This window comes from Chamaea fasciata, unplaced genomic scaffold (genome assembly GCF_029207755.1).
Source record: "Chamaea fasciata isolate MVZ Bird 193981 ecotype frontalis unplaced genomic scaffold, bChaFas1.0.hap1 SCAF_1, whole genome shotgun sequence".
NCBI lineage: Eukaryota > Metazoa > Chordata > Aves > Passeriformes > Sylviidae > Chamaea > Chamaea fasciata.
Window position 1 is genome coordinate 109154710 of NW_027094086.1, and position 57869 is coordinate 109212578.

Consider the following 57869-nt stretch of genomic DNA (forward strand, 5'->3'; position numbering starts at 1 on the left):
ATAGTGCTTAAGGCAATGCCTACTGAAAGTTCAACTTTGCAACTCCAGTCATGAAAGGAGGAGACTGAAAATGATACAATAGTGATGAGATTTGTAGCATTTGTATAACTGATAAGACCATTCAAAGGAGAAGAAGTGGTGGTTGTATCTGTTATCATCTTCCTGTGACACAGCAATGACATACCTAAGTGCCAGTGGCAATCACGGAGAAATCAGCCCTAAAGCAGTGAGCCCTACCACTGAGGAGACACCAAGTTAGAAGCTCCCAGGATGATTTTCTTTTTCACAGTCATCACAGCAGCAACATCCATCACAAAAACTAACAAAATCCTGTCTTATGGGACAGTCATTGAGTCAAAGACATGTCTCACAGAAATGAAGCTCAAAACCAAAGAAGCTCTTTATCTGTTCCAGGCCAACAAAATCAAGTCCTCCATGTTAATGCAACCCAAATACATGACTGATCAATGGATCACACTCCTTTAGTTTTTGTACTTCTTTTTTATTTTTTTTTAATTTTTCAAGTCATCTTTGAAGGGTTGAAGTTTCTCTGAGTTTTAATTTCTTGTTTCAAAACAAGTAACAGAACACATCCAGTCTAAGTAGCTCTGTAACTGCATAATGCAAGCTCTTTGTGAATTCAAGTGTTGCAAAAATAAAACTAAGGCACTAAGAATTTTTTTTAATTCCAAGATGTTTGCTTGCTTGCATTTAACAACAATGGCAAGTAATCAAGAATCTGATCTTTTTCCACAGATATGAAATGCTCATAAAAAGTACTCTTGGTGATGCTAGCAACATGTAAGACAACAGAGACTGATTGAAGATTGACATTACTAAATGCACTCTTCTTCTCAAGAGAGACTAGTGGCATTCAATCAGCATTTTCCAAGAAGGTCCAAGCAGCCTTGTTCAGGAAGAGACTTTTGTATCTGGGACAGGGATTGGAACAATGGGTGGACATCCCTGCATGAAAAGCATATTTGTCTCTTTTGCACAGGAGCTTTGTGCTCCTTAAAGAACCTCCACAGAAATACTGTGGTTTGGGCAGGACTATGGAAGAGAGGGGCCCTCCCTAGCATTTAACCTCCATCATTACTCACACAGAGAGCAGTACTGGCTCATAGTAACACAAAAGCATCTTCATCAAATTGAGGAAAGACTACAACACATCTCTGCACTTGCTTATAAATGGTAAACTGAAATTTGACCACAAGCAAGACCATGACCACAGACTGACTTGCCTTTTCCGCTATCAAAGTATGTGGGAAAGCTGCAAAAAGTGCATACAAGGAATATAAGGATTGATTTAGCTGTTGCTTATGCCCTTTCTGCTCATTCACTAGCACTGGGAATGGAAAGAAAATACGTCTGGTTGATTGCAGGGAGCAACCACGTGTTCTGCAGGCCCTGCAGACAAACAGCACTGAGAAGCTGCAGGGAACAAGTCTGCCCTTGCTATCAAGAATCTTGTTTACGCTTTCTAGAATAGTGAAACACATAGTATGAGGTGTCACACAAAACTCCGCAGTCCTACAGAGAAGGAGCTGAAGGGTTTACAAAAGGAAAAATTCTGGCTGTTTTCTCCTCAGTTCTGCTTTACCAGCCCATCCTTGCATAATGCAGGCTGCTACTCGCTTCCTCTCCTCAGAAATATAAGGGAACCTTCAAAATCTCCCACAGGGAGGCTGGCTCCTGTCTGCTGCTTCTCTGACTTTTTTGCACGAACCTCACATACCACCACCTCATCTCCACAGTCACATGGAGTCAATCCATTCACTTCCTCACTTAAGACCACATTCTCTGCATGCAGAGATCACGCAGTGGGATGCCTGTCTTGTCGCGACACCGCAGAGTTTTGCTTTTGACAAGGCAGTTTCATGAAGATGTTCCTGCTCATTGCAGGGGAGTTTGACTGGATGACCTTTAAAGGTCCCTTCCAACCCAAACACTTCTATGATTCTATGAATATATGGAAAGGGCAGATTCTTGACAGCAGGTGCGCTAATGATAAACATCTTTTAGCCTAAAATTTCCTCTGCACTTTCATTTCATCTTCACATTAAAATTATTTTAGAGTAAGCCAAGCCTATTTGTCAACGTTACTGCAATAAAGTATTTAATTTATTCTGCTCTGAATTCTTATTATAATTTTATTCTGATGGGGCAAATAATTTCAGAAGTCCTCATGTAACCAAAAACTGTAGAAAAAATTCAAGGATTTGTCTTATTTAACACACTTAAACAGCTTCAATAGAATAAATCTACCACATTGCTCAGTAAGTAGTTTATTACACATATCCATAGGAATACTTAGGAAAATTTAGGAGAAAAACTAGCATTAGAAGCAAAATTTCAGTGAAGTGATGAGTGCTGAAGACTACTGGACAAAAATAGGAATTTTTTTCTGTGGTTTTTTTTTTTTTTTTAAATCTACTGCTGCTGCCTATAGTGTAAAAGACTACAGAATTTTATAGATTCTATCAACATGAGACTATATGAATAAAATGTAAACAAATATAATTAGTAGCATTTATGAAAGGTCAATTCTTAAGTGATAACTACAGTTTGCATCAGAGACCGAGAAAGCAAGGTTAGTACCAGATACACAGGGTCCTGCCAAATTTTTATTTGCATGTTGTTCTTATTTTAAATTCCAGGAATGGGTTTGCATAGAGGCAGAGCAACTATTAATAGTGTCAGAAACAGAGGGGAAGAAAAAAAGCCTACCTTTACTCTAAGGTAATTCACAATGAAGACCTCAGTCATACTATGATACAACTGAATGTGCCCTGAATTTTCAGGAGGGCACAGGCCAAATTCTTGAATTGTCATACCAACATAATTCATTTGGTATACAGAGGCTTCCAGATTCCTGGAGAAATGTAAAAAAAGCTCTAGAATTGTCAACTAATTGTATAGAGATAGCTGTGGGTGAGCTGATACTGCCCAACAATGGAGCAAATAGGTAGCTAGTCTCAATGTTAATTTTAGGGGAATCTAAAAAAGTCTGCCATGTTTTCTACACCTGAGGCCACAAGATTACACAAAGTTGCTGCTTTTGCAAAAGCAAAATGAAAGTTTCAAAATTCACAGTAAAAAAAACCCAGTAACACAGTAAAAAAAAAGAAATTAAAAAAAGAAAGTCAGTAAGATCCTTCACAGCAAAAGCTACAGCTGCCTGGTCAGGGAATGGCATGAGGTGTGAGTGTACTCCAACAAGAGCAGCGGCTGAGGAGCCGGTAGGTGAGACCTCGTACAGACTCAGCAGCCAGGCGTGACATTTGAATGAAAGTGTGTTTTTCCTTTGTGACTGCAAATGCAGAGAGTCCCACACAGACAGACTGTGGTGCACGGGGGCAGAATGGAATTGGCACCACTTGTATTTGTGCAGATAATGGTCATGTTTAGAAAAAAAACCCCATGTTTTATTAACACCTCCTTACTAAATGCCCTCCCACTGTCTGCACTGGCTTCCTTATCATGGTGGTGCAGACTCTAACCAGGCAGAAGTAATCTAGCCATGCCCATCAGTACCTCTCAATCTGAGTTAATATACCCAAAACAGACTGTAGTACTCTTTTATGTCCTATACTTCTCCCTGAAAACAAACAAAAAAATCTGTTGAGATGCAACCTTTAGCTTTGCAAGGGATGTTGGTCAGTTTGAGTCATGCACTTGCTACATAGAAATCAAAACTCTGCCCTCCTTTGTGAAACAAGGCATTTTGGAGATGAAAAGTACTACAATTACATAGTATTAGAGAAACAAAAATCTGTGTATTAATTGCTAGATTTATTGCTTTGTCTCAAGACATCAAGAACAATGAACTCTCATTTACTCACAGCACAGAAAGTTTCATCTCCTTTTACAGAAGATGAAAACAACTTCATAAGGCATTATTCAACACACAAGTCTTCGGTTTTGAGTAACTTCTTCCCAACATTTCTTAGTCAATGGGTGATTGTCCTGAATCATGAAGGTTTGAAGACTAAACCCCTTTTAACTTGCTTGCCTGATTTACTTGAGGTTTTGCCGTTTGTAATCAGCAGGGGGTTTCACCAATTTGCATGAACACACTAAAACAAGTAACAGGAAAAACAAAGAACTTCACAAGAAAGGAAAGGAACATTCTTTCAAAGCCAAACCGGCATCACAATTTTGCAGCAAAAGGTCTACAGTCTGACAACAAATGAGCAATCTCCCAAATCAGAATACACTGTGGAGCACCAGCCAAGGCTGTTGGACAGAGATTATACTTTTAAATTATCTCAACTGCTGTACTCCAGTTTGTCTTCCAGAGTGTGAACTTCAGAGTTTTGGGGTGTTATTTTTGCAAACTGAGTCATGGAAAGCGAGCAGCTGAATCAGCAGTCAAAGCCAAGTCTGTTGTACTGAAAACAGATTAAATGTACTGAAATTCCAGGTCAGCTCTGTATGAAAAAAAGACTTCACCTTAAACTTCCACGTGCTGAAACTCAACAGGAGATGATCAGATATCCTCTACTTCAAAAGACGATACTGGGCTGGATGGACCTTAGGCAAACTCAGTGCCATTATTCTTATATGATAAAACAAAGTTCTATTAAATGAGAAAACGAGAACAAATGCAACAAGAAAATATGAGCTGAGCATTGTCTATTTTTAAAGCCCTCAGCCTCAGAGACAAAAGAGTTCCTGTGAGCTGTGCCAGATCCTACACAAACTCAGAGAGAGGAGAAACCTTGGGAATCTTTGAATGTTCTTTCACCCACCTTGCAGGACAAGTACAACAGCATGGTTATGTGTCCAAAGAAGGTTCTTGCTCACCAGCAACCACAGTGAAAGCAAACCAGGCATCATCTAACCTATTGTTTTGTGAACTGAAAATAGGTGACGCCTATCAATGACTGACAGGACCAGCATGGTTTCTACCTTGCTTGGATAAAATGGAAGACAAGATAGTGATGAGCAGATGGGGAGAAAGTACCAGCAGAGCTGGTATTGATGGGCATTCCCCATCTAGCGTCTAGGCAAATTTTTAATTAGGATTTGGATTAATTTTCCCCACTTTGCACATCCAGCCAGGGGAGCTGAACCTTTACTACAGTTCATCTCCCTTCTTTCATGTAAAAATTCTCCATTTGTAGCTAAGAAATACGAAAACTACAGAGTTCAGCATCATTCACTTTTGCCAGTTTAGTGAGATACAAGGCTACAGCCTGTAGCTGGAGGTACCAGAAGGGAAATTATTTTCCCTCCCCTCTCCAATGCCAACCTATTTAGTTTAAAAGGAAAAAAATAATCAAAAAACCCAACAAACAAAAAAACATGGAAAGCAAAGCCAACACAAAACCAAAACCAAAAAAGAACCCACCCTTTACCCAACATATTGTTATGCCTTCCCCAGTCTTCACTAGGCTTCACATCTAGATCATGTTTTGTAACACTGAATACTGTTTTTTGCTTGTAGCTCCATAGTGCCTAAAGATCCCCAGTTAGAGTGCTTTGTACTGTACTACAGTAACAGGAGAAACAACTTTCATGCAAGTCAAGTATCTTTCAGTATCTTTGCACACACTGAGTTTTTCAGAATTTAAAGAAAAAACAAAACCACAACAAAAAGCTTCCTGGCTGATTTCAGCATAGGTAGCTTCTGCTCTTACACCTAAATTACTGGCATCTGTCCAAGTTCTCCTTATTTCCTAGAATGGGTGAAAAAGCTTAGTTTTGGGGTGGTAATGGTATGTGGTCCCTCATCACAATAAAAGATGTTACGAAGAGTACAAATTTGGCTAAACCACAAAGAATCTATTTTTTTTTTTCAGCACCTCTGAAGCCTTTGAATAAAAGCAAACAGACCTGGGAGGTTAGACTAGAAAAAGTTAAAAATGGGCAGCTTGCTGCTAGTTGTTTCTGCTAATCATTCTTCTATTTCAACACAAGCTAGATGGATTCAGTGCTTTAAACAAAGTCGTGTCTCTGTTTGGCTGCAGACAAAAGACTCACATTGTCTGAACTTCAGCTTTTGAAGTAGATACTCCTCTGGATCTAAGGATCAGCAAAGCAACACAGATGGGGAGGCAGGGTAGCAGAGGACAATAGACATTATTTTGCAGGAAATCATGCTAACACTTTTTTAGTTCAGTATCAGGTTCTTGGGTTCTTCAGCACACTGGATTAACCTATTCATTATTAGTACAGAGCACATCCTAAAACTGAGGGAGGAAGAAGCAAAATAGCTTAAAAGAAAATATATAAAGTGTATCCAGGATCCAGACCTATCTCTCAGAGTTTAGTCTTCCAGGAGGCCTTGATGGTAGAACAGAGTGTTTCAACATCCAGAAATAGAATTTAACATGGAGGAGACAAGTTAAGACTGCAAATTTTTCTTCTGCACAGTTTCTATCTTACGCTATTTCTGTTTGCTGTGAAAAGAGCAACCAACACTTTCAGCAAACAGAAGGAAGGTTTAAAGCCCATCACCAGGCAAGGCATGAGGAAAGTTAGGAGCAAGCTATCAGTTTCTTTTTCCTCCTTCTCCTCAACAGTTCATCCTGTGCTCTGGACAACTCCTTCACCCATAGCACAGGAACAAAACCAGATCCCACAGCCACAAGACACAACAGTAGTTCACCTTGTCTCAGGGCAAGTGCTTTGGACAGTGCTACTGGACAAGTCCACAGCCAGGGCAGACTTCTGGCTAAATTTAGACTAGAGATTCATAAAGAGTGTTCCCTCTGTACACGTGACCAAGAGGAACTTGAGAAAAGGAATCTCTGAATGAAATTTGAAAGAAAGGAGATGGGCACAAGCAAGCTTGACGCACAGGCATCTTCATCCATCTAGCACACTGCCAATGGGTAGGCAGAAGGATTGGAGATCAACTCCATTTTAGACAAACAAAGACATATTGAAGGAATTTTTTTTAGTTTCTCTACACATAAGACCTCCCTGCTGTGAGAGGAAAAACCAGCAAGAGTTCAGAAAGAATGAAACGGGAAATAGGTAAGAATTTCTTAGCTACAGCATCACAGAGATGAGTTGCCAGGAATCTGCCCAAACTGGCCCAGACCTGTGCTCTGGCCCACATATACAAACACTGAAAATGCTCAGTTAATATTAGTAAAGAAGCATGAGCCCTACAGAAGCACCAAATTTAATAAAAATAGTGCATATACTTACAGTGAATAAGAAAACACAAACAGGAAAAGCCTTTCAGACCATAGATATTGGCTGCAATTTCCTAGTGAATTTGCACCAGTATTCAACAGATCCACTCTACTTAACAAAGGTACCTCCAGTGGGAGTTTCAAACCCAGTTCTCAATTTCATTAGGGAGCCATTTTTTTCGCCTCTCTTGTCTACCAAAAGATTTTAAAAGGCTAAATTACAATCATGCAGCTGTAAGCACAACAGCAAAGTGCACGACAGCAATCTTACCGTGATGCTGGCACAGGGTCTGGATCAAAGCATGCTGGGGACTCTCAGGAACAAGAGTGTGCTTCCCATTCCAACTCTATGGAGTTAAATGTGGGACCTTCCTAAGACCCTGGCTCTGGAGTTCTGTATATGGTTGCCTCCTGAGGGACACGTGTATGTGCTAACACCCAAAACAGGAGTTCTTAAATATATCCCAAATTCCTTGGCCACACCATATATCCTAGTCAAAGGGGATTGCATTACCTGAAATAAGCTCTGGTTCTGTGAAATGTCTTGACGTAACACAGAGCTTCAAGATTTCCCTCAAAGCAGGGGAAGGTCACTACTCCCATATTTAATAACATAACAAGCAACAGGGAATATCTTCTGAAAAAGGATTTTTTAACATACATACTTTATTCAGCAAAAGCATAAGAAAGATCCTTGTGATGTACTTCTCCAAAATTTTTCCATTAAGCCCATGGCACCAAGTTCTAGGATAATCTATTTCTGCCTAGTTTTGCCTTCTTGTTGAAGGAGAACCATTAAAACAGACCCCATTCTTCTGCAGTTTCCACTTTCTCCTGTCACATGGTCTCCCAGACAGGACTTTGAGGTTAACTGCTATGCCTTTAAGTCCCAGTCTGCAAGACAACTTTCTTGCAACTCAGTATTCTCTATCAAAAAGAGATGCTGTAGCACTTGGACCAAGTCATTCAGGAGCTGGTTGCCCTTTCACATCCTTGCTAAATCTTCTCTGTGTTACCCTGCACCTCTTAAAATTTCTCTAAATCCAGTATAAAGAGAGATAAGAAAGTAACAGAGAAGGCACAAAACAGCCTCAGAGCACAAACACACACTTTGTGTTGGCTGTGGACAGTGAAAGTGGTAACTGGCTTACATACATCAATGACAGCTTCAGTTACTGTTGGCAAGTTTCCCAAGAGTAAACACTGGAATAACTTGCCCAGGAAAGACTGGAGTCTTCATCACAAGAAATCTTGTGGCCTGGTTAAATAAACACACTGAGAATATTTAAGATACAAATGATATTGCCTTAAGGTAGAGAGACATAGGGCTAGATCATCTCTCACAAACCTTTCATCCTGAATTACCTGTTAAATGTTGTCACCTTCTCAGCCTGTACAATAGCAGCATCGCCTCCTTCAGAGCACACTGCAAACCACAGGATTATCCTTCTTGTCATTTCTAAACACCTGACCCATATCTGTCAGGTGGATAGTGCTTGCTGTACAGGCAGGATTATTTCTAGTCACTCCTGCAAGTATTCAAACTGTAGAAACAAAAAATTAGTATTTCATCCAAAAAACTGCAAAAGAAAACAAGAGGCACTGTGGAGCTCCCAAGGAGATTGGACAGCAGGAGATTGGAGAGCTGCCCGCACCAGAGAATTACAATAGGCACAGAGAGTCTAAAGGAGCACAAGGTCAAGTCTCAATCCTGCCATTCAGGGACTCGAAAATGTTGATTAACACTTAGTAAGATAGTTACATTATGAAAGAGTCTCTTACATAAGAAATAGAATTCAACTACATAGCACACTGCCAGTTCTTGTTCCTCTATTTGCTCATCCATCCCAAATAATCACATTTAAAGGTTTTCATTCATGCACAGGCAGGATTACAGACTAAGTTTACAAACCCCACTCCAGAGCTGAAAAAAAATAGATCTGAGCTAAGCTAAGCCAGAACCACTACAGCTACTCTATGGGTAGACTTCAAAGGGCCCCCCCTATGGAACTGCAAGCATCTGCCTGCTTTCCAGAGGGGATCAGTGTAAAACTTCCATTTTTGATGAACTAATTCTGACCAAATAACATACTTGCACTGTCTGCCAAAATCAGAGAACACTGGCCTCATTACTCAGCTCCTGTGTAAACAAAGCACTTGTGAATTCCCAAGGAGATGCACCAGGAAAGATTTGAGGACCCAGTTTTAGCATTAGGAATATTCCTTCTTGCCTTCAGGAGTCAGCTGGCTCCACCAGAGAGATCATCCCACTGAACTCCAGCACTTGGAATAGTTCATATAAGTACACCACAGATAGTAGCCAGGGGTCTGACAATGCTTTCACACCTTGCCTTTCAAAACCAAACTGAAACTAGACCCACCAGTGCCTTGCCCACTGGGTCAAGGTGAGCCAGGTAACACCCTATGGCCCCCCTTCTCTTATTCATTTGCCCTCAGTCAGAAGGTTTCATTCTGATTACGTTTCCACCTCAGACATGGCTGAACCACATTTGAGGATAGGTTAAAATAACTGACCTGCCTGAGGCTGCAAAGGAGTAAATGCCACGCTGTCCTGTTTTGTATCACACTCAGTCCCAGCAGGACTCCATGACAAGGCTAGGAAACCTAAGGTAAGTCCCAGGCATGTGGTGTGGGCACAGTGCCCCAGTGTGGGCACAGGCAGGGCAGAACACACAGCTGCAGCACCTGCAGACACATCCTTGGGTAAAGCAGCAGCAACTGGCAACAGGTTCCTCCTGCTACAGCTGTACTCTGAATGTCCTTTGTCACAGGGACTTCCCTTCTGCATACTTAAATACCATCTCCAGCAGTGTTTCCATGTAGGTAGAAGACGATTAGGAACCAGGGCCACAACTTTCAGCTCTTTTCTGTAGACAGGAGACCACTTCACTGTAAACAGTAAATAGGCAGGTGTGCTAAAGAAGCTATTTAGAGCCCTACTTGAAAAACTTTACACCCATTCTTTCCACATCGTTGTTGTTGTTCTTAAAACTAATCAGATACATGTTTATACCTCTTGATGCAAAGCCTTTCTGCTGGTAATATTACACAGTCACGGTGAAAAGTGAAGTCTCACAGATCACACTATGTTTTCACAAGTACGATGTAAACAAGTATGAAGTTGAAGTGAGAACCAGGAGTTCCACTGCCCTCACAGCACTAACTGCCATACAAATAAAAACAGTCCCAGCTGTTACAGCACTGAGCTTCAAACAATGCATGATTAGTACTGTCATTCTGCACACTCCAAGCCACAAAACCCATAATTAGTTAAAAACTAATTGTTTCATCCCTTACTTTCAAGGCCTAGCTCTGACGTAATTAATACGTGATAATTAACTGCATGCAGAGCACATTCCAGGTTCTCCACAGGGATGGTGCCAAGAAACTTTAAAAATCTGGGGTCAGAGCAGAGCATGCCAAGAATCAAACATGTCTGGGTACTGAACACACAGCCCTCAATCCCTGGAATTGACATTTGAGGTCAGAATATAAGAGGAGAAACTCTCTGTCTTGGATGAGCCACATTTGTCTCCTTTGAAAGCCCATCAAACATGCCAAATGTAGCAGACATGAAGAGGGTGGTGCTTTTTCAGAGTCTCTTCTCCAGTGACAGTACTGGTTCTCATCAGAAGAAATAGCCAGGATTTTGCACTGGCCATCTCAGAAAAAGGTGGCACCCCCAGGGTATGCTCAGCCCATTACAGCTACTTCATTTTTCGTTGTACAGATCTTCATAACAGAGAAAATGAACAAGACAGAAGCAAGAATAACTCCTCATCCACAGAGACTTTATAATCTCTTTTCTCCCTTAATACTGCTCATAATTCTCTCATCCCTTTTTTCCTGCTCAACACACAGATGAAGAATTTAATCTTTAAAGAATCATTTTAATAATGTCAGACAAAAATCAAAGGAATAAATCACAGATTATGAAAATACTTGATTTGATCATCTTCAATCATTGTTGATCACCATTGTTTAAATATCACCATGGAATTTGCATGACTGACACCAAAATCACAAGAATCAAAAAGAAGATTCTGTGTGGAGAAAATCAGATACACTGATGGTGTTTGTGCATCTTTGTAGATATCAGGTCCTTACAAAGACCATCAGTTTACTGGAGCAAAACAGGTGATGTAAATTGATGACTAAAAAAGAAATAAAATTCTTTAACTTAAAGCATCCCACTTCCAAGGTGCTGGCCTATGAAAAGCAGGTATACCACTAGGGAAAAAAAAAAAAGAAATAAAACAAAACAAACAAACAAAACAAAAAGCCCTATTCCAAACCAAAAAAAAAATAAAGAAAAAATTCATCATTTTAAAACCACATTCTGCAGGCAGGTTAGTCAGAGGTTGTGGTTCCACCAAAGCAGCCTAAATTTCTCATGTCCTTGTACTTATCAATTTATTTTAAGTCTTCAGAGATAGAAACAGGGAAGCAGTAAACTGGCTTTCTAAGAGAGGACAGATGCAGATTCCATATTACTGCTGTTTGGATCAGCTGGCATTTGAGTGCTCTCTTCCAGAGTTTTTCTCACTGGTCCTGTAAGAAATCAACTGAAATTTCCCCAAAGTCACTTGCATTAAAAAAATGAGGTCCACTCAGTGCTGACAGTAAGCCCAATGAAACTAAAATGATGTTGATACATTAATAAGGTGATTAAGGAAGCTGAAAGTGTCTTGTCTATTGGCAGCTCTGACTTACCAGTCCACTTATGCAAAACCAGCTGGGGGCTGCACACCCCTTTGGTAGGCTCCTCTCCAGTTGCAAAACATGGTTAAAATATAAAAGCATAGCAAGGTTACTCTAGTGTAAGTGGAGTACAAGGACTGCATTTTCACTAGGCTGATGGAAACATTACCTTCCAGTTGGGTTCAATTTCACAGTCCAAGGCAAATTTCAAAGCTTCAGCTTTTATTTTTAAAAAGAAATTCAATATTTAACTGAGAGATTTTAAAACAAAATGTCTTCGAAGAATTTAAGAAGGTGCCTCACCTAAACAACTTCCCTTTTTCAAAGACTCAGTGTCAATCAGTATGGTTTGAGGGAAAGGGAAGCAAAGGGTGGAACAGGGAAGATAAAGAAACACTCAAATCATTATAGATGCCTCATCCATAGCTCTCTAACAAAGAGTGGGGGTTTATCAGTTTCATGCTGTAGGGTTGCATTGATATTAGGTTCATCTACAAATTCTATTTCGCACGCCTGGGTGCCGCAAGGAGAACGCTCCAGCTCCAACACCGTTATGTTGTTTGGCGTTGACGCAACGAGCACATTCCTTGGAACATAAAGGGTCAGCTGAGGACCACGGGCTGGCCAGTAGCGACCAAGATTAAAGCCATTGATCCAAATTTGCCCCTGTTAAGACAGAAAGAAAAAATAACGACATTTTAACAACTTGTCAGAGATGAAATGACAGAATAGACTTAAGCAAAACATTCTTGATACAGTAACTAAACTCCCTTCACCTTTCAGTTTGATTGAACACAAGGATAGAAAATCTGTACAAAAAAATGCTAATGGCAGTCAAAAAAACTTAAATTCCCTGAGCAGTTAAAGCCATCACTAATATTTAAAAACAAAGTGGTGAAATACTGCAGTAATTCCAAATACTGCAATATTTAGACAAACAACTGCAGGCTCCTTGCACTGATTTTTGCCCCAAGTTTAAGACCAAAACAAATCTGGAAACTGTATTTCCTTGAGGCAAATTGTTAAAAGGAGAATGAAGTCACAGAAGAAAAAAGCAGATCCAAATGCTCTTACGGTTCTCTGTACAGGACTACAGTACCTAGGTAGTCCCTGCGCTGTGATTTTGAGGGCAAGATACAGCTTGTCTAGACACATGAGATTCTCTTTTACAAAAAGATGTCTCTTTTACTTTTAGTAGCTTAGTTGACAAAAGTACTTGTGAAATCCCACTGAAATAAAGTACTGCTGTAGTTACACACAATCATTTAAAGCCTTGGGATCTGCTATAATTATTTTAAGTGCTATGAAATTGGGGCATACAAATTCTTCAAATTGCTTTTTATAGTTGAGGTGGTCAGAACCCCTAGCTCGAAATACTGTCCTAACATCATAGATACCTTACATTCAAAAGATTAAAAACAAAAATGGGCAAGGAAAAAAGGAAAAAAGTCAAAACACTAATTTATCTATAGACACACTGAAGTGACATAAATTCAGATTCTTCCAAAATTCTATTAATTGGCAGACTGCAGAATGTTTAATAACACTGTAAACTGACTCCTACTGAGTTGACCTGAGTCTTGGTTCTTAAGCAAGACAGAGGGAGGAAATACTGCTGATTTGCATAAATAATTTGCTTTTACTCCTCCAAAGTGTCCTTTTACTGTTTATCAAACTAGAGTTCAGTGTCAAGAAAAGGGATGGAAACAAATAACTACATCCGTGTTTTTCCCTCTTGCTTTGGTCTTTGGTAATCAAAACATAGAGGAAAACCAGACTCATGGCATGGATGTACATTGATAAACATAATAAAATTGTCTGAATCAGTGGAAAGCAGGACTTTTACTGCATTCAGTGATTTCTGAAGTTGTCTGGGATAGCTGAAATCAGAATATTTTAACACAATATACAGAAGTACAAATGTAATATAACACGTATTGCTGTTCAAGCTGCTTTAGTGGTATTTTTCTAGTGTTTCCTTCTTCAGGTATTAATGAAAACAAATTTTATGAAACTAACAAGAGAAACTTTTTAAGGAGTTCGTAATGTACAAATGCAGTTGAGATATTTCACCTCTCTATCCACTTCCGTGATACAAGATCCTATCTTGCACTGTTCTGCCAAGGTGTTAATAAACCTCAAATGCTTGACCTCAAATGCTTTTTTTTTTTTTTAAATCAAGTTTATCTTTATTCAAGCTCATTGCTTTCTGTAGTAGGTTTAGAAGAAAACATGGTATGAATGCAAACTCGCCACACACAAGACGGATGAGTGAGTGTACCCTCTAGACAGTAGCCCTCCTCTCACAGAGAATGACAGTAACCTGTGGGAAGTAGGTGTTTGCTGTGGGAATCAACTGCACTAGAATTCTGTTGCAGGAGATATGATCAGACAGGTCTCTGTTTCTGATCTGAATCACTCACTGGTTTTCACTCCTTTTTCCAGTAAAGCTGAGAACTTTAATTTCTCAACTCCAAACTGTCTTTGTTAACACTGCAGTTTCTAAAAACTTCACACTCAGGAATTTGTATGAGCTAAACAAGCAAATTATGACACTATATCTACTAATAAATATGCTCTAGATAAAATAAAAGAGGGAGGAACTTCACTAGCAAGATTTCCTTTAGTAGGGACAGCAATTACAGCCCATGATTCTACAGAAAACAAGAACAGCCCTAACTCCAAATCCTCTTTTCTTTTGCAGGAAAAAAAAAAGGTCCAATAAATCTAAATATTCACTCAGTGGCATGTATGCTTAAGGCATCGTGATTCTTCATGTGAGGGTGAAGTAAGTTTTAGTACTACTGAAGGGTTTAAAAAGCACTGAAGGCAAGCAAGCTACAACATAGGTCACGACTGTTAATACTGCACCTTTCCTTCCAGGCTGTCCCTTATGCTATATTCCTTGCCTTTGCAAATGGAGAACCACCATTAGGACTTTAAGTTTTCTTAATAAGTGCTGCTTCTGTGGTTTTTCAACTACTTAGATAGGTGTCTAAATCCATTAAGAATCCCACTCCACACTTAGGCAATTCACACTGTGCAATGCAAGGAACTAAGGCCCAAATACAGTGGGACCTGAGTGGAACTTATACCCTTTAAAGCCCTCTACCTTAAAGGCATTTGCTAATTTGTAAAGTGATCTGAAAATCTCAGTTTCCAGGTATCTTACTTAAAACTCTCATCCAATTCATATAAAGCTTGAAGGATAAATTCAACAGCCAAACTTAAGTTCATCTGGAATCTCTTCCCAGGATTGCTTTACAGGGTATACAAACTACATAAAACAGAGGTTTCCATAGATCAGAGGAAAAGACTTCCAGCAGTACCTAAGAATTCTTGGACTACCTTGCCATTTTAAATATGAGTTTGTCAACTGGCAGGTATGGCCACCTCACCTCCTGAAGTAGACTTATGTCTGATAGGGTCACAAAATTAACTAAAAAGGTCTAAGATTCCAGTTGCCATGGAAATAAGGTATTTTTTGAATTTTATTCAGCAATTGTGTGACATGCACGTATATAGGAACAGGGTCTAAGTCAGATTTCCTCATCCAAGTTAAGTGTCAGCAACACCAGAAGCATACAATGAATCACAGCCTTCTGCATGCTGTGAAGTGCTTTAACCACTACAATTACTGGCAGTGGAGACAGATCAACAGCAGCTCCTTCTCCCACTTTATTTTAATAGCACTAAATTAATTGTTACAGAAAAGAACGATTTTGCTACCTAACACTGCCACAAGCACTTCCCTAAAGCCTGGACTTAGGCTTCCAAGAGGAGTAGCACTTCAGTGCACACACTCTGCTCCGTGTGCCTCCCATCAGGTAGCTGAGCTGCTCCTCACCCATCCTGCATGCTGGTGGTTTCAAACATGGCACTGTGAAAAGCCACTCCTTCCTGCACTAGCTACACTCCAGCCCTGTGAGAAATTGCCTTTGACAGAGATCTGCCCACAAGCTTCTCACAGCAGTGCTTCCTGATCCATTCAGTCCAGGTACAGGTAGCCTTCTCCAGGCATTAGATCCATATCTGTGGCACACCACCAGCCACAAAGTCCAATACTCTTTATGCTTTGCAACAGGATCCATAGCTCCTCACACAGCACCTCAAATCTGATCCAAAAAAACCCCACACAACCAAAATGCAACACTTCTAAACAGCCTGACAGTTAATCTTTCTCACTGCGGAAAAACTTGGGTGGATTGGTTCAGTTGCTTTGATTTTGGGGTTTTTTTGTGATGCTCCACTTTCTAGGTCAACACCAAGTATCCTTTGAACATGTTTCCCTTTTCTCAATGTTTTATCTCCAGATTTACTTAAAGCAAAGAATCTATTTTTTAGTAATTTAAATGAATTTGAGACACTCACCACTACGACCAACTTCTACCCATCTAAAATAGGTGGACTTTGATTGTCCATAGAAGTTTCAGTAGCTTTCTAAGTGGACTTTGAGGTTTTTACAGCAAAAACTTGTACCTTTGTCCAACCAGGAAAATTGACGAAGGTGTCTTGCGGCAAGTCTGGAATCCCTCCAGGAATTGAAAGAGTACCAGTGTAAAACGTAGGTACTTCATAACTCAGTGCTTTGACAGATCTCTTTGGCTGACCAAGGAGATGAATAACATCATTGTTCACTGCTCCATCTATGTCTAGAGGATAGATTTCCCATCCAACAAGTATATCTTGAGCAAGAGTCAAATTTGAAACTAGACCCTAGGAGGAAGAAAAGAAAAGAAAAAAAAAACAACACAATAATACAATTAGCTCATGTTATTGAAGTTATTTGGCTTCAACTATAAATCAGACACAAATAAAAACTGAATCAAGTAACAGCTGGCTGCCGATCTGTGTATGAAAAAACCAAGCAACTGGTCTTCACCAACTTATAAGCTTTGCTTAAAAATAAAGAGTTCCACTTATTCTCTGTGAAAGATCTGTTCCTCTTCAAAGTTTTAGGTTTCCATTGATACTCAAGGGTTTTTTTCAAATTATTCTCTGTAACTAGGAAAATTTCTGTTTTGCTTTAACATGAACATGATTCCAAAACCTCTGGCTTAATAAAAATAAGCAACATTAAATATCATTAAGCCTGAGATACCATCACTTGGTAACACTGAGTCACTAACCCAAGACATTAACTTGCGCAATAGCAGAGAAAGTGGTACTTATTTCCCACAGATCTTCTCCACATAAGGTACAGTATCATAAAATCAATGTATGTGCCCAATTCAGTGAAATACTTCCAGCTTACAGCCAACTTCAAGCCCATGGAATCCAGCCTCATTTCTATGGGACCATGTACACAATGGTTCCAGGAACACCAGGGTACTTGCACACTGAATGCCAAAGCAAGGTAAGGTCACAATTTAACAAGAAAGAAAAAAAAACATCAAGTTACCCCTGCACATACCTTAATTTTGTTAGAGTAATAGTTCCTAAGTCGTGTTTCAGTGCAATGCAAGGGGTTGGTTTTAACTGCTAGAATAGACCCTGCATAAATGCTGGTTTTCAGTGCAACACAGGTTATGTTGCAAACATCACACCTCAAACAGGAACAAGCAAAAACACAGTTTCTATGGCTTCAGAGAGCTGATACTATGTTCTATGTCTGCTGTGATATCTCATAAGTATCGCACTGTCTCCAACAGGCCCACTACCTGTACGACCACTAAGTGGTTTTCTCTTCCTTTACCTAATGTTCATTTTACAGAACAGGAGTTTATTTTGCTTATGTCAAAATAAAATATCTGAAAGTGTCAAGTTAAGTGACAAAGCTTTTCTATACAACCTAGACTCTACTCTCTCTAGCAATCAACTGAACTAATGCAACATAACTTTAGGCTGAACCTTCTAACCTGCCACCCTAAGCTCATCTGCAGGCACTATGAACAGGGTGATTTTTCAAATTATATTAAGTGCCTACTAAACATTCTTACTTAGGTCTGCATGAGACTATACATTCAGTGATCCTTATCTGGAGAAGATTTGTAGGAAATCAATACCACTTTCTCTGCTATTTTGCAAGCTAATGTCTTGGGCTAGTAACTCAGTGTACCAGGATGTGGATATTAATGAGATACAGGTGCCAGTGTGCATGTGAGAAGACACAAAAAAAACCAGAAACCACACTCTTCCTTCCTTTGTGTCCATTAGCAACATGATTTAAATCAACAGGATGTTTTAAAACCAAAATCCTTTCAAGATTCCTTCCCAAAATCTAGATGCCTAATTCCATTTCAAGCTCAAAGAAGTGATAAAAAACTCCAGCCAAGCAAAACCCCGAAAACCTACCTTTGCTAAAAAATGCAAGGCACCACACAGCAGGAACCTCTTCCCCTAACTGGATTTTCAAAAGCACATGCATTTTTAAAACCCAAGATATAATTAATTACATCCCATTTTCAAAATCAACACAAGGGAGAGCATGAGGGCTGGATTCTATGGAAAGAAGCAATGCACATAGTGCAAAGCTACCCAAGGAAGGCTGCCTTTTCCACACAGAAAGAACCTGCTTTTAGGGGATTATTTTCACCATGGACATGCCTCTTAAACCTGCTTTCACTCTTAAATTGTTAAAAGGTATAAGTGCGAATTTCAGCTCAACCACAGCAACTGAGCACCTCCTTAATCAACCCTCTAAACCTCTATTCTCTTACCTTAATTCAACACTAAGCATATAGGTTTTCTTATCATCTGGCCTGTTAATAAATAAATAAATAAAAGCAATGTTTCTTCTGCCTCAACATTAAGGCACAACACTGGGGTACCACCTTCCTTCCCCTGCCACTCAGATAAAGGCAAAGTACCTTGAAGGGACAGTATGAACACAGTTGGCACTACTGCTACCTACTGCATCCTAATAATATCAAAAATAAAAAAAAAAATTAAAAAAAGGCATGCTGTGAACTGTACACAGCACAAACATAATACAAGACTGACCTCTACAGCACTTCTGTCTTTTATCAACTATCACATAGCACTGGGGATCCCATTAAGTCTAAAAACAGAAAAGTTTCTTTTTTGCCCCTGGACTTGCTAGTGCTACATTAGTGGTATATCCATGGTATGGAGTTTACAAGGTAAGGGTTTGTAAGCAAGGGAAGCTGCAGTGGGAGTTTTTCTGAGAAGATGCCAAAAGCTGTCCCATGTTAGACAAAGACAGTTCCAGCTGACTCTGAAAGAGACCCACTGCTGAGCCCATCAGTGATTCTGGGAGCATCTCTTTGATAAAATATTTAAAAATAAATTGAGTTCCCCAAGTTGAGTTTGTTTTGACCATGACAGTATTTTCTGAGTGATCCCCTTGTCCTTATCTTGAACCACAAATCCTTCATTGTATTTTGTCCCCCTCTCCTGTTGGAGGAAGAGGGGTGACAGAATGGGCACCTGGCTTAGAGGGCACACAGCTGTCAGCCAAGGTCAACACACTGCAGCCACTCATGCATGGAGGTGACAGTCCCAAACTGTAGTACACACCCAGAAGCACAGGGAAGCTCTCTGATAATTCTCTCTAAGCACCTCGTCAGAATGGGTGAACTGGTACTTTTTCATGCTAAAGTGCTCATGGACAGCCTATCCCAGCCACACTCAGAGTACTGCAAGGGTACACTGCTGACAAAGAAAATGGGACAAGAAGAAAGATACAAAGGTGTATTTATGTACACATACATCCCCCCAGCCTCCAACAGCAATCACAGGGTTCACAAGCCTCAAAGTGCAATCAAGTTCTGGACCAATTTCCAACCCATTTTTGGAGTTTACAGAAACAATTAATTAATCATTATCTACAAACACAACTGAACCGGAAAATCTTGTGGGTAACACCTTGGCTGACAATGTAAGTGAACAAACAAATAAAGTTTAAAAAATGTCTAGCAGTTTTTATTTTCACATTGATTTTGGTGACTGGAAAAACTCCGATGGAAACTAGTGACTAGTTATATTTTAGGTGAAGTTACAGTTGTCTAATCCTGACCTTTTTGCTCTTCCTAATTCACTACTTTCTTTTTAACCTGTGGAAAAGATGAAAAGCCATCACAATCCAATAACTCAATAGATTTTACTTACCTTAAAGTCATTATTGTATCTACCAAAGTTCACTCGGCCCATATTCTCTACCAAGATGTCCAGATTTGCTCCAGCCTGCCCAGTTATATTTATCTTAAGTGATTTGTCCCTTTCAAGGACACCCTGAGGTACCTATATGAATTGCAACAAGAAGAAAACAATAACCACTGAAAACAAAAACTATCCTGTTATTTGTTTATTCAATTTGTATGAAGAAATTAAAAGTGACAAAGGAAAAAAAAAAGTAAAGAAAACCCCTTTCCTGTCCACCTCCTGCATGTGAGCAGATGCGCACACACAAAGGGCTTCTACATCAACATTCACACTGCAGTATATCAACTGGATGTGATAGTGGGTTTTGATGCACCTGATTCACAAAAATCAAGTTCCCAAATTTAGTCCAGTGACTGAAAAGAATTTGGCAATATCAGTGATTTAATCATTGGCTTCATCTTCCAATTATGTGTGCACCAATATTTAGTTTTATTTATTCCTATTCCCACAACACAAGGAAAGATGAGTTTGATCTGGACACAAAGGTGATGAGAGTCAATACGGGTCAAATATTAACTAAAAAAATGACTGTAAAATACATGAATTTATATTAATTCTTATTAAGCAAGGCCAAAACCCTGTTTATGGAAAGAAAGATGAAGTTCACATTCGGTACAATAAGCTTTTTTTTTTTTTTTTTTTTTTGAAAGTGTGGTTAGGAGCCAGTTTCATAAGGTAAGACATAGACTCAGTCTTCCTCCTTCTTCCATCCTCAAAGGAAGAAAAAAGAGAATACTAATAAAAAAATCCTGGCAAATACTGCAGAAAGCCACCAAGTATATGTGTGTGTGTATCTATATCTGTATCTATATCTATATCTATATCTATATCTATCTATCTATAGATATCAGTAACATATTCCATAAACCTGCAAGTAAATCCATTCTCTAGGTCTTTTATTCACCTCAGTCATGAATATGTATCAACATTCAAAGATGTCAAAAATGGCAAGATAATAGATAGCCATGTTTTCTGAAATACTAATTTGAACATCTGGTATGAATCAAGTATATACTTTCATTATTTCCCTTATGTGATTAAATCTGATCAGGGTTGCTTTGGTGACCTGGTGAAAGGAAAAGAAAAAAAAAAACCCAAACCCAGTCTGCATACTCAACTTTCATGAAGGCCACTGATGGCAAAAATTAATACCAGCAAACAGTGTTTTTACCCCGTCAACAGAGACATAGGCACGATCATGGACTCCATTTAAAGGTGAAGACAGCAGTGTTGGCTCCACACAGTTCTTTGGAAGTGTAGTTCTATACAGTACATACCCAAAATACTAGGAAAAGAAAAGAAAAAAACCCCAACTGATTAATGAACCAAGCCATACTGTAGTTTCAGTTCAGGTCATAAATTGAAAATTAACTCCCATTTCAGCCTACATGCCTGCACTGAAATGCTAATTTTCATTCACTTCAGACAGCGACTATCACAGACACCATTTCAGATTAGAGTTTACTTTGACCTTTAGGTAATGGGTGACCTTTAGGTAAATGGGTGAAAATCCCTTTATAACTGAGCTAATATAAAAAACTTTTAAGTTCACTTCTCCCCCAGTGCCCATAAATTCATCAAGTCAACATTATCTAATTCTCCATTAAATACTACATGTTCACATCACGAATATTTTGGAATAATTTTCATTACGTTCCCTATCAGGAATGGAAAAAAATAAGTCATAAGGTGATCCTGAGACCTTAACAGGCTGGAGAGGTAACTAATGAACTTCAAAAAAGGGCAAGTGCAGGGCCCTGCACCTGGGGAATAATAACCCCATGCACCAGCACAGGCTGGGGGCTGATCTACTGGGAAGCAGCTCTGTGGAAAGGGCCTGGGGGTCCTGGTGGACAACAAGCTGTCTCTGAGCCAGAAGTGCCCTGGGGGCCAAGGAGGCCAGTGGTATCCTGGGGGTATTAGGAAGAGCATGGACAGCAGGTCAAGGGAGATGATCCTGCCCCTCTCCTCAGCCCTGGTGTGTCATCTGGAGTGTTGTGTCCAGTACTGGACCCTTCAGGAAAAGAGGACACAGAACTACTGGAGCAGATCCAGCATAGGGCTATGAAAATGATATTAAAAAAAAAAAAAAAAAGTCTCTTAAGACCTGAAAATTAATACTTCAGAGAGGAGAGAAATCAAGGTGAAAGCCTAGACAGCACAGACACCTATATCCATCCACGGGAAAAAGAAAACCTCACGTGCAAAACAGGAGCACTGTAGAATATGAAAAGGCCTGCAATGCAAAAATCCTGGATACCTTTATAATACTATTACTTGTGTGCTAGATAAAGTGTAAGATATGACATAAGAAGAGTAACATCACGGAGGGTTGTTAAAATAAACTCTACAAAATTACTGCAAAGCACCTGCTGAAGGAATCCTCACCTGCTTTAGCTCAACAAAGGTCAATGGGTAAGTGCTTCTGACTGGTCCAGAAGGTGACAGTCCATCAAGAACTTCCAATACAGAGCCTGCCTGCAGCAAAGAAAAGGCAGATATATGAAGGTGTGTAAGTTTCAGTCCAAATATAACAGCTTGCACATCCAGCCATCCAGTCAGCTAGCTTGATGTGTCCAGAAAGTTAACAAATCTTTACACCATCTTTGCAGACACATTTAAAACACAATATAGCAGAGACAACTGATGAACTCTGAAAGAAACATGCCACATGTAGAGCAGTGTTTTAATAAAAACAGGATGTTCTAATATTGCTATGTGTGCATAAAAATAAAAGTGAGCCTTTATTATTTAACTAGAACTACCCCAGGAGTTTCTCACAAAAGCTGTATAAACAAACACAACTGCTCTGGATGATTAATACAAAGCAATATATTATCTAAATTTTGCTCAGTTATACTTAGAATCAAGCTAGGGAAAATGGCACTGATTACCACTGAGTTACTCTGGAATCATTCTGAGCTAAGTAGGGATTTAGTTTAATTCCATCAAGAGCCATCCAAGATGAATTTACCCTATTTAGTCTAAAATGATTTTAGAAACTGTAAGGCTGTAATTAGGTTGTCATATGTAAGTAGCTGGACTGGTTTTAATAAGACTAGGAGCAAGGTTTAGGCTAGTCACACACATAAATACCTTGCTGAATAAGGACTAAGATGTGTACAATTAAATTGCCTTTATTGCCATTATGGAACATTCTACCTATCTACGATTCTCTCTCAAACACCGCTATCAGTTTTAGGTTAGTCAAAATGCACACAGTATGCCTAGTGTCCTACAAGCTCAAAAAAATCAATTGCATGCAATTTTTCATGAAAGGTGTCAGTCTGTTTCCCCAGAATTCTCATCACTGTTCAGCAGTAACTACACATTAGACATTCAAATACCTCTCATATATCAGATTTACGTTCAAATGCTTAATAAAAAAAAGGAAAAAATGTGTTTAAAATCATGTAAAACTACACTGTAAGAGTACTCACAGCAGTACAGACTTCTGAAGGTACTTCAATAACAGAGATAATGAATTTTTGCAGAACTTACATGAAAGTCGTAGTGAAATATTAAAATGTACATCTAGTATTTTGAAGCGATCCAATAGAAGCCAGCATGAATTGTCTATGGACACATAATTAGGTCTGCAGTTTTGGCTGGGATACAGTTAATTTTCTTCACAGTAGTTAGCATGGAGCTGTGTTTTGGATTCTTATCAGCTAAGACCACTGATAATAGGGATATTTTGGTCATTGCTGAGCAGTGCTTACACAGAGTCAAGAACTTTTCTGCTTCACTAACAAGAGAGGAGGCTGGGGATGCACGAGAAGCTGAGAGGGAACACAGCCAGGACAGCAGACCCTCACTGACCAAAACGATATCCTGTACCATGCTCAGCAATAAAAGCCGGAGGAAAAAGGAGGAAGGGGAGATGTTTGGCGTGACAGTGTTTATCTTGCCAAGTAACCAACACGCAGGAATTGTTCAAAAGGTGTGATGTGGCACTCTGGAACATGGTTTAGTGAAGAACAGAGTAGTGACTGGGTTAAAGCTTGGACTAAGTAACCTTGGAGGTTTTTTTCCGACATTAATGATTCTATGATGGAGCCCTGCTTCCCTGGGGAAGGCTGAGTGCAAAGGCAGTAGCAAATGAGCTCCTTATTGTGCTTTACTTATGTGTGCAGTTTTTGCTTTACCTACTGAACTGTCTTTACCTCAAGCCACAAGTTTTCGCACCTCAACCTTTCTGATTCTCTCCCCCACCCTACCGGGGAGAGAGTGAGTGGCTGCATGGTGCTCAGCTGCCTCTGAGGATTACCACAAACATGTAGACACAGATCTAAACATACTTCTGAAATGAGCTTGTCTTAACTCTAGCTAGGAACAAGCAAATAAAAGGATGCCATATATACATAAAAGATAAGACCAGCACTATCTGGAGGTTGCGTCAAACTCACTAGCTCACAGCTAGGCATGTTTACTTGGGCAAGAAGACTGCTGGTCAAACCTGGCTGGCAAAATTTTGATGAAAGTAGTTTGCTCTTATGTATTCAGTTTAAAAGTTGGACCTAAAATAGCAATCATCTTTCATACAGTAAAATTTCCCAGACATTCCAGACTGCACACATGGTCCACTCCTTATCTTGTGCTCCTCCAAGGGAGCCAGCAATGTTACAGTAATATGCAGAACTTGCCAGGCCACAGGAGAGATTTAGCTACCAGGTCTTCAACAGGGGCTGTGAAGCAAAATATGCACAAACATTGACAAAGGTAATTTATAGAATTTAACAATCCTATGGGCATTAATAGTCTTAGCCCTAGGTGGACAGCAAAACCAGAAATGAATACAAGCAGCATTAAGACATGGTTGTCACTTGAATGAGCTATCAAGTGGCAATGAATGGTGCTTTGTGCCTTGCTGACCTGAGTATTAGCAGCTTGTACATGTGCGTGTTTGACTTTTTTTTTTAATGTCCCTGCTACCAAAGGGGCTTCTATTCTGAACATGGGTCAACCACATATGATTCACTTAGGGAATGGCAGAAGCTTTTTTCTTTGAAACTTCAGTAGTTTATTTTTGTTCAGCTTTTTCTTTGGTCGTACATACAAAAAACCCTTCAAGACAAGATCTGGTCTTGCTGCAAATTCCTGTTGACTGCGACTTAGTGGACAATCAGTACCACATGAGAAATTTAACAGTAAACTTAAAAATTACAAATATTGTCAGAAACTTTTAAAGATAACCTGTAAAACAACAGATGATGACAGCTAAAAAAGAGCAATACTTTTTTAATCCTCCAAAACAAAGTCTTCAAAACCCAAGTGTAAGGTCAAGCATGAAAGAAAAAAGAAACTAAATAGCTCCAACAGGAATATCAACTACAGGCAGCATCCTGTTTGCTTAACCCCTTTCTAGCCCCAACACACACCAGCACTGCCTGCTACTTGCTATTGCTTGAGCTCTCCACATCCTAAGAACTGAGTACCTCTCCAGAACTTCTAAGTCTGCAGGCTGCTGTTCCAGGGCAAGCACTTCCTTGTAACCAAGCACTTCTCAGTCCCCTCCAGGTGGTAACCAGAAACTACCAGCTGCTCACAAGCCTGCACAGCCACATGGACACATTGCAGGAACTAAGATTAATTTATTTCCCTCTGGAAAGAATGCTTCCCAAGTTCTGGGGCTTAAATCCTTAAAACCTATCATCTTGTTCACACTTCTGGAGCCCATCTACTGCGGTTCTCCCTTTGCTTGCCCTCATTCCCCATCTTCAACACTTCTCTTTTGCATCTATGCAACATGATTTTTTCCTTATCACCTGCTTTCCTGCCTTTGCCCTTACATAGCAATGTCAGAGTTTCCAGCATCTTTTAATAAACTGTGTTTTTCCCACCCAGGAGGATTCTTTAAATCAATAGCTCAAAGTGAACAATTGCCTTATCAGGGGAGTTGGTACTTAAGGACTGTACTGCCACAGATTATCTTGGTGAAAAAAAAAAAAGATAGAGAACAGCCTGCTCTGGTTACATCTGCCTCTGTAAAGTTTACCACATGACCCCTGAAAACACTCCAGAGTCTCCTTTCTCTCATCCTTTCTGCAAAAGTGTCAAGGGAGTTGGTTCACTGGAGTAAATTCAACACTCTCCATGGCAGACTGACTGCTGGACCTCAGCTGCAGAGTGAAGATCCACACTGTACCTGTGTTAGCATGGACTGTCACTGCAAATGACATCACTAGGAAGTTTACTGTTACCAAAGCTAAGTGCCACTATTTAGAATATTCCCTCTCTGATATTCACCAAAATACATTAAGGCTTCTTCATACAACAAGGTGCATTAGAATTGGTTCCAGCTGGGGCTAGAATGGAGTTGGGAAGGTGGCTTTGGGCTGGCACAGCACAAACCCTCTGTGATTGCAGACACATCTTGTGTTGCAGGGTAACCCAGCAGAGCAAACTGCAGCTGAAGTTAAGCACTGGGTCACAGGGCAAAAGGCTGCCTTCTTCACAGAAAACAGTTCCAGAGGTTCACGGTGCAGATGGCAGTTATGTACAGGCATGACAGGAACCTTACATCTGGCAGTTTAGACGTGCCATCTGCATGCCTAAAACTGATGCCTGGAGAGTGAAACACTTCCTCTCAAAAAATCAGAAAGCATAGAAGGTGCAGGTCAGGTCAAAGATGCAATATTTGAGCAAGTTTGGTCATCTGACTCTTTTGTGAGAGTCCAGCAGCATTCATTTCTTGCAGGCATGAAAGAGAAAGTTCTTCATTCTAGTGAAATTGGGACAGCCTTATCTGAGAGCCATGACCCATGACAAGATGGAAGAGTCAAAATCTGATAACTGGGCTGCCAAGTATTGGCAACCAAAGACAGCAGCCACATGGTGGGTGTAGTGATAAGAGTCTATAATTAGTCACTACTGCCAGTTCAGTGAAACCTCATACGGCAAGAAGACACTCAAAGTGATACAGATCTCTTTCAACTTCAGAGGTGAACTACTTTTATGTAAAAAGCACTTCTGCCCACCACCTGAGTGGAATGACTTGAAAATGCTTGCAAAGCCTTATCACTACTAAATTTTGCAATGTGCTGCAGAGATGAGAAACATCACTAACTGGAAAAATAACTACCAAATTGAAATTACAAAGTATAAAATCAAAGTATTTGAAGTTACAGTATCCAGCACACAAACTGCAGCAATCCTTTATCTCAAAACTTGTCTGTCCCCAGAAGAAAGAATATAGCCAAATTCATACCTGCTGTCTCTTCTGTTGCCCACTAAACCAACCACTTCACTCACTGCAGGAACCTAGTTCTCAAATGTGCCTCACAAAAAATTGTCCTTGGTCCTAAAATGATGGTGCTATGGTCAAACCCCAGACACTTGTGAGCTGACCAGCTATACCACTATTGTCAGACAGGACATAGCAAGGCTGCATTCTGAGTGCTTCATACTGTGTGCTTTTCCCTCAGCAGGAAACTGATTTAATTTCTCTCATCAGCTACAGATTTTGTCAGAAACTTTATCCATAAGACTTTCAAATTTATCAAAAACGTTCCACATTCAAAATTAAAATGCCAAGAAGTATTTAATACATGTATATCCTAGTTTTCTTTCCATTTTAGAGGCCTCGCTAGCTACAAAAACACTGTTTGTTGTAAGTCTCATGGTAACATTCCCCCAGCTATATTACTGATACATGAGTTATCTTTAACAACTATGAATCTGTTGTGTTAATAATATATTAATTTCAGTATAGCAAAGCTTCAGGCACATACTGCATATTGCAAACACTATCTTTTTACAGCCAGGTAAGACGCATTTGATCATTTTCTAATATGGGCATGACTCCTAACTCTCAAGCTCTGGTCCCTTCTTCCTCCAAGTTTGCTCTCAAGGTTTTCCTCTTTATTTAGTAGGTTATCTAGAGCCTGTTGTGACACCCTCATAAACATTTTTTATTAAAAGCAAACAGAGAACATTATGAAAAGATGCACAGTGCATTACAGATGTTAATTTACCTTCTGCAAGCGAACCTTCCCGTATGCAAATTTGGGTGTTGTTGGAGGGATAAGACCTTCTGGTAACTGCTTATACTAGAAAGAGAAGGAGGAAAACCACACACACACAAGTTAAATACTAACACACTTTAACTGAACTCTCGCTTTACACTTCATAATTTACAAAATTATAACTTTGGGTTAAAGTAAACAACCTCCCTAAAGGTTACAGCTGCATCTAGTCTAAGGATAGAGATTTTTTTTTTTTTTTAAGGAAAAATCTGACTTGATCTCATATGGTGAACAATTTTTAATAACTATTCAACACTAGGTAAAGGTAAAAAGCATAATGAACAAAGAGAATTACACAAATCCCCAGTGCCCTTGGAGCCCCCCTGTGGCTACAGACTGAGTTACTCTCTTCCACAGCTTTTTTGCAGTCCTCTCTCCAGTTCATGGGAGCTTGAGTGAACCTGTCCAAATCTGTAGGACCATATTTCCACCTGACCCTTCATCAGCAACACTTCCTTATAGGAATTATTAGCCTCTTGTGCCTTTCCTTTCAGTGCTATGATATTTCACCACCACCACCTGCTACTCCATTACTACTGCCTGGGCTGGGGTGTTTGAGAAACAGGCCTGGAGACCACAGCTCCATGAATCCCTGACATCACATCTTTAGCTTCTCTCTGTTCCTGTTCTAGACAACTGCCCAATCAGTCACAGGGAAACTTGACAAAGAAATGCCCTGACCACCTATCTATTTCTGTTTTCTTCTTGTCCTACACTTTTAAGAAAAATCCCCTGAAATAAGCAGAGAGAAGGGATGGAGGGCCTCCACTCACTCCTTTCCTGGACACCTTTGAGGAGTGGCAGACCAGACAGTGGCTTTCTGCCTAATACCTTGGCCTTCTCCTTTCTGTGCCTACAACCTTCTTTTCTCCTTGCCATCATCCCCTTCTCCCTCTCCTGCCATTACTTAATAGCCACTCTTCCCATCTGTTCTTCCATGAAATAGACATGACCTGTCTGCATATTAGAGAAAAAACTTCTACAGATGAGATACCCATGTGAACAAGCAATCCAAGCCTACATTTTAATAAGCATGCACAGAAGAGCACCCTTGTGAGGAGTGTCTCCATCTGCAAATTTGGTGACTTTGGAGTGCTTACCTAGTCAGGTTTTTGTTTTGTTTTGTTTTTTTAATAAATTTGATTAGGGGTTGAAAGGGTTTTTATCTGGGGGGTTTGTGCTTTGTTTTTAACAGACCACAGCAGTATAATTCCCAGTGCTATCCTGTCAAGTGTCAATTATGGATGGATGAAAGCCGGATTTACATTACTAGTAAGAAGTTAATTTCTTCTCCTTTGTATTGGAAAACAATCAAGATATCCAGATTTAAAGAAAACAAAAGTTGTATTCACCCAAGAGGAGAACACAAAAGCAGGAAATTTCAGCCCAAATAGTAAAAATTAAGAGAATGCTGTCATCAGTTGAAAGAAACTGTAGACTGAAATTTTTCATTACATTTTTTAACTAATGGAAACTGTAAAGGAAGACTTTAATGCTATCCTTGTAGCACAGCTAACATGTTGAACAGAGTCATATGTTACAGGCAACTTTATTTTCTTTCATCAGCTTCACCTCAAACTGTAGCTGAGTAGATCAATTGTTACAGATTTAGAATCCACAGCAGTGATAAGAAAACTTCACTGAAAATCTATGGATGTGCAAAGTAAGAAACAAAACAACCACACCAAAAAATGACCCAATACACCTGAGGTTAATAACAAACATTTCACATCTTATCAAGGCTCTCTCACTGCACTAGAATAACTACTTACATCTCAGAGAGGGTCTTGCACCTTGAAGAAAACAACTCAAAACCAGGAAGTCTGTGGATTTCTCTGGTGAGAAAAGTTGTATCAAGACAGGAAACTCCCCTTGGAAAGGCCATCAAAATTATCCCATCCATTTATCCCATCAGGCTTAGGGATAATGGTGAAATTGAAGAAAAAAAAATCCACAGCAGGCCTTCCACAGTGTTACAGAGATAAAGGCATTCTTAACCCTAGAGAAAGTGTAGTACACTTTTGGGAGATCTACTCTCAGGATAAAAATGTCTTCTAGTGAATAGGAATGTTGCTGGTATGCAACAGGATAGCAACTACAAGCCTGAGCCTTGGGATTCACATGGAACCTCTTTTTAAGCCTCATCTTAACAGCCTCCAATGCAACGCTATTCAAAAACCCAAACACAGGTTCTATGTTTTACTTCAATCTCCAGTTTGTGGAGACACTGTGCACTTTTACAGCAAGGCAAAGCTGGTCCCACCCACAAGCTGCAGTTTGTGAAAACACAAAACCAACATGTGTTCTTTTGAGTAAGCCTGGTCTTTCTCAGAGAGACCCAAAACCTCAACGTAAAGTTTGGGATTGACGGCCAAAGCACTAAGCTGCAGCACACATCGGGCTGACAGCAGGTCATGAGCCTAAGCTGACTGAAAAGCTGGCTGATGCTGCAAGGAAAAGGCTATGTACCCTCCTCCTCCTCCCATCTCTACACCCAGTCAAACCCTTCCCACCTCCCTCTGCTCCCCTTGTGGCAGCTCTGGCTCTCATCCAGCTGAGTGCGCTGATTCACCTTACTGACCTCCAGAGAAAACAACTATAGCAAAAAAAGGAGAGCTGAACCATGTCAGTGTCAAACCTACACCAGCATCCTCTCCTCTAAAAGGAAGGAGGAAGCCACTGGAACAGAAAGAATAGCTAGAAAGGTGCAAGATCTTTTGCTTTTTGTAACAAGAAGCTGTTAGGTTGGCCTAATTGTCTTGTTCCATTTCACTTCCCTCAACTGTAGAAAACAGTAAATTGAGTAATTTACTCTAACACAAGAACAAGAGAGTTTGGAGTACACCGGGGACGTTTCAAAGAACCATTCTGGAAATGTCCTGGAGACACTCACCATACCAATGACTTTTCTCAAGGTAAAATACTTTTCTGTCAGATCTCCCGCCTCGCTCAGGGGAGCATCATAGTCATAACTAGTGGGCTGAGGCATATAAGGCATATTAGCACCTATGAGAGGAGGAAAAAAGAATAAGCAATACAAACAGTGGGTTTTTTTCCAAAGGGATCACCTTTCAGAATTCTTTCCAATTACAGCCAGACTCTGCTACATTTTTAGATTCAGTGTAGGCCTTGATGTTTGGGATCTGGCATAAAAACTGCTCCTGATGGAGGACAATGTCCTTGTGAGATTACACCACTCTGTGAAATAATCTAAAGAGAAATGCATTTATCTGTGTTTCAGTTGTTTCACAGCACCGAGTGAAGCAGAAGTAGCCTTAGCAAAGACAAGTACCATGTGAGTTTACTAAAACACGTCGGCAATAAACAAAGAACAGCTAGTGCAGTCATGTCTTTCGCCATGTGCAAGAAGGCAGAACTTATTCTTTCACAAAATACATTACTACCTAATTCATAAACAGTTCCCCTCCACCACTAGTATAATTTTAATAATTTCTTACCATTCCAATAGGCAAAGTTAGTCCCACCTATAAACATGTACCTAAAAAGAAAAAAAATCAGGTTTTGCTGAACTGGGAAAAGAAATCCCCCCAAAATTAAGCTCTACTGAACACACACTTACAGGTTAACGTTAGCACCATGTGCCAGGATTTCATTAAGTGTTTTAGCTATAGTTTCTGCGGGCACAACAGAATGACGGTGCCCCCAGTGATCCAACCATCCAGTATAAAACTCAGAATTAACCTGAAAGGAGGAAGGGCAAAAGAGGAAGGGAAAACATGAAGAGGGAACAAGAACAGAATGCAATGTGAATTAAGATTCTTAACAGTAAGAGGGAAGGACAAAAAGGCACCTTGACTAATTTGAGCCATTTTTAAACTACTATAAATACAGCAAAGTACATATTAAATCAGTCCTTTTCAGTAGAATACAGGTCAAAGGAATTAAAGGATTGTTTCAATAATTTTATAGGGACACTTTGAAAACAACTGCCTAAGCATCAAAACTATGGATTTCATGGGAATCTGTCAACAAGATCTATCAGAAAGATGTGTTTCAGGTGATTGGCATTCAAATAAATGATGGACTCAACATATTCTCTGCAGAATAGCATACACAAACTGGATGTAATTAGAAATATTTCAAATTGCTTTCTAAACAACTCCTTAGCAAAGAGATAATCTCGTACCCTCAATGGACCCTCTCCCTTTGTCAAAATGGCTTCCAGCATTCTCACATCCCACTATAGCTTGTGTAAAACCTCTAGGGTAGCTAAAAACAGGAAGCAACTTCTAATCTGCCCTTTTAATTTTGCTTTTTACTTCTACCTACACACATATCTCACTAACTCATCTAACCATCCTTAGTGTTTCCGCTGCTTTGTAAACATTTGTCTTAGCAAGGAAAACTACTGAAACAAAATCAATACTTTTTGAGACTAAAATAGCATTTGCAGAGCAGCACTTAATTTGACAAACATACAGAGAAGCTCCTCTAGTCACTTTTTCTGACTTGGAAATTATGTCTTCATCAACAGGTCTCTAAAACTGTTCAATGCACTGTTGTCAACCCCTCTCTGATTAACAACTTCAAGATTAGAAATGATGCAAAAAGTTTAAGTGAAAACACATACCAAAGGGCCCTTAGGTTCACTGCTCCTTTGAGCTAAGAATGCTGCTGTGACATTGCCACCTATAAACAGAAAGAAATAAAATTGAGTTGCTACATCCATGACTTTCTGGGTCCGTCATTTTACTGAAATTGGTGTCTTATCTTCCTTCTAGCCTAGCAAAAATCATGACAAGAAAGTGTTTTGGTAGAAAGCTACTCCAGCAAACACAGGAATCAATGCTTTTAACTTGCAAAACTTATTTTAAATATATACATGCACATATGCATGCTTGTTGACATGTCTTTGCTTTTAAGACATATCTTTTGAAAACCCAGCTTTTCTCAGAAATGACATCCTGGCACAAAGAAGTCTGAGATGTGTCAGAATTGCTACTGATCACTGGAAAGTCTAAGTCTGGGGTTACGTTACCAAGGCTACGGGGAAGAACAGGCAATCTCTAAAGAGGTGTTTCACTCTTGATCACTCCTACTGGCTCAAGCCACAGTAGCTGGAAATAACAACTTTGGTGAGTGGCTCACCATTGAATAAAGGATACACACGAAGACGTTCACAATTTCATTTAACTTGCAAGAAAACAGATGCCTGCTAAGCACATGTGTTTGGCTGTAGAGAGAATAACACACAGAAGAGGCTGCACAATAAAAAAAAAAGAAAGTATCTGTCTTGGAGATTGTTTCTTGTGCCTTAAGCCTTTTTGTCAAGTCCATGCAGTATACAAACATTTAAATCCCTACTCTCCTATCAAGAGGGTACTCTCTGATCACACTATTGATGCTTAGCCATCAATTTGCTTCAGGCCTATATCATAGCAAATTGTAGAAGTGCGCACATTTCTAATGATAATTTTCAACAGTATTTTTTTTTTTCTAACAACCTCTGGCTTAGAAAGAAACGTATTTGGATGGCTGGATTCCAGGACAGAAGAGGACATTTAAAAGCCCCAACAGCAAAAAAAAATTTAAAAAAATACAAGGAATCAATGCCAACTATTATTGCTAATTTTCAGGAGATATGTGCTATGAGTAGTGTAAATTGGTCATTCATGATTTCAAGATGCAAGGAAGTGATTATGACTTTCTAACTGGGTGCTCATGGGTGATTCTTGTATGTTTAAGGGCACATCAAATACACATAAATGCCTGTTACCCCATCTAGACAAAGCAGGCAGGTTTGGCAAGCAGTCAAGTCAGTTTGTCCTACCACAAGCACACAGAACTCTGAATTTCTGGTTTCAAACAGCAGTCTCCAACCTGGAGCAAAGTCCACTGTTGCATAAAGACCCTGGAGAGCCCCACATTTCAAGTGAAACTGGCTTGCACCATCAGTTGTGAAGAGCACCACCTCATCCCCAAGATGCAGGCGAAAGAGCTTCAGAAGGAAACGCAGGTAGTTGTAGTCGCAGGCAAAGTAGCTTCCATACTCGTTTTCTACCTGCAGATTAAAAGCAAGTCAGTAAAGCCACAGCCAATTCAGTCTGCATCTGATAACAAAACAGAAAGCACAAGTCCAACCCTCTTCTTCCTTTGACAGTAATGTTGAAAATGTCATTTTAAGTCCAGATCTGAGGAGTAGGAGATGAGACTCATTCTTCTCGCCTGTATTTTACAGTGGAGCCATCACTGTGCAGAGCTAAGACATGTTCCTGCAAAATTCTGTCTCCCCCAAAGTATCTACTTAGCTACAGTGATCATAATACAGTCTCTATTAAAATTTGAGATGTATAACCCACCTCCTGAGCAGACCAATAAAACCATAGAACAGGCTGTGAAATGATCAAAACTGCAACAAAACTGGACATTCAGAACAGAGACAGCTACAAAGGGCTCACATGAACCACAAAGCCCTGCAATGGACTCAAAAGGACTTCAGGGAGAACAGCTCTGCTACTACTGAGAGGTACACGTCTTGCCCCTTTTCCAAGGAGATGAACTTTTCAGCTACAGATCCAATAGGTTCTGATCCTGAAGGTTATTTCTGAAAATCCTGTTATAAGCATCTTATTTCTTCAAAGAATAATTTTGCCCAGTGCTTCTGCTCAACAGACAAAACACACAGTTCAACAAAATTATCTTGGGCATATTATAAGAAGGGTCTCTTATCCCATCCTGTGGAAGTCAGAGAGTTTAAAGAAATTGAAATAAAGCTTTGTTATGATCAAGTACGTATAGAACAATCACTCCCACACATCTAGAAGGAGTTTATGACAGAAGCTACCCACCATGAACATCCAAAATTGTGTCCTGAAACAGTTACAGCTTTGGTTAGGTGCTAAATTAAGCTTACTCCATACTGCTTTTGATTCTATCTACGGGTATTTTTATTCCCCTTTTTCCTGTCAGATTGTTTTAGGCAACCGTAATGTATTTTGGCTTTATGTGAGAATTGCCACAAACCTCAGATCTAAAAAGCTACACAAGTCCCCTCTATTGCTTTACACGGCTGTGGGAAACAACTTCGACAGAGCAGATGAGCACTCTCTGAGCTCTAGAAACAGTGGATTCAGTTCTTTGGGATAAGGTATTTCATCAGAATCTTGCACCTACCTGAAACTTAAGAACTATCTGTGACACCACCACCCAAGATGGGTATCTTGGGAGTGTCTGCAAGAGCAGTATAAGCATTCGTGCTGCTTGGGTTCATCTGATTTTCAGAAAGTTACCTGGACCATGATGATTGGACCTCCATTTTGATAGAGGTAAGGCCTCATCTTTGGCAAAAGGACACCCATCCATCTCTCTACTGCTTCCAGGTAATCTGTGATACACAAAGTATAAATGTTTCACAACTTTTCTGCCTTTTTCTACTTTTGTTTTAAATTACATATGTGTTATCTTTATGTAGTGTTCCAATTATGTAAATTATGAACAGCATTTAAGAACAGATTGCTCTTATACTTGAACAAATGTGCTCTTCTACTTGTTCATAAATGGTTCCAGTACAGTTTACTAAAAAATAAAACACTTAAATACTGAGGAACTTGGAAAATTATCAAAGGGACTTCATTATGTCTCACAGGTTGTCCTAATACATATCAACAGGAAGACAAATTAGACTGTTGACCTATGTACTATTTTTTAAATAGTTAATTTAACCACAATCAGCAGAACTGATTTTGGATATGACATCTATATACTCATCTTCTAAATGCACTTCAATAAACACATTTATGTCCTGTCTCATCTTATTCTTCCATGTCTGGTCCATTAACAGGAGCGCATGAGAATGCTGTAACTCATCCTGAATTGCACACTGACCAGCCAAGGAGGACCCCCATTATAAGTAGCTGTGGCAAACCCAAAACCCTCAAAGCTGAAGCTACCTTGTTTTTTCCTCAATGGTGACAATGATTCCCCTCTTGGCACCAACTTGACAATACTTCAGAAACTTTCTCCCCTACTTTGATTGTTCTACACACTCTTTGAATGCACACTTCCAACTAGAAGTATTGAAGATTTTACTCACACGAAAAACTCTACCTGAATCAGAAGATCTGAGAACAATAGATTTCTTTTCCAATAGCCAAGCAGGAAGACCTCCCTGGGAAAAGAAAGGGAAACACTTCAGTGACATTTTTCGAAAACCTAAGAAGAATTTAGCCTTTTATCAAGACATATACTGAGACATGAAAACTGATTTTCTACAAGAAAGTAGTAATTCCTAATGAAATAAACAAATACAGAGTAAGTTTGTATTGTAAGAAGTCACTTAGGACACACGGATTTTAATACACTAAACCAAGACTCTTGTCTAAGGATAAACCAAGTTAAGTTTGTCTGCTTTAAGAAACATTTGCACTAGATTTACCCTAAAAGTGAGCTGTTACAAAAGGTTGTATACCATGTCCCATTCTGCACAGATGTAAGGTCCAGCTCTCAGGATAACAAGTAATCCAGTGTCATTGGCAAGCTGCAGGAAATACTCTAGATCTTTGCCACCAAAAAAGTCATACGTGCCCATCCGGGGTTCGTGGTAGTTCCATGGGACATACCTATTAGGAGAGAAAATCACCTTCCATTAGGAAACTGAAACTAAAGCAGAATTCTGAACAACAACTATTTGTACTACATGCCCCAGAGATCAGTAATGCTGCTGATCCTTCAGATCAGTAAAAGACAGGAGTAACTCCAGGGCCCTTCTTCTGTCAGGTATTTCATATGGCAGAAGGCATTAAAATTAATACTGAAATTACGGTTATGTCTGCAGGAGTCCCTATCAGAGCAAGAAAAGGTTCTGGTAGTGCCGTTTTGAAACCATGATGTCTGTTCCAAAATTAAATAAACAGTTTTGAAGCTGGCAAGGCAGCTGGCAGCTGCAGAGTGGTGGGAGGTTGATGAGGAGAATGATGTGGTAAACCACTCAGGAAAGAGGAGGCCAAGAACGAGCTTGCCCAAAACAGCACATGATCCTTCATGAATGGATCACCCAGCTTGCACAGGGAACACCAACCAGGCTGACAGGTCTGTGCTGCTGTCACTGCAAAGAACTTGAAAAACACCTAAGCCTCAAATGGCATTGCATCTAGGTTCTGAAAGTTTTCATTGACCAGGAAAAATGCAAGTTCTGGAAAATCACCACTGAAAGAACAATTAAGTTGAGAGATGTTAAGGTGCCCAAGAGCTTGGACAAAGTAAGACTTAATTTCAACTGAGTAATAAAGTACAAAACAAGCAGATCACCATTTGAAAGAACACCTCTGTCCTACGTCCAGAACTTAGGAGACCACAACCTCAGCACAGAACATCTCACAGAAATAAAATAAAAAGAAGTACACTTGGTTGCAAGACAACAAAGAAACAGTAATCTACCAAATACCATGAGTAATGCTGTAGCTGATGATCCCTGCTTGACAACTGTAAGTATTTTGTTTGCCATGGTACTAAGTGGCAGTCTAGCACAAACAGACTAAAATTAGAGATGAGTACAACCTGAGCAAGGATTCAAGGGAATGCAAAAACTCATTCTTCAAAAATTTCTAAAATTCACAAAACTCTGTCCAGTCAAGCAAAGATCCTCTCAGGCAACACTTTTCTTAGTGCCTGGGTTTATTGTTTGTGTGTTCCACATTTAATTTTGTAAGAACTACTCAAGAGGGAAAGGAAGTCCCTAAAATAATGCTTTCAATAAGGAAGAAAAACAGGAACCCTCTCATGAGTACTAAAATGGCCATACACAGACAGACATACACATGAATATCAAATACAAAAATTATAATCTTTCAACCTTTGTGAATATTATAGCAACTCAAATGCCAAGATTTTAAACCACTGTTTGAAAAGATAAAGCTCCAAATTTGTGCACGAGGATGGAGTCAAAGCAATGCACTCAGGTATCAAAATGCAGATTTTTCCCTCTACATGATATATTTTATTTCTGTGTCAAGCTGATCTAATTGTTTCTGAAGCACAATTAAATCACTTGTAAAACAAACTACATGTGCATTTAATGAATATATGAACCATGTGAAAATACACTCATTGAAGAGTTTAATGAACTTGTTCAGAAACATGTCTTAAGGTTTAATTACACTTAATACTGTCTGAGGTGAGGATGAAAGGGTTTCTTCAGCTCCCTCATGCTCAAGACGGAAAAAGATCAAAAAATTCTTCCAGAAACAGTTTCCATTTATGTCACATGCTTAACCTCAACACTGGAAAAAAAAAACAGATTCTAGCGGAGAAAAAGGGAAGAAGAATAAAAAAAACCCCCTTATTTGAAACCGTTTTTATATAATGAATCATGATAAAAACTTATTTTAAATACTGGTCTAAAAATTGTTACTAAGACACTTTAATGCCCCAATGTATTTTCTACAGCTAGTGATGGTCTCAAATGAAATCATTTTACTTTGATATTGTTATCTTTAGTGAGTATAATTGTCACATACCATTGTCAAAATTTACAGTCAGTTGTTAATCCTGTACTGCTTTAGCTACAAGAGTAATGAATTTATAAGGGAAACTCTCATCCTTTTTCAAATTTGAAATATGGCATTTCTTCTGTATTTGAGTTTACATTCCATTTACACACAGTTTCTAAGCTTCATGCCATAATCTTCCTTTCTTTAGAAGTCACAGCTTTCCTCTCCTATTTCAGAGCTTATCAATAGGCAAAAAAAATCACACTTCAACTTACTTAGTGTACAAGATAATTCCCTCTGTAATAAGAGTGTGGGATTTTTTTATTGGTGTAAAATAAATAAATGGTACTACTTTCATAAATGAGCATGCTAGTTGAATTACTCATATATGAGTCTTTAGAAACAGTATTTGTGTTTAAATATTATATAATTTAAATATTTTATGTTCTAAACAGCAGTTCCTTCATGGAAGGATTTAGTACAGGTTTACACCTCTCTGTTCATTAGTCAACAAATAGAGTAAAACAAATAAAATGCTCAACATTCCTTAACTTTCTATGAGCCTTAAAGGTAACTGCAGGTAACTAGGAGTGCCTCCACTGCTCAGTAAATCCTGTGTATATATTCAGCCCCATCTAGTGGCTAATTTTTTATCTGCTCCATGCAAAACAAACCCCCAAATTTTCTGTGCTTTCCAGATGCCTTTGTCAGCCAGCACCCATCTCCAGCTGGCAGACATAGTTCAGAAACTGAAAACAAGGACAGTTACCTGTGCGACCAGACACATCTGCTGAGGTGGGAGTGAGCTCCTCAGCATCCTCCTGCACCACCTTTTGGAATGTCACACCAACCACAACATTAAATTTCAACCTGCTCTTTAGAAGGGGTAGGCCTTGATGTCTTAGGCTTTAATATAAGATCAAGCTTACTGTCATCTGTTTTCTCATGTTCTGTTATTGCTTAAGATACTACCAGGTGCAGAGCGTTATATTCATGTACCGACTTCACCTGTTCCAGAGTCCAGGAGGAGCTGCTGCCTCAGTCATGAGCTGAATGATGCATCAAGGCATAGAGAGCCTTTTGGAAAAAAGAACAGGAAGGAGAACATGTCTGGTTGGCTTTGTCCACAAGGAATTTACAAGCACAATCCCATAATATAAGGATCCTGTTTCCCTTGAAGTGGTAAACCTCACTGGGAACGCCTTGATAAGAACAAGGAAGGCTCCCATATTTCAAATTATAGCAGGACTGTTCCCTGTCTTACGTAAAAAAAACCCAAGCAGCAAAATCACAGTCTTCAGAGATGGCCTCAAGATTGGGAGTCCAACTACCACATTCTGCCAGAAAGTCTCGCAGTGCTGCTGCCCATTCATTCCAGAATGACTGCACACAATTTCTATCTCTGCCTCTTGTTAGCAGTATTACTGATCCAGGAAAGAATATACAGAAGGGAAAACAAAAACCCAAACACATAGACCAATTTCCATTTTTTTTTACCAAAATCACACAAAATCACAGCAGATTTCTTTGGGATAATATTTATAGCTTTATCTCAAGTAATCAAGAGCAGTAAGACTCAATTATTGGCAAACTTCAAAGAAAAACAAGATGGGGTTTTGATTTGTGACGTGCTTTCTTAGCATCAGGAGAGAGAGTGATTAGTGTCAAACGGAAAGACATGTGGATTTGGTTCTTGTCGAAAATGCAAGGTACAGGAGCATTTTCTGCTTCTAAAGTCCACTATTAGATTTATCTTTCACCATGGCAGAAAAAATCCAGAGGTGAACAAAAATGGGAGAGAAAGTCAAAGAATCTCAATCTGCTTTTAGAAAAGAAAAAGGACACTAACAAAGCTGTCATGATGTGATCCAGCAACAACACCTAAAGCCACAAGTGTCATAACCACTTGCCAGCTGCACAGCAGCTTTTGTGCCAAAACAGACACAGTTGGGCTCTCCCAAGAGCAACAGAGATCAGTTGGCACCAGCAAAACAAATCTTCACTCATTCCTGCACAGCAGAAAAACACTAATGCAAAACAGTAAAGCAGAGTAAGAGATCTCAACAAGGGAAAAAAGCAGAAAAGAAAAAAGGAAAAAATCCACCTTGTTAGTGGGAGATCACAAATGAAGAAGGACAAAACAACAAGAAAAAATCCAAACCAGCCCTGCAGCAATTTTGCCATTGAGTAATGGTGATGAGGGGAACGGAAAAAAAATATTCCTATCTCAAAATTCCAGTGATGCAGCAGAGACATGAAAAGGAAATTTAAAAAAAAAAAAAAAAAGGACTGTTTGAAAAAGCTGGAAATGAACAAAGGGCACTGAAAACACATGGGTGCTGGGAGGAGGAGGAAAATTAATCAGTGACATAAGGGAAGTATGAGACACTATGGATCATAGGAGTCACAGAGCCACTGCCTGGACAAAGCCACTGCCTGAACCTTCAAGCCAGAGACCAAAAGGTATAATTTTCAGGTCCACTTTAAATTACTCTTATTTCAGCAAAAAGTACTTACTTGGGCAAATCCAGCAACCCAGTCCTGAGCAAGTGTGTTACTTAATCCCATTGCTCTTATTAATGTGAGCAAAGACAGAACTTGATTCTTTAATAGAAAACAACAAAAACAACCACAAAAAAAAACACTCACCAGAGAGCGACTGCATCATCCCAACACAGGGAAGAGTCTTAAGATATACAAAAAGATAGAGAACCCTAAATTTGGAAAAATTCAACTGTTTTTTCTTTCCCTGCTGTCTGTTCTTCACATACTAACTCTGACTAGTCTCATCCCCAAGTGCACAAAGCAACCACGCAACTTGCAGGTCTAACAACAGTACAGATTTCAAGGGTGAGAAAGGAGAGGTTGTATAACACTCCCACTGAGCCTACAGGCTCTGTCAGAACCTGCATTTTATAGCACAAAAAGCAGGTGGTTTCAAAGAGAAGCTCTAAGTCTTGCAATGACTTAAGAAAAGAAAACAAACCTGTTTGGGAATTGCAACCATGTCTGAAAAGACTGTGCCTTACCCATCTCCACCACTTCCCTCGTCAAGGAAGCTATGGCAAAAATAAGAGTAAGCTGACTTTTTTTTTTTTAATCTGCACCTCATCTGTTGAATTAAATACACACCCAGGTACAAAAGACAAGAAAAATGGACCAAGGGTTTTGAAAACACACACAAAACTGAAAGCTGTTTAAATTTTTTTTTTTTTTAAGAAGTACACCTAGTTCCCCATCCATTTATCGAAATTTAAATGCCCCCAGTGAAACAGCTTGAAATAGCTTTTAAATGTTACTGTAGTCTTCACCAACATTTACAAGGCTTCTGGGTGATACCAACCCAGGCTGTATTAACAGGTTGTAAATACAGTTTCTCATCTAGTCTGCCTTTTGACCAGGAAGTACAATGTTCCTGGCAGAGGCAGAGCATGCACAATTGTTCCTCAGTTGCCAAAGTTCACAGTCCAACAATTTATTTCAGCTCACATTTGCACCCTGGGCTGTGAAGCAAGAGGTGTGCCTATCATCAGGGAAACAGACTGCTGGTTACCACCTGCCCAGCTGCCCCCATTTATGTGGTTAAAGGTCATCCTGTATCACCCTTCCCTTCTCCAGAGCTTCCTCACCTATTACTAGAAAAACAATAAACAAGTAACAATGGCAGCATTCCTCCTAATGACTTCTCATACAGCTCCCAGGACCACAAATCACGTGGCAAGCCAACAGCTACTCACGTTTGAATGGCATCAAGCCCTGCCATCTTCATCTTCAACAGGCGATCTTTCCAGTAATACGAGGGCACCCGCGAGTAGTGAATGCTGCCGGAGATGTAACGGAAAGGTTTTCCATCCTTCACAAAGCAGTTGGAATCATAATCAATCCCAAAACTCCTCTCGGGCATGTTCTGTACACAAAAACAAACAAAAAAAAATACACAGTGTAATTTTTTTTCTGCCTTGAAAGACACAGAGAACAGGCTACACAACATCTGTGGGTTGTCTACAATAGAAGATACAATGGTCCTAAAACAAGAGATGTGAATGACTTTCCTCTAGCTATCTACAGCCCACCTGAGCCTCAGCACAACAAATCAGCAAAAGGGAGCCAGTGCAACATATCACAGGATAAAAGAACAAGGAAACTAGCAGATACAGTTCAAAGAAAACACACTCCCTCCTGAAAAATGGAGGACGAAATTGCTAAGCCAATATGCCTATCCCTAGACTGTCATTAAACAGAGCAACTGAGATAACACTCTACAATCATTTCAAGACTACAAACTCCAAGGAGGAAGACAACAGCATGTTTCATCTGCAACAAAGGCATTATTTTACAGAAAACCTAAAAAACATTGTGGAAAATGTCCTAGACACACATAGCAATTGAAAGCATTCTGCCAACAGTGAACAAGTGAAATTGTGTGACGGACATGTAACAACAGATATGAGAGGATACAGCAAGGAGCTGGCAGGGAAACAGGAAAAGCAAGGGGCTGCCAAGTGCTGCACAGCAGAGGCTTTTTATGCTCTGTTTCCACAAACCTGGAGCCATTCTTAAGGTTACTTAACTTCATTAAGATAAATAAATCTTGATTTAACAAAGATATGGGCAGGTCAGGCCTCTCCAAAATCAGGACCACACAGAATTCAGAAATACAAACCAACTGCTCTGCAACAAATGTAACTGAAAGGTTGAGATGCTCCACAGGAAATTATGATGCTGTAGTAACTCCAGGCTCTTAGACCTCAAGCAAACTACTGCTGCAGAGGATGCACAGGTACATACAGCTGCTTACTTCCTGTTCAATTTAAACATATGTGACTTTTTCCTGATCTTTCATTTATAGCCTGTATCTTGATGGCTGGGCATGCTGCACTAGGATGGAATTGTTCAGTGTGTACCCGTGAAGGAAACTATTCACCCTTACAGACACCAAGCAGATGTTTCACATTCTTCAAACGTTTTTACTCTAGGGCACTGTGACAAGTCACAGTACTAATGCAGAACTGAGTGCTCCAAAATGATCATGACCAAATGGAACTCAGAAACCAAACACAACACAGAAAAGAAACCATAAAAAGGCATCACTATGGATAGAAGCACCTTACACATTAAAAGGCCATTATCCCTGGAAATAAGGAGAGGCAAAATAAATTGCTGTGGTGTCCCCCTGTAAGAGGGTTTTAGCCCCCTCACTCAGACTAACCACATCAAGAGGTCTATGGAAAAGATCCTTGTTCCATTCATGGCAGAGAACTGTTGAGACAATGAATGTTGAAAAAAATGTTTACATGCCCTCAGGGACAGACACCATGTCTATCTTACAACAATTAGAAGGAGGTATTAGTTATGAAAGTGGATATCATTCAACCAGTTACCATTTAGAAGTCAGGTTTTTAAAGCTGTGACCATAGCTGTAAATCACCTTCCTAACACATACACTTTCTGACAGTGTGTTACTACGTGGGTGAGGAGAGGGAGGAAGCCACCAGAATACTCCAAATTCACCTCATTCATCATTCATCGTAAACAGACTTCCTTCATAATCAATTCCTCAGCATTACTTCATTGTCAGTGGCTGATCCAGGGCTTGCAACAAAAACAAGAGTGTTGTCCTCATGAACTTATGTCTGGCTCTGCCAATACTGTATACTCACCATTGTGAATATGCAGGGAATTTATTCCCACTTGGTCTCCCTAGAAGATGGGGTAGTGAGTCTACTCGTTTGGTAAGCAACACACACTAACAGCACTGTTTGGGGTGTCAGTTCCTTCATTCCAAATCCTATCAGTGCCCAGCTGAAAATTCAGACCTTTACAGGCAATGAATGATACAACGTTGCACCTTACATCCTCAGACCATACTTACATGGAAAAGAGAAGAACTAAAGAATTTGTCCTTGCTTAAATCTAGTAAGAGTTTATTTTTGTAACCTTAATGCTATTTCAACACTTTAAAATGTGCATGTCCCTTGACATAAGATTTTTTTCCCATCTTCAACACACGGAACTGTTTATCAGTGGCAAAAATCTCTCATTCTCCAAACCTACAAAACAGAGGGGTTTTTCTTATTTAGAAGGCAAACAAATGTGGCTACAAATTCTACATCTCTGAAGATTTTTAGCCTCTCTCGGCCCAATCACAGAACACCTCTTTCTCGAAGTCAAAGCTTAAGTACCAAAAGTGAGAACCACAAATCACTAATTTTCTTCTGTTCCTGCAAAAAAATTCTCTTAGTAACCTTTCTCTGCCCTTTCAGTGGTCCTTTTCTCTGCATTACATCCTCACCCCTGCTGTCTGGACCACCTTCTCCTAGTAGGCTTTAGGAAAATGTAATAGTGGCCTTTCTCACTTTCCACCATGCCTCATTTAGCGGTGGGGGTGTAAGAGTTCCCAAAACTAGGCAGGTTTATTGTTGGTAGCTTTTTGTTAGTAAATAGAATGAGTGTGTAAGAACTATTCAGCACAAACTGCTACAATGCATACTGGTGCAAAATAAAAGGTCATGAGAGGCCTTGTGCTTGATTATAAGAATAAAGTTTTATTTATTTCCAACATTTAACGCATTTGTTATACCACAATTTACATATTTTCCAATCAATTCTATAGTAATTATACAATAAATATAATTTTCACAAAGTGACAATATTATTATATTCTGCTATTAATTCTGACATTAATTACCTCCTCCTCAGCCCCCAGTTAAGTGGCCTTTTACAGGATAAAATATATATTCATTTAGTTAAATTCTCCAGATTAAATACATTACACACACACATAAAATTTACAAAAAAAAATTAAAAATTACAAAACAAGCAGCACAGCAATTTTTCTTCGTCTGAAATACTGAACACAGGTCTGCATTGTGCACATTCAAATCAGACTGGAAAAAGTATAGAAAGAACCTTGAAGGACAGTTAGAGATTGCTGATTAGAGAGATTATAGAAAGGGTTCATTGCTTTTATCAAACAGAAAGCTGATCTAGGATACTTTCCATTCATAATTAAAAACCAAAATAAAGAGAAGGCTTTGAAGTCTTTTGGCACAGAAAGAAAACATTTTAAGTAAGATGTAATCCCCAAGCAAACAACCTTTCAGAGGGAGAGATACAAAAAAAAAAAATGGGCAAGAACTAAATTACATCAGGAGAACTCAATAAATTTATGAAATGACAATATGACCACGCCTAAAAGGATGCATATCTGCTTCTGAAAGGGTACATAATTATCTTCCAAGAGAGGCACATACAAAGTAATGAAGAAATTCTGGGATGGAAGGACCCCTTCAGCTACGTTTTTGCACACACTTGATCAGAATGAAGAGAGAAATAAAAAGGGCACAAAAAAAAGAGTAAGGAATACTGGCAACTCACTGAGAAACTGGCACAATCTAAAATCAGTCCCACAAATGCCTCCTGCTGAGGAAACTGGCTTAACAATTAGCCTTATTAACATGGTAAGAACAATCAGTGCCACAAGTGTAAAAATCCTCCTGGACTACTGGCCAGGCGAAAATACTCCACACCACTAAACCCAGAGCACAGCTCTTAACTGAAGGGATGCTGACAAGTAACCAGAGGGTTACAGGCTATCAAAATTCCCTCCTCATAAGACCATCTGACACTATGTCACCAACTGCAAAAAGCCTCAGATGGATCCCACATGGACAGCAGGCAGTGTTGAATACACATGGAAACTTTAGGATACTTAAGCAAATATTATAAAACAATCCTTAAAAAAAAGTTTACAAAATTATAAGTGTTGGGAAATTGAAATTATCTAATCTGGCAAGCAGAAAGCATGGCTGGTAAGATACTCAGTTTTCAGACTGAGAGGACTGACTTCAACAATTCCACTAACTTTTGTGACACATTTACAGTATTTCTCATCATTCCTGAGTAAAAATGTCAGATGTTTGTACAGAGGAGCAGGATACAAAACCAGCATAGGAATTAGAAACTCTGCCCGGGAAGTGTCTGGAGTGGATGAAGTTGAACCTCAAAATTTAACTTACAAAACCCCTCAAATTAACAAAGACTATGGTACTTTGAAAACTCACTTGTCAAACACACCCCCATAATCTCCTTCAAAAGGAGAACCGAAACTGAAGAACAAAACCAAGTGTTTATGGTTGTCTGGCTCAGGATCACACAGGAAGGCAGGAAAAGACTGAACAGCACGGCTCTGGTCTTCCATCCCCAGTTTCCTGGATAAGAACCCTCCTTTTGCCCCATGCTGCGGGTCTGCCTGAGAGGAACACGGGCACTGATGGGCAAGAAGGCAGAGCAAGGGAAACCCTGTAGCTACAGCTGCAGACTACAGAGGCGGGATTCCCAGACTCCAATTGTTTGTGATGTTTCACACAGCAACAATGAGGTGGGAGAGGAGAGGAGAGGAGAGAGAAGATGTACAGAAGCGTTTCATCAGCCTGGACAGAAGTCACACGTTATTTTACAACCTGGCTTCCTTACGTGAACACAAAGATATAGAAACAAGAATGTACGTATCAATTATTCTCTAATACCTCAAATTTGCCATAATTATGTTAATTTACGATAAGCCCTTTTACGAAAGATGGGAAGAAATCCTCCATCCCTCATTATGCTGTAGCAGTCACTCTGCTATTTGCCCATCAGACAACCAGGACAGTGACATGCAAATGCTCTTTGGAAAAGTCACCTGCTGCAGAGTTTAGTCTCATTTAAAGAGGACATAATTAACTTAAACACTAAAGCCTTTAACAAATTTCAAGCATTAAATTATTTGCATTGTTTTCAAATAGCATCTACTTGTTCTTGCAAGAGAAAAATCATGGAGGAAAAATTAGGCAGAAATAAAAATACAGAATGAAGACAAAAGACACTGAGTATTTAAACTTTGGAATTAGTGCTTTATATAAGGAGGTACTGTATGCTCAGACAGCAACAGGAGTTAATTTTGGAATTTTTCTCATTTGTTTTTATTAGAGCTATTTTCAGTATGCCACTACTGGATGCCCAGCTATTCTGGGGAAAATGCCTGAGAGAGACAGCTACTTTCACCTTTTGGTGTCAGTCTCACCAACTTTTTAACTGGACAAAACTGAATTTCAGAACTGATGCCTGGCAACTTATAGTACTAGTCAGAAGCACAGACTGGAAGCCCTGGTGCATGCTGCAGACAGCAGGATAAAGATATCTAGACTCAATTAAAAGGAACTCCTAAACTATTAAACTATTTCTTTCCCATAACAGCTCTAGCATAAGCCTCCTAGAGTTTACACACCTAGTGCACATTCTTGCAGGCCTTTCTGCGAAACATGCATAAGTGACTTCACTGCACAAGCTCAGAACTTCACCTGCCTGAGATTTGATCCTGCAGCTGCCTGATTGATACCAAACAGTGGTATCCATCAGGAAGTAGCTGCAGGACACAGGTATTGCTAAACATCCACAGGACACACATTATCTCCATGACATCAGTGTTATCTTTAAATGCAGAACCTCAACAATAATGAACTCAAAGACCTAATTTCTTCAGTAATTTAACATGTCCCAAATTTGTTTCACAGGCCCAAGATACAGTTAGTGTTTTCTGCTCAAACTTAACAGAACCTGCTGAAGTTCAGCCCAACATATCTTCTCTGGCTTCCCTGAAAAAGAATCTGCTTTCATAGTAGAAGAGCCAAAATACTGGCCAAAAAAAACCCAAAAAAACCCCAGAAGTCTGTCAAATGGAAAACTCCTCAAGGAGAACGTAGAATAATCTCTGTTATTTCAGCTCTGCTGCCCAACCTCATGGGTATTCCATAGTACATCGTCCCCGGGCTGACATAGACGAAGGTACTCTGCCCAACTTGGTACAAGCCAACGAAGAATGGATTCAGAAGATAAGCTCCGGCATTTAGAGGGAAAATCTGCCCTCCGTGAGTATGGCCAGAGAGAATTAAATTTATGTCTGGTCTCTCCTGAAGGGCCCACTTTGCAGCAATTGGCTGATGAGCTAAGAGCACTATTGCATGCTCACTGCTACAACCTCTGAGAGCTTTTTTCAAATCCATGCCGTGTCCCGAATAGCGCAACACATCTGCTTCAATATCATCCACTCCAGCCAGGCAGAACCAGTCAGAAGTGCTCTTTGGTGAAACAATCTTCACATTCTCGTTATGCAACGGCTGAATGTTAAATGATTTTAACAGCTCGAACCAGTTGCTAACATCTGAGGTGTAGTACTCATGGTTTCCTGTGACAAAGTAAGTCCCCAAAGGAGAATCAAGTTCTCCAAGAGGTTCAACAGCAGGTCGTATGATTTTTGCCTCAGCATCAGATAGGTCCCCAACAATCACGGTGATATCTGGTTTTAAAGCCTTAACCATTCTCACAATCATGGCAAGCTTAGTCTTCCCAACTGTAGGCCCCAGGTGGATATCTGAAAGCAACACCACTTTCAGGTTATTCATCGTTGAGGGCAGCTTGTGGACTGGAATCTCCACTGAATTCACAGTAGGAGGCTGGGAAGCATTTAACAGCCCAACAACAGTCAGCACAACAGTCAGCAACACTGCCAGAACTGGTTTCAGTGCTGTTCTGCTCTTGCTGCCAGTGCCTGCCTTAGCAGCTCTCCCAGCCAAGAACTTGTAAGCCTGCTCGACAGAGCCTAGAGTGAAGAGGAAAAAGATGAGAATAATATAGGCCCCCAAGCAAGTGTAGGCAGCTAGGGAAAAGAAATAGGGCTCTTCTGCAACAAGAAATAGCAATGTAAAGAAGCTTGAATGAGCCAAAGCTAGAAACACGAACACAGCTACTTTCCACAGCATGAAACAGAAGGAGCTGGCAGCTGAAGACCTGGTGAACGTGGTGACTGTGCTTCTCCAAACATGAAGAGAGCCCACCAACATGAGTGAATTAATAAACAGTGCCATTTGCAGTCTTAGAAGCCAGTGCCGTGTCCTGAAATCGAGTTTTTCCGCCAGGTAACTCCGTGATAGCATCATGGAGAAGAACACCACTGCTGCAGCCACTATAGCCTTTGCTTCAATGGGCAGTTGCTTGAAGGAGATCATCTTGGCTTCCTGACTGTTCCCTCCTGTTCTGCAGAAGTCTCCAGTAGTCAATAAAGTGGTTATGAACGGGTGCCTTGGGTCAACAAAGCCTGCAACCAGGAACCAGTATGAGCCACTTTAAAATATTACACACATTCCCTTTTTCCCAGACTGCAACAAAGGACTGTTACTCTACATACTTCACAAGATGCTGGGTCATGCAGAATCACTGTCATAAAGACACAAAGGAGATGTCCCGAAGTAGAGTAAATCAGACAACAGAAAAGACTGCTTGCTGGAAGTCTCCTTCCGAGCTCCCTGTCTGCCTCCCTCAATCATTTCTCCCCCATACACCCTTTTCTTTTAAGTGCTTTTTTCTCATCAAGATTTCCTAACAGTAGATAGCAACACATCACAACAGGCATGCAGTGAGTCCAGGGAACGACCATTATAGCATTTGTAAATCCCATACATGTTCTGGGACTAAGTTGCTTCTGATATTAACTTAGTACATAATTTCTGTTCCTCTTGCCAAGCAGTTGGCTCCATCTGAAAAGCAGGCATCACCCTACATCAATCTTAGCAAATGCAAGAGGTTCTACTAACACATGCTACCGCAGCAGTGAAATCCCCACTGGAAAAGATGCAACTGTGGTCCCAGAAACTGCAGATGATCAGCAGATATCCTTGCCTGCCACTGTGAATCAGATTTCTTCAAAGTCCTGAAAATCAGTAGGTTCAGTGAAACTCACACTGTTTTACTACTCACTTCCAGCTCACTTCCATTACATGTAGTTTGCCAGGACTCAACACCTGTTCTAGTATATCGTGGTCTAACAGGATGCAACTGAGTGGAAAAGGGATTAAAATACCAACCCTGCTCCTTTAGAGGGGAGCACAGAATCTAATGCATGTCTGCTCACAGGCTGAAAACAAACAAGCAAGCATCAGTTATGTTTGAATGGTAGCAGAATTCCCCGGTTTGCTCTGTATTTGGCTCACTCACAGTGTTTCTATTAACGCTCACAGGTTGCACATTCCTATTTAGAACAAACCTATTGTTTTATTTTAATCATAGATGAAAGAAGTTTGGATAGCCTTTCATAACACACAACAGAGACCATGTCTGACATAACAGTCCCATAATAGCACACTTATTTTCAAAACACTTCCTGTCTCTCAATCCACACTTAGATAGAGAAAGCAAGCAATCATTACGGCCAAAAATATCTCAGAATTAGGGCACAAAAGCAGCATTGTAGGGCTCAGCAGTGAGCCTGAGCCCAGAAGTCTTCGAACACCAGTTTGGCAGGTTGCTTATCTGCTGCATATGCCCTCAAGCTAATTTAAAAGAACATTAGCACATCTCTGATGACAGGAACCTTTGATCTACTTTGAGGACTAGATAAAGTTTCAAAAAGACCCCTTCCCTCATTGCTTGTGTCAGGGAAATCGTGCCTGCCCTCAAGCCCTCTCAGTTGTTACTAAACTACTCTTAAGAAATAGTGCTGTTTTACACATAGGTCTCTACAAAAAACACACAGAGCTAAGAAGATAAGGGCACAAGAAATGCCCTACTGATTCAAGTCCATAAGTCCTCCAGGCACCGTACAATCTTCTGTCAAGACAACAGCAGTAAGAAATGCTGTTTAAAGAAATGACAGGACCCCAGCCACAGCCTGTGGTCTGCTCCCTCATACTCCTTCAGCTGACAAAGCCGCTGCACTAGGGATGTTAGAAGGCAAATCCTTGCACAGTCATTTCTGGATGTTGTTTATGATCCTGATGTATTTAAATTTGGCAAATCCATATTTTTTAAATTTGTTAAGTACTGTCTGGTTCTACAACCTCCCACGGCAGCAAATTCTCGAAACTATGTACATTTACAGTATTTTATCGGTTTGAAACTAACCCATTAAATCCCCCAGAAGTGCTAATACTACCAAGTTTGAAGGGCGTTTGTTCTTCATTCCTCTTGCCTGTCACCTTCAAAATTTTGGAAGGCTCAGCCACCACCTCACCCCTCAGAGGCCACACTAACTGTGACCCAGTCTTCCCTTCCACAAGGTCTCACGTGCTGCAGTTCTACTGTTCATGCACCTTCAACCACCTGTGCCCCATCCAGCTACAACATCTACCAAGCTAACAGTCACACTCTGCCTCAAACTCGAGGCATAAACCACGAGAAGTGTGGAGCCTGAGGATTCGCCCTTAGGCTGTGGTGTCCCCCCGAGACAAGGAGGCTACAACAGAATCTATGGAGAACAGGTGAAACCCCTTTCCTCCTCTCACACACCACAGGATGAGCAAGTTTTCCCACGGGATCTCCCAGCAGTGTCGGTACCGGTTTCCCCACGACCCCGGGTTGCTCAGCGAGGCCTCCACGATTCCTGGGCGCGCATGGAGTCCCGGCGCCGGCAGCCCCGCTCCGGCCGGGCGGCACCGCCAGCCCCTCCGCACCTCCAGCGGGCCGGCCTGCTCGGGAGAAGGGCGCGGACCCTTCCCTGCCCCGGCTCCGGGATCTCCCCCTCGGCGCAGCCACAAGCCCGGCACCCGCGCCCCGTGCGCCGCCCATGAGCCCCGAATCGCTCATGGTTTCAGAAAGGACCGAGGCGAAGCGGCTTCCTCCGGCGGCGGGAGGAGGCCCCTGCCAGCCCTCCCTCGGCCACGCCGGCCCCCCGCGCCCCTCAGAGCCGCCCCCCGCTGCCCCCGGGTGTCCCTGGAGGAGGGGGAGGCGAGGCGGGCACTCACCGCCGCCCGGAGGAGCGCGGCCAGGGCGGCCAGCGGGAGCAGGAGCCGCAGCATGGCGGGCGGCAGCCAGGAAACGGCGGCGTCAGCTGACGGCTCCGCCGGGAAACGGCCGGCGCTGGACGGGCATCCCTCCTCCTCCTCCTCCTCCTCCTCCTCCTCCCTCCCCACCGGCACCGCGGCGGCTGCGCTCCACCCCTCCGAGCCCGGCCTCCTCCCGCCCTCGCCTCGCGGGTCGCCCCCTTGGGCAGCCCGTCATGTGCGCCTGGGGCCCTGCGGGTGGGTGCGCTGCTGCCCGTGGTAGAGCACTGCAGTGCAGTGTCGGGAGCTCACAGGAGGCTTTTGGATACAGCCTCCGATAGTGAATACATCCCAGGATTTCTCCCACACAGACGTTTCCAAGATGGAAAGGTCTTGCTGACCTTTACCTCCCCTGGGCAGCCCATCATCCTGACAGGAAGCACTGGGCCTAGGTGCTCTCCTTCCCATGTTAAAGCACTGTCATCGTCTTTCAGGAGCCCTGCACTGAAATCAAGAGACAGACTCCAATTCTGAGCACATCTCAAAAGTTTGTTCCCACACCAAAGGTACCAGGACAGAAAGCTGATTCTGGCCTTTGCCTGCAGTGGTCAGACCATCATCTGCAGCACCACACACACTCTGGCCGGCCCGAGGCCAAGGACTTGCCCCAGATCCCCAGAGGAATGACAGAACAGCCGCCTCTGCCACCTTGGCTGGGCAGAAAGGCAGAAAGAGGCATTTTCCTGGGGGACCTCACTAACTAGTTCCCGGAGCAGCTTGAATTTTGCTCACTTCATATCCAGAGTTGAAGTTTTGCTGACACTTTTCATCATGTCAGCAGAGATTTTAAACTTGATTGCTTCATGGTTGCTGTGGCTAAGAAAATCATCACTCAAGAAAGTCACAAATCATCACTTTGCCCACAAGTCCGTCTCTGTTAACAAGCAACAAATCAAGGACGGCACCTTTCCCAGTCAGTTCCTGGAGAACCTGTACCAAGAGGTATAGGTGTTTTAGGAATCTTATGGACCTGTGTTATCAACTATCTTGATTTACAGGTACTTCTTAGTTGCTTGAAGACTAATTTGTTGGTGTTGTCATCCTGGCTGGGTGGCCTGTAGTAGATTCCCATAATCACACCCACTTTATTTGTTTGTCCTTTAATCCCTACCTGGAGGCTCACTTATGCCAGTGACTGTGCATCTCTGGGGCTGAGCCAAGCTCCTCTTGCTTGTTCCTCATGTTGTGTTAGAAGCACTTCAAATGCAGTTCTTTGCACCCAGGGCCTTGTGTAGCCAACTAAGGATCTCACTGGCACACAGTCTCTCAATCTTTGATGTGCCATTTTTTTGCTCATCCCTGGTGAGCCTCGTTTTATCCCTTTGTCCTGCACTCTTCTGCAGGGAGTTAACCCAGGAGTTAAAAGTCACAGTGTGAACCAGCCTACAGTGTGAATAACAAAGCCAGTGGTTCTCCTAAAATAGTACTTGGACCTGAGATCTGTAAAGGTTTTATATCCCTTGAGAACAGATGCAGCCAAAAGAATGTTTACTCTAAAATGGATACTCCAAACTAGGCAAGCAGGCACAGGCGCTCCCAATTTAACTAAGAATACACAGCACAGGAATATGAAGACCTGACAGGTATGAGAACGTTTAACACCAGCCTTTGGAGTCTGGTTTGTCTGTCTCTGCTTGCTAAGTGCTCTGTAAAAGGAGCTGCTGGTGACATGGCTCTGTAGAGGAATTGCTAGAACATTCCTTGCCAGCAAACAGGAATTGGGTTCACAGAAATACGTATATATATATTTTTTTTTTGTGGTAGAAACTGGAGAACTGTGTATTTTCAGTACCTAGACTTTAAACCTGTTTTATTTTTGTGGAGGAAAAGTGCTGCTACACTTATGGTATTGTAAATAATATTTTTTTTTCCTTCAAGCTCTGTGTTTGCAACCCATCCTTACAACCAAAACTGTTATTTCAGCTGTTGAGAGTTTACCTGTGCAGGCCTGGGCCGATACATTTTTGTGATGAATGTTCTAATCGCCAGGGCCAGTCAGGGAGTTTACAAGCTGTTTTTTTGCTTTAACTCTTCATCTTTCTGAAGAGAAGGAAAATTTTAATGACTGTACCCATGCTGGAACAAGAAGACGCTTTTGTTTGCTTGTTATGGAAATCCCCAGGGACCCCTGTGTGTAATCTACATAAGCAACTAACCTGTCTGGAATTGCAATCAGAGGCACTGATCTCACCCACTGCAAATATCGTCCTCATAGAGGACAGTGAATTGCAGCCACAGCCTCTCCCCTAAACAGACCATCTGAGGAGTTATTGAACTTCTCAAACAGCCTGCTTGAAATGAGGCAGCTCAATGTCCTCCTTTTACCCAAGGAAAGAAAAATAGGTATGTTAAAAGATGGATTTACTGCAAACATGGTGCAGTTTTCACCATGAAAATAGGAAACTACTTGGTCAGGCTCAGCAGAGGCTGTAACCCCAAGTTTTGTTCTATTTCTGCAAAATCTGTTTCTGCAAAATCTGTTTCTGCAAGACCTACCAGCATCCGATCAACACATCAAGCTAAGTACTCTGTCTATAGTACCTGCAAAAAATGAAGAGCTATAAAAATCATCCACAAATTGTGCTTAAGCATCCCAAAGTTAAAAAGAGGACATAGAAGAAATGCTGCTGGTTTTAATTTTCTCACTTTAAACAAAACGAAAAACAGTGTTTGACTTGCAAGTTGTCTTGATGAACATGAAAGCAATATATTTGTTAGGAAAACAGAGATGCTTTGTTTTCCATCAATATGAGCTGAAGGGAAGTCACAAGTTATCTCACAATGCATGCTGGTGTTGCAAGAACTGACAGCCTTGTCTCTGATTTTGCTTGAAAGGATTTATCTGTGGATGGCATTGAGTGAGGATACAAATCAGGAACCAGTTTGGCAGAAATTTGGTAAGAGGACTAACATTCACACTGTTCTGCTTCTGTTCCCATTCTTGGGGGCAAAAAAGCTGCTGTTGTCAGCAAAACTCACTTAACAGATGTCATGTGGCAGGAGAGTAATGAACAGGATGAGCAGCTGCCCGTGTCCTGCTCTGGAGGTTTATCTACCTTGGGGGGTTTTAGTACAGTGGGACTGGCTCTGTAAAGTGGTGGGTTAAGTTATTACTTTGCTTCCAGGGAGGATTAAACTAAGGCTGATTAAAGTCACTTAAATCCTGAACATGAGGGCTCAGATTCCTGGAGGAGAGACCAAAGAATGTGAACCTTTGCATCAGAGGCCTTGCTCATGGGCATGCCTTTACCCTACTGCAGTTAATGTAGCTCTCCCAAAGCCAAATCACCTTGCCTTATACCAAGGGCCAAACTACCTTGAATTAAGGATAATTACCGTGGATGCACTGTCAGGCAGCCATTTACAAGTTCAGAGTAACTCATCCCTTATCCCAGAGACTATGGCTGTGCTTTCACATGTGCTTTCCTTAGCAGGGGCCCTGGGGTTTGGCTGAGATCTACTCCCCCTCTTCTATTTTTCTAGAGTATGGCCCAGGAGGTGGAAGAGGCCAAGTCCTCTCCAGTGGTATTGTCATACAGACCTGTGCCTGTTTCGTTAAGAGTTTCAAGATGACAACCAATTGCTAGAGATACGCAGACACCTTAAGAGGAGATTTTGCAGTTGAATGTGGAGCATCCTGGGCTTCTTCCCCTTGGAAGGAGATGCTTTGCTGATGACATGAGCATGATGCCAAGTAACAGCAGAGTCCAACCCAAAATTAGGCAGAATCACTGTTCTCTCCATAATTGGAACTGAGCCGAAATTGTGATTTGGAGATTTCCTTGAAGTGTGAATGAAACGAGCATTGGTCACAGCTGAACACCATCGTTAAAGCAAAACCCCATCATGCTCAGGCTTCCTGCAGGGAGAGGAACTTAAATCAGCATCATTTGTATGCCAGCTTACCAGAAATAAGACATAAGATGTGCAAGTTCATGCTTTTATTAACCACTTCTCACTCCCTTCCTTTTCAAAGTCTTCCCTGCCACACTCTTCTGGATGGGTGTCACATAAAGATGTGCCACCAGCAGGGACTTTATGGGACTGCCTGCCATCTTGCCCTGAGTCTCCCCACTTTTTGTAGCAGGAATAGCCTGACCTTTCTTCTTGAAGGTGGCATACTTCTGTTTTGCTCCATTTTGCTGTTGTTTGCAAAGCACCTGGTGTTGCTGGGCATGAGACAGAGCCTGCAATCTTGGCTTCTTCCCAGCTGGCAGCCTTGGCAGACAGCAGTAGGAAGCTGTGACCGTGGGTCAATCTGGAGTGGGCAGGACTAGACCCAGCTCCTCATTCCTGTCCCAGCTTCCCAAAAAGACATTGGAAGCTGCCCAAAGGCACCCAGTTCTTGTTCAAGGGTATTTTTTTCTCCCCAGTGAAAGTGTTTTGCAGCAGGACACAGCCTAGCAGCAACCTCTGATTTGCCCTGTACTAGATGATGCACATGAGCAGAAAATTGATGGTATGAGACCAAAATTGTCCTTTTGGTATCAAAAGAGCTTACCAAGAAAAAAAAAGAACCCAAAATAAGAAATAAAAAAATTAAAAAAAAAAAAAGAGAAGATTGCCACCTGTGTTAGAGCCACCTAAAACACGAAAACCACAGAGTAAATAGTCTACGACAAATCTAATCAGGCTGAGGCCCCAGGAGCACACACTCACCTCAGCCTACAAAAAGGTTAATTGTAGGTGTAAAGAGCAAGCATCACATGCAGAGTGTGACTCTTGGATGCCACATCCAGGCTGGCCTTCCTGCAACAACTGTCCCAATGAATACCCTCATTCCTCCACTATTCATATCTCTCTTTCCCACAAGCTGCCTCCGTGAAAAAGAAATTGAATTACAAATCACCTTCCCCTCCCCGCCCCCCCCTCCCCCAAGCTGGCCCAGTTACAATGATCTTTTTGTTTGCAATTTAGGGTAGGTCTGACAGCCAGAAGAAAACAATGTAAAGAAGCTCCCTGGGGATACACAGCTTTGTACCGTTCACCAGATGCTTCAATGACATGGTAGAAGTGAGTTCTGGGGAGAAATCAGGAGCTCACTGACTGCCTGCTGCCAAACACAGCCACAGGTGCTTTTAGTGAGCCCACAGTGAGCAGTCAGAGGGAAGTCAGAAAATGAACATGGGCCATTTCCCCTTGGAGGAGGTTTGGCTCCATCTGCTTCTCGTCTGCTGTGGTCTCTGCTAGGTGACTTGTCGGTTACATGAGCTGCTTTTGAAGGGTTCTGGAGGAAAGGTCTGTGCTAGTTGAAGGTCCCCAGTAGCACTGACCCACCTTGTGTTGTCACCAGGCTTCATCCCCAGGAATTATTCTGGACAAGCTAGTGCAGAACATGTGGAATACTTAGGTGTATTTGTCTTGCATCGAGCGCACCAGGCTCAGCTACCTTTTGTGATGGTGGACCGACCAGAAAAGCAATCTGCAGCAGAAAAAGCCTAATATTTTCTTGTTTACTGAGGCTTAGTGATCAGCTTTGCAGGCCAACAGCAATGGACACTGTGCCTGAACTCACAGATGAGAAAGAGAAGTTGCAGGCAGAGA

At 40.9% G+C, this 57869-nt stretch overlaps 2 protein-coding genes across 2 annotated transcripts; both read right to left on the bottom strand.

The window, feature by feature from the left end:
• Window positions 1-11041: 11041 nt before the first annotated feature.
• GLB1 (galactosidase beta 1) lies at window positions 11042-52326 on the bottom strand. The gene is made up of 16 exons (XM_066193130.1): window positions 52248-52326; window positions 42210-42379; window positions 36453-36603; window positions 36092-36152; window positions 35275-35369; window positions 33866-34046; window positions 32616-32674; window positions 31605-31726; window positions 31483-31523; window positions 30918-31030; window positions 27974-28048; window positions 22386-22475; window positions 21169-21282; window positions 19944-20075; window positions 16353-16589; window positions 11042-12539 (listed from the first exon to the last, which is right to left on the bottom strand). The coding sequence occupies exons 1-16, from the start codon at window positions 52299-52301 to the stop codon at window positions 12279-12281; spliced, it is 1956 nt and encodes a 651-aa protein (XP_066049227.1). The 5' UTR covers window positions 52302-52326; the 3' UTR covers window positions 11042-12278.
• TMPPE (transmembrane protein with metallophosphoesterase domain) lies at window positions 44998-52321 on the bottom strand. Its single transcript, XM_066193139.1, has 2 exons — window positions 52248-52321; window positions 44998-49606 (listed from the first exon to the last, which is right to left on the bottom strand). The coding sequence occupies exon 2, from the start codon at window positions 49515-49517 to the stop codon at window positions 48201-48203; it is 1317 nt and encodes a 438-aa protein (XP_066049236.1). The 5' UTR covers window positions 49518-49606; window positions 52248-52321; the 3' UTR covers window positions 44998-48200.
• Window positions 52327-57869: the final 5543 nt, after the last annotated feature.

What these genes read in the sequence shown, in the direction of transcription:
- TMPPE (XM_066193139.1), bottom strand. Translation starts at nt 49,517, where the DNA reads ATGATCTCCTTCAAGCAACTGCCCATTGAAGCAAAGGCTATAGTGGCT.
- GLB1 (XM_066193130.1), bottom strand. Translation starts at nt 52,301, where the DNA reads ATGCTGCGGCTCCTGCTCCCGCTGGCCGCCCTGGCCGCGCTCCTCCGG. An exon ending in CCTATGTCTCTGTTGACGGG is followed by an intron (nt 20,076 to 21,168) that starts GTAAAAACACTG and finishes CAATTCATATAG; the next exon opens with GTACCTCAGGGTGTCCTTGA. An exon ending in GATACAATAATGACTTTAAG is followed by an intron (nt 16,590 to 19,943) that starts GTAAGTAAAATC and finishes TCTTCCTCCTAG; the next exon opens with GGTCTAGTTTCAAATTTGAC.